This window comes from Gossypium raimondii, chromosome 2, assembly GCF_025698545.1.
Source record: "Gossypium raimondii isolate GPD5lz chromosome 2, ASM2569854v1, whole genome shotgun sequence".
NCBI lineage: Eukaryota > Viridiplantae > Streptophyta > Magnoliopsida > Malvales > Malvaceae > Gossypium > Gossypium raimondii.
The window spans coordinates 47771942-47844030 of NC_068566.1; the positions used below are offsets into that span (position 1 = coordinate 47771942).

Here is a 72089-nt window from a genome sequence, read left to right on the forward strand (position 1 = left end):
TTACAATTTATATATTTTAAATGGAACTAGACAATTATAAATATTGAAATTTAGCAATACATTAGATGAGGAGGTTTCCTAGAAAAACTATGTAGAAAAATTTATCAAAATATTTCGGATTAGTGACTAAACTGGTTAAACTATTAATTTTCTGAGGTTGATGAATTCGATTGGTTCATCTAACTCAATTGAATAAATCATTTAAAAATTTAAAAACATTAAAATATAGAGAAAATTAATCCAATTAATGGGTTCAATCAATTCACTTTAGAAATATCTTAATCCATTTCCGGTCCATCTAATCGGGTAAGCAAAACAGTGCCAAAATCAAATATCACTTTTGATAATTAAATCTCTCAAACAGCTAACTCAACTTTTCTTTTTCTTTAAAATCTGAAAAAACTCCATCTCCGTAATTCTCTGATTCACCAATGCTTTGAATCACCAAACCAAAAAAATTTGAACGCCAGCGTCCTATATTTCTCCAGATCCGTCTCCGCCACCTGTTTCCACCACCGTCGATCCATTTCATCTCATTTAACGTGCGACGGCGATCCGCTGGATCGAAGATGCCGGTGGCCGCTTCCGCCATCTACTTCTTGAATCTCCGCGGTGATGTCCTCATTAATCGTCTCTATCGTGACGATGTCGGGTAACACTATCTCTCTGCCTCTGTCTCTTTTCCTTCAGTTCGAGCTACTATAAGCCTTCTATAGATAGAATTATTTTAGCTGTGTTTTTACATTTCCGTATTTACGATGTTTGAGTGAGCTTTGTAGGTTTCTTTTTGTGTGTTTGATTCGTGCAATTTACATCATGTAGAGGAAATATGGTTGATGCTTTTCGGATGCATATTATGCAAACGAAAGAACTCGGTACATGTCCTGTGCGACAGATTGGAGGTTGCTCGTTCTTTTACATGAGAATCAGCAATGTATACATCGTAATTGTTGTTAGCAGCAATGCTAATGTGGCTTGTGCTTTCAAATTTGTTGTTGAGGTAGTCAGAGAGTCATTCATATTGTTCCTTTTTATTTATATACAACAGATTTACCTTATATTCCGCTTTCAAAATGTTCAATTCCTAGTTGATGCCGGTATTTTTGCTCCTTTTGCAGGCTGTTTCTATGTTCAAATCATATTTCGGTGGTGCCTTTGATGAAGATGCTATTCGTAATAATTTCGTTCTGATTTATGAATTGTTGGATGGTATGTATTCATTAAGAGCTGAATTTTACTCATTTCACATTCGTCTTCTTGTTTGTTTACTTCTGTGTTCAGTTAATGTTCTATTGCGGTGCTGTATTGGCATTCGCTACTTACCTTTTATTCTTGATTCCTGGTGTTAGGGACTGTGATAGGAAGCTGAATTGACATAATACTAGTGGTAGCAACCGAAACATGAGTATTCCTTGCAATGGCAGATCTTGGGACTAAGTTTAGGGGTGGGGGTAACTAAAATTTTCAAAAATTTTAGGAGTTCAATGAGATTTTTTTTCAAAAAAATTTGGGGGTCTAATTAAATTTTTTTAAAATTTTGTGAGATCAATGAGAATTTCAGAAAAATTTATAAGAGCTTAATTAAAATTTTCAAAAAAAAAAAAGGCATAATGAAAATTTAAAGAATAAAATTGGGGGGCCAAATTAAAATTTTCAAGGGAAAAATGAAATTTTCCAAATCTTTTTTTTTTTTTGGAGGGCCTCCTGAGGCCTCCATTACTGTCCGCCCCTGATTCCTTGCAGGCTCAACTAATTAATTAACTGGCAATTAATAAGTGATATAGTTTGTTTCTTAACTTCTACACCGGGCATTCATTTTTAGGCATTTCATCTGCAAAAAGGGAGGATGGAGAAAATGGTTAACTTTGGGTTCAAATGTTATTTGAATGATAAAATGTTTGATTTCTGTAATTTTTTTGCAGAAATTATGGACTTTGGCTACCCTCAAAATCTTTCTCCTGAAATTTTAAAGCTTTACATTACTCAAGAAGGAGTGCGGTCCCCCTTTTCATCCAAGGTTTGTTGTATTTTATGCATTACAGATTATTTTTGTTGAGGTTTGGTGTATGTAAGCAATACTTGTTTTCCAGCTGTAGGTTTTTTTTGTGCTTTAACTTTAATGAAAAGTTGCATTTTCTTACCGTTTGATTTTCCATGTGTAACAAATTAATAGGCTTCAGATAAGCCTATCCCAAATGCAACATTACAAGTTACAGGAGCTGTTGGCTGGCGAAGAGAGGGACTTGTTTATAAAAAGAATGAGGTAATCTTGCTTCTGAGTTCTGTCAAATTCCTTTTTCTATAGGATGTGGTGGTTCCTATGGTTTAAAATCTGTTTGTTTCAGGTGTTTCTAGACATTGTGGAAAGTGTAAACCTACTTATGTCTTCAAAAGGTTGGTTATAGTTTTGAAACTGCTTTTGTTTGTTGGTGTCTGTTTTGCTGAAAATTAACCATTTGGTGATTCCAGGCAGTGTTCTCCGTTGTGATGTTACTGGCAAGATTCTTATGAAGTGCTTCCTCTCTGGAATGCCTGATCTGAAATTGGGCTTGAATGATAAAATTGGGCTTGAGAAAGAATCACAAATGAAATCCCGTCCTGCTAAAAGGTGACTTCTACTTGCATTAACATTGCATCTTATGCTTCCTTACTTTGTTAATATACCATCTTATTGTCTTCTTTCTGGTCCATTTTGCAATTTTTGTGATGAAGTTTTGATCTTTCATGTGAGCTTATATTGCATTTGCATGTAAGTTTGTTAATAATTTCCATTTCTAACAATGCTACATATTGCAGTGGCAAGACTATTGAGCTGGATGATGTTACTTTCCATCAATGTGTAAATCTTACAAGATTCAACTCTGAAAAGACTGTTAGTTTTGTGCCACCAGATGGTGAATATGAATTAATGAAGTAAGCTTAGGAGTCTTTTCCTTTATTTACTTAATTACTTTGTGGTTTAAGTTCACTTATATGGTATGCAACTTCAGTTGTAGCCAAGTTTTGTTACTTTATTTTGTGGTTTATGTTCTATAGTATGCAACTTCTGTTATAGCTAAATTTTTATTTTATATCTTGCTTCTTAGACTACCAATCTGCATTCTGATTGTGTTGTTAGAATGCTTCTGTTACCCATAGGTGCCGTTAGAACCTAGAAACCAGGAGATATATTGTGAAAATGAATGACTTAATGCTTTATGGTGATGAACTGTCTCAGGTTTCCAATGATTCTACAATATATTATTTGTTTGTATATGCTTGTTCAATTTTCTTTTGAATTGATGAATGCATAGGTACCGTATCACTGAGGGAGTTAATCTTCCTTTTCGGGTATTACCAACAATCAAGGAACTTGGTCGAACACGGATGGAAGTAAATGTTAAGGTTTGTAATCATACATTTTGATATTGGCTATACTTGGAAGTTCATGATTCTGCTATTGGCTTATTTCTTAGAATATTTCAGGTTAAAAGTGTCTTTGGAGCAAAAATGTTTGCTCTTGGAGTTGTTGTCAAAATTCCTGTCCCTAAACAAACAGCAAAGACAAGTTTCCAAGTAACATCAGGTCGAGCAAAGTACAATGCGGCTATTGATTGCTTGGTATGGAAGTAAGTATTCTAGTTTGTTAACTGGTGCATGTTTTCCAAATGCTACATTAATATCAAGAATCTGGTGGCTGGCTTTTCTTCTCATCCTAAAGTGGATGAGTCAAAAGCTTTGTTTGTGTTGCAGCACTATGCCACTATCCACAACTCTGATCTTGGACCCTGCACCCATTTGGTTGACGATAAAGCCCAATGAGTTTATCCTTTGTAGTCGTAGATTCACTCTACTTTTGGTCTATCTTTAGATTAAGTTCAGTAATTGTTTAATGTCATTTTCATCCGACTTTTTAGGATAAGAAAATTCCCCGGACAAACAGAGCCAACCTTGAGTGCAGAAGTTGAGTTAATTTCCACCATGGCAGAAAAGAAGTCTTGGACAAAGCCACCAATTCAGATGGAATTTCAGGTGCCTCAATTAAATACCATTTTACTAATTAATATTTTTTAAGTCACTTTTGCTCTGTTTCATCACAATATCTTTTCTTTGAAAATGTAGAAAAAATAGGGTAAACTATGGTAGGGGTCACCCAACTATTACTAAATTTCTTTTTTGGTCACCCAACCATGAAAAGTTACAAAATAGTCATCCAACTATTCAATTTTGTCTTTTCTGGTCATCAGCTGGCTAAAGTAAAAATCGAAACACCCAAAAATCCAAGGACAAAATTGAATAGTTAAGTGACCATTTTATAATTTTTTATAGTTGGGTGACCAAAAAAGAAAAAAAAAAACCATAGTTGGGTGACTACTAATGTAGTTTACCCAAAAAAATATTACTTGAAATTATTGTCCTAGTTTGTTACAATAGAAATCAAATTATAACGCTTGTTGGTGCTTTGAATTTCATCATATTCTAGATGTGCAGAAAATTGAGAATTTTGATTCGCACTTGGAATATAGTTGGATGATCTATTCGTAAAGAATCAATTTAAGGTTCTATTTGTTATTTGTATTTCACGAAAATGGCAAAGAATATTAGTTTCGGGTAACTTAAGCAATGGTTTATTGACACGTTAGCATGCATATAGAAAAGCAAAATACATCTGTAATGTATTTGAATTCTTGTCTCAGGTTCCGATGTTTACAGCCTCTGGTTTACGGGTCCGGTTTCTTAAAGTAAGCATTCTTATGTATTCTGAATGCATATGTGATTATTTTTTATGCAGTCTTTTGATGTTGAAATTATCCTTGTTTTGCAGGTGTGGGAGAAGAGTGGGTATAACACGGTCGAGTGGGTTCGCTATATTACCAAGGCTGGCTCATATGAGATCAGGTGCTAGAAACACAGGATTCACCGTTGGCTCGTATCAGCAAACTTGAATAGTGAAGAGTGTGTTCGCTTGCTACCGATTGCATGTATTTTGCCGTGATGGTAAGGTGAATAAGCCTCAATTTCCAACTTAAAGCATGCAGCCATCCTTTTCCTCTGGTTTCTTGAATTATTTGGCATTTTTTTCCCCTTGTAGTGTTTTTGTTAATATGTTTATTTCAAGTGACTATTTGGTTTATGTTGTTTTCTTGTAAAGGCTAACCTTATTTAGAACAAAATGTGCCATTATAATACAATGCTTTATTGTTTGCATATTAGAACACACATTTTGTTCTAAATGATACATCATTGTTTTTAAATGGCATATTTGCTATTGGAAACCTTGTTGGAATTGGTTTTGACTTTTAAGGTTTATTATTATGATATTTGCATCTGTATTTCAGGAAGTCAGGCAAGTAGCCCTCAAGTATTGTTTCTAAGTGTCAAAGATGACACAACCATCACATCTATCACACTGAATTTTTGGTAGGTCGGATTGGTTTTAGATTAGGTTAATTTGGGTTGAGTTAAATTCGAGTTTTTAGAATTATTATAGTAAATAAGATAAAAAGGCACAGTTAAAAGGAATAATCTTTAACATACCATTACGATCCAGCATAATGGGGATTTTTTTTTTAAATGAATCATTAAAATATTCATAAAAATAAAAAATTAGTTTAATCGTTAGTAATCGGTTTGCAAGTCAATTGGTTTGATTTTTTTTCAGATTGGTACTTCGGTTGGTTCTCGGTTCGATTAGCCAACAACTTTGCTTCCAATTACTTTCTTGGAGACTCAAACTTGGTGAAGGGGTGTTAATGAGATATTAGTACTTGCAAGCTACTCAAATTTGACTCGAAAAAGTTTGAACTTGATTTAGTAATTATTGAGTTGAGCTTGAGTTATTGATTCAGCCGAATTCGAACTTAGTAATACTTGACTCGAACGACTTATGAGCCTTATCAAGTTTTTCATATTTTTATACTATTAAATTTTGCTATTTCTGTTAATATATATTATTAACTCTAAGCTTATCAAGTTGAGATCAAGTTCAAGCTTTAAGTACAAAAATTGGTAAATAAATTTAATCGAGCTTGAGCTAAGTATTGAGCTCAACTTGAGCTTGAGTTTGACAGTATTTAAGCTCGGCTTGGCTTGACCACACCCCTATCCGGATGAGTTTTATGAGGTGAAAATCCCTTAATCACCAGATCAGAAGCTCAATAAAAAGAATTATAATCCAAAAGAAGTCGTTCTAGTGACAATAATTAAATATCACTCTAATTACATCACATTATTCAACAAAAATACTTTAAATCTAATTACAGGGCCACCGATCTGTTGTTAGTGTGCGTGTAAATAGCTGTGGCTTGGTTAGGCACTGCTAATTGGGTACGGCTGTTCGCCTGGGTTCGTGCTGTGCAAAAGTATGTGGTGAAGGGGGTCTTGGTCGAGTGTGGGCGGTGGCCTGCTGGGATGTTCTCATTGCTGTGTTTTGGCTTGTTTCCTTCTACTTGGTTTTAAAGACTCTGATAATATTTATTAAAACAAAATGGTCCACACAATTTTAGCTATTTTGAGTTAAAACAAGTCTTGTATTGCAGGCCGAGTAACTCTTTAATTTTCATTCATATCTGTGTGACTCCAATAAGGTATTTGAATGTGATTAGTGCTCGGGAGAAAGGTGTCAACAGCACCACCATTCGATAACATACATATTGCTTACTAATTACTGTTCCATGACAGATGTAGGTTGTTGAACAGTCCGTTGATTCTTTAAGTATTCTCTGTTTTAATTTATTAAATCTCATCATTTTAGTTCATTGGATAGAATTATGATAACATTGTTGATGTGTGAATCTAACGAGGCAGAAAAGGAGGTGAGGATGGGTGATTCACTTAATTTAGGACAAGGCGAAGGTGGTTATTGGAGGAGGTTGAAGAAGGATGACGTCTAAGGAGAGAGAAGAGAGAGACTAGTCTCTAAGGACTGTGAATTAATACCCTTAGTTGCAGTATTGAGGTGTCACGTGTTGAGTTCTTATCAATGAGTCAGAAGTAAGTGATCAAGTGGTTTGGCACTATAAGTTTAAGTAGAGTGATGAATGGATGTGCTAATCACTTCAAATGGGACACGATACTTGGAGTCAGAGATACAAATTAATGAGTGGGGCCCACATGAATGTTAAGTCGAAGAGTGTTTTCAAGAGGATGTCCCAAATGGACAAATGGGGACTTTCATGAGTGCTGTACCAAGGAGTGTTTCCAAAGGATAAGGGTACACCAAAAATCAATTTCAATATGCGAATAAAATGAGATTCATAATTTTTTTCTAGGATCACGATATTCTCTCCAATCAATGATTGAGGGTTACTATCTTTAATGGCACGTTACTAGTACGTTAGAATTAGCTCTAATATCAAATGTTGTGATTCACTTGTAAGGTATTATCCACTTAGACTTTAAGTTACTCAAATTTCATATTTAAATATATGACTCGATATTTGAACTTAAGAAATAAAAATTCAGCACAAAAAGAATCCTAGAAATGCAGGAATTCATTTTACATGTTACATATTAAATCACGTTTTTGTTTTCGTCTCTACTTTCCTTCTCCTCTTAGTTACAAAAGGCATTGTCCAATGAATCCTTCACACATTTCATACCTTTGTCAATGTCATGTTGACATTTTAGCTAATCTGAACAACAAGATTTGAACTTGTTCCACCTTCCAGTAAACATTTATGTCTCAAAACCAATTGCAACACACTATCAATTTTGAAATTGATGACCCCTCTCCAATGACATTAAGATTCACTATAACAAAATGGATTAATCCCACACTTCAATGCTGAAATCAAATTTGGTCTCGTGCCACCAAGTCCAAATGCACAATGCAATCTGTATACGACATTTTCAATTTCCATCCTTTAGGCAAAGCCAACAAATTTAAACCTAACAAAGTTCATAGAATTGATACAATACATATATGAAAGTTTAAAGACTTTTGGGTTATAATCCTCATGCTTAAGTGAATGATGATGTTTAGGTTAAAACCTCAACTTGAAGGTAGGCTATACAACACAAACTGTTCTCCATCAACAACATTGGAGGTCTTTGACCTATGTTTCATCATCCGCTTCATATGGTTTTTAATTGAAAAATAAATTTCTTTCGATATTTTGGGTGTTTTAAGTTCTAACCCTACCGCTCATTCTCCACAAGTAGATTTGTTAATTTTTATTCGAATTCGAAAATTGATATAATTAATCTTAATGTAAATTTCGATTCAATTTGATTATAGAAAAAAATTAATAACTCAAACACAAAAATAATCCAAAACTAAAATTACTTAAAATAAGTAACCTAAAATAATCTAAAATCGAAATAATTAAATAAAAAAACGGATTTACAAATATAAATCACTCAAATTCAAAATTACCTAAATTCAAAATAAAATAAACTTAAAATGATTTAAAAATCTAAATTGGGTCAGCACATATTAATTCAACTCAAAATCAAACAGAACCATCAATGCTAGACCTGTCCATGGGCCGGGCCGGGCCGGGTTCGGGCCTTTCCCGAAAAAAAATTTCGGCCCGACTCTTAGGCCCGGACCTGGCCCGAAATATGGGCCTGAAATTTTGCCCAGGCCCGGCCCGAGAAAAAATAATAAGCCCGAGCCCAGCCCGGCCCGGCCCGGTTTTTAATAAACACAAAAAAATATTTTAAAAATAAAAAAATAAAAATAAATTTTTTTTTAAAATTAAAAAATAAAAATAAATTTATATATTAATTATATTCAGGCCGGGCCGGGCCCGGGCCAAAAAAGTTGAGCCCGAGCCCGGCCCATTTTTTAAACGGGCCTCGTTTTTTTGCTCAAGCCCATATTTCGGGCCTATATTTTTACCCGAACCCTCCCATATTTCGGGCGGGCCGTCGGGTCTAATCAATGCACATGTCTAAGCATAATTATTTCCACGTACTAAATTCTAACTTCAAGGCCATTCCACACTAATCGGTAATTGAGTGTGACATTTGGTCTAAACGACGGGTCACATTCCAATTCCTTTATCCGAATTCAATGTCATTCAAATCTAATACCTAAAAACCAATAAAATACAAGGTACATGAGTACAATTCTTTAATGGTTAAAATTTGTCATTAGTCCTTGTATTTTAACAAATTTTGAGATTTAATCCTCAAAAAGCTAAAAAGTAAATACTATTATTTTTATTTAAAATCTTGGCCTCATCATTAATATTATTAGTATTTTTTGTCAAAATTTATTATTTTACATGTTTATTTTTGTCAATTATATGTCACGTTATATGAGGGTAACATGATCAACATACCAAATTGATAAATTTTGATTGAAAATACTAACGGTCTTAATGATTAAACTAGGTTTTTTTGGTAAAAATTACAAATGGGGAAAGAGAATGACAACCACAGTGTTTGAACCCTGTTTTTGAGATAGCAATAGGGGGCCTAAACACTGCTTCGTACTATCGGTGATTAGGTTTTTTAAATCGAAAAGTCGAGACTTTTTAAGTATGGGGACTAAATCGAAAATTATCCCAAAGTATAAGACTTAATGGCTCATTTTGATCTTATTTAATCTACCTTTTCCCCTTTGCTTTGCTTGTAAAAATTCCCTCGTTTGTTCCCTCTCTCTAGCCGTTGCTTGGCCTATTCAACCGGAACTTGTCAAACACTAAATCTTTCACTTTCACTCCCAATTATCATATTTTTATTTAAACCCCCAAACCCCCATTTTCACAATTATATAAATGGTTCATTTATCTAGCCATAACACAATATCAAGTCCATAACATCATATATGTACCAACTACTTTTGAGAAAATTTTGAGTTATTAATAATTGATGATGGATTGCTTGGTATTGCCCGTCTCGTTGTTACGAAAACGCAGCGCAGCGTCTCGACAAGGCTACCGGCCTCTAACGAAGGACAGATACGATGAATCGAATCGACAAGTGATGGTGGTGGCAGGTAAAGAAAAGAGGGAGTTTTTAGTAGACTCTTTTGTGTTAGAAGAGAGCCCATTTAGGGTTTTGATCGACACAATTAAAAAAGATTATGGTGAAAAAAGAGAGAAGAATGGGAGGGTAATTTTGGTGGATGTGGATGCTATATTGTTTGAACACATGCTTTGGTTGATGCAAAATGATTGTTCTTCCTTGTTTCAACTTAATCTTGAGGAGATTATTGATTTCTACTCTCAAGATAATTAGAATTAAAAAAAAGTATGTTGGTTTTACTATTTTAGTGTTTTTCTCGATAATATTGATCGTAATTGATTACTTGATTACGATATGATGCAACTGAAAATGAATTCTTGTTTACAATTTAGGGTACAAATCATACTAATTTCTTTGTTGTTCAATACATATTCCGGCATAAATATTTGTTTTGAACATATATGGTATTGTGATTACATAGTTAATTAGTGTTCACCAAATCACAAAGAAGACCTTTAATTGGTTGGTTAAAATATTTTAAGTAGTAATAAGGGTATGAAGGAACTTTGACCCCTTGGTTACATGTTTTAGTCTTCCATTAAATGAAATAATTATATTTTTGGCCCTTATGAAAAGTTAACAATTTAACACAATCTTTTTTAACTTTGACCCCTTCAAAATTTTATAATTTTATCTCATCTTTCCTAACCAAAATTTCTGGATTCACCCTTGTGAATAAAGAAAACAACATTTAAAAACTCTTTTTTTGGTGTAACGAAAAATAAACTTTACATTAACTTAAAGCAAAAGGGATCTTTTGTGGCACTTCTTCGAGTAAAATCAGTCCTTCCTTTCTATCAAAAGTCATTTTAATTGGTAACGCAATCAGCATCCTTATTCTCCTCTCTAAAATTTGGCTCTTGACCTAATTAAAATTTGGATTTAATTAGAACTTAATTAATGTGATTATCCGAAATCAAAAAATATCATTAAAAAAACTTAGTTTGAATCTTTCAAGCTAATAAAATCACAGTTCGGCTTGATTGATATGTAAACTTTGTTTTATTGTTTGCCGGCTTGTAAAGTTTCTCTGTATTTTCGGATTTGGCCAAAGTTTGGTATTTATTTTGCATTTCACATTGAATCAGTCAAATTTTCCAAACACATGCCCCTTTGTTTTTTTTCCCAATGGTTCATTGTTTATAATTTACCTCTGAGTTGGTGAGCTTTATACCTAATAATACAACTACTTACTTTCTTTCCTTTTTTTCCCATTTTGATTGTTTCTTAAGAGTTGATTTTACAGATTAAATCGGATAAACACTAATATGTATTGTCGGGATAATGTATAATGTTATCTTATTTTTAGCATTTGATAATAGCTATTTGTATGATAAAATTATATTTCTTCATTGATTATTCGTATCATCTTTAATAATTAAATAACGTTCAATGTATAGGCGACGAAAACGATATCATAAGATTTCATCATCAAATCACACGCATAATCATCATTAATTATAAGAAATGTCACCAATAATGAAATTACATGACAAAATAAATATCATCAATTGTTGTTGATTGAGTCTTTGTTTGATTAGCATAAATATTGTCGCCATTGCAAGAGGACGTGGGTTTGAGTGTGTTAAAGCGCATTATCCTTCTATTTATGGGTTGAGAAGGGGTTATAAGTAGTTCCAGATATTATGTCAAACGTCTTGTAGTGCCGGTTGTTGATTTTTATTTTGATGACATGTAGAAATCTCTGGTTTAGGAAAAATTCACTTTCATCTTAGCTTTCATGATTTGTTATATAAAAAAAGTAGGGGAAAATCATCAAAGTTCCTATACACTCGAGGAAAGAAATTAAAGAGCATTGAATTTGGTATTGATTTGTTATATAAATTGTGTGAATGAAATAAAAACAATAGATTCAAATTAATTAAAATTTAATTTAGGAAAATGAGTTTTGAATTTGCAAATACATATTTCTAATATCCAATAAATTCATAAATTAAAGAAACCATAGTAAAATTACTTTCATGAGTCTTATCATAGAATTATACAAATTCGAAACTCTAACCCCTTTCCTAATTTAAAATTAGTATGGTTTCTATTCACGCTTCGCATTAGGTAAATTATTTATTTTTGACTAAATTGTAGAATAAAAAATTAAGGGTTAAAATTTAAAATTCAATCTTCATACTTTTATTTTCAGAATTTAATCTCTACTTTTGAATTTAAAATTTAGGTTCATTTGTTAACACTGTTAAATTTTATTATTATTAAATTTATTGGTCCGGCATTTTAAAATTTAAAAAAAACTCACTTCGTGTTCATGTAACAAAAAAATTTTAACGGACTTGAATTTAATATAGATAATTCTTAAAATTCAAACAATCATTTTAATTAAAATAAAATATTTAGACTAACTAATGAAGTTATAAAAGTTGAGGTACCAAATTATGTCAAAATTAAAGTATATAGATTAAATCTCAAATTTGAATGAAATATAAAGATGAGAAATTTAACCATTCTTATAATTTAAAAGATGGAGGGATCGAAATTGAAATTTACTCATGATATATAGTTGTATTAATTTCCACCTTTTTTGGTGTATGAATTTGAGCAATTGGACTCACATAATTCATTCAAATCAGACTTTGGAATATATCTAAACCCAATTATGTATCTACCAGCCCAAGTAGATGCAGGAAACTTAGGGTTATTTTAGAATGGCAATACCCAAATCGAATTTTACCCTTATACATGTAACCTTATTATAATGATAAATTTTTAAAAGTGCATTATATAGATATTGAAAGGGTAAAAACATTTTATGCTTTATGTTTTTTTTTTCTTTTAAAGAAGTATGTTTAAATTAAGACGATTTACTCAACATTCATAGATGTGATAATAATTTTTAAGATTCAAACGTAGATGGTGAAAGGGCTGGTGGTTGGGTACTGCATGCCAAATGTAGAGTTGTGGTAGTAGTAGATTCGGCACCATCTTCTTTCACCCGTTCCATTACCATATCTGGTTCATTCTTAATGTTGTTTATATTATTGTTAAATGTTTTAAACGGTCTCAAATTTTTAAAATGTTTTAATTGAATCCTCAAGATATTAGTGTCATATTAATAAAGTCCTACCACTTAACTATGAATTTGGACATTAGACAAATGGAAGAATTAGATTGATACGATATTACACTCGAGAACTCAATCAAAACATTTTAAAATTTAATAATCAATTTAAATTCGCATCATAATTTGGAAATGTTTGATGAAATAAACCCTAAAAATGAGAAAAATATGACAAGTTTTTAACACGATAAAAGTTTGCATTTATTACATTATTAGCACATAAATACATACACGGACAATAAACAATATGTTGACATCTCATTAAAAGCTCTTTAAAGAATACGAAAAATTAAAATTTTAACTCTTAACTAAAATTTTTAACTATTAACAACACATAACTCATTACCGATATGCATCGATAGCGTATTAAATATAATTCCTTAATTGCGGTACTTCATTGCTTTCCCAATGTATATTGTTAACATCAAACAACAAACAAATCCCATGAATACTTCTCCCTTAAAACAAACCACAATGAGAAAATACTTAGTTTCAGCAAAGTTGATAATTGGGGCAAGGCAAGCATTTTCTTTATCCATTTTCCTATGTATATATAGCTAGGTTTTGTGGATTCAAAAAGGAGAGAATAGATTCATTGACAAATTTTAATTTTAAAATATATATTATATAATATTTAAGTTCAACTTGTTACAATACCTAACCTAATGAAAATGAAGTAATGATGATCATTGTTCATAATTAAATATATATATTTTAAAAGCTTTAGAGATCTATCATATATATATTGAAACAAGCAATACAAATTTTAAAATTATTGTGAGAGAGAAGGATTTTCATAAATAAAATCGAACTCTGAATCTATTACCAGCTTAATTAAAACCACATGAAATCTCTTGTTATTAAATTGATAGCTTGTTAACATATCTCGCATTGCTATTATTATAAAAAGCAGTGGTTGAACTATTGAAATAGCACGATTTCACATCTAAAAAATAAAAAAAAAATATACGAGGTTGTGGAGTGTTTGTACTACTAGAAATAGAGGTAATCTCTCCAACTTTAAATCATCCCAAAAATTGTCATTTCCTTCCTAAGACAATTTTTCTCTTTCTATTTGTCTTTTTCCACTTGTACCTTTTGCAGTGAAATATATTTTGTAGTGTCTAAGGATGTAGGTGTAATTTGCCAAACCTTGTTAAAATTCTGATGTTCTTTATTGTTTTTCTTTCAATATTTTGTAGGGTACATTTGTAGTGATATATTGTGCTATTAAATTACATTGGAAGGAAATTCTATCTAAAAGGTTGGTTTTAAGTGGATTGTCTATGACCCCTCCAATCTTTTCTAGGAATTAAATCGAGTGTAGCTTTCTAGTACAAAAATTTACTCGCTTTTACCCTATTTGCACAACAATAACTACAAATAGAACAAGAAGGGCCTAGGCTCCCAAAATTTTAGAAAATTTTGAATACCTCTTTTAAAGATTTTAAAATTTTAATTAGACCCTTTTTCAATAGTTCTAAAATTTTAATTAAACCTTTCAAAATTTTTGAAAAATTTCATTTTATTCTCTCAAAACTTTTAAAACTTTTAATTAAACCCCTCACAATTTTTGAAAAATTTAAATAAACCCTCCAAAACTCAATGTCATGTTCCACCATTGATGAAAAGGAAATTCAATTATCTTACTAAACTCAAAAATTTTGATAATAAATAAAAATAGTTTTATGATTTCTTTTCAACAAAAAAAAGAAAAGAAAAGAAAAAAGACCTTGGTGCAGAAACTTAGACTAACCTGGAAATTTAATGGTAAATCTCTTTGTAGAAGAAAATCCTAAATAAGTTTATATCTTTTCCCCAAATTAGAGCAGTTTTAATGATTTTTAAGCCATTGACCAACTGTTGTGATCCCTTAACCAAAAGCAAAAATTATAATATTTGAATATCGAGACATGCAATAGCTTTTTAATATATATATATATATATAACACTATTTTTAGAACTAAAGAGTGTACAACATGTCTGCTAAAACATTCTGACAAATTTTAATTATAATTTAAGTAAATAACTTATAATTTTTCTTTAGAGAGACTTAGTCCTCAAAGTAAGAAAATGTTTAAAAATATTATTTAATATATATAACATTGTTGGAGGAAATAAAATCTATCACCCATCCTATTACGTCTTTGGTTTTCTTAAGAATTAGTGATAAGATTCATTAAATTTTAAAAGGAGAATGCGAATTCGATTTTAAAGATAAAATTATTAAGAGAAAATTATAAATTTAAAGGATATCTGTAAGGGAATTGTCTTCATGTTAGTAAGACCAAAGACAACATTAATATAACACAATTTTGTGTTGTTTCTGGTGGTTGTTGTAAGTGTTTTTCTCTGGTGTGCATGAACCCTTAGTGTTATATATAAAACAGATATAGATAAAGATTGATTATTGATGGAGGAAATTACAGAAGGGAGCTAAAAATCAAGAAAAGGGTAAAGCTTTGAAACAATATATGAATGCAAAAAAATCATGTTGGGTCAAGCAAGAAACAAGAAGAATCGTCAGTGATGAAACCCTTGTTTCAATGTTTCTTACCTATATTTTATTACTGTTTTCTTATATATATATATATATATATATATATATATATATATATATATATATTCTTTCCTGAAAACAATGCACAAAAGAAATTACACTATCCCATGTTACCATATCCTACAAGATTTTTTACTTTGGAACCCCTTTTTCTATGTTTCAAGTACTAAGTTTCATGTCCTTTGTTATGTCTCTTAAGCCTATATTTGTGTATATATATAAATGAAATTAAAGAAAAGGGGAAACCCTAATTTGATATATGTTAGTGACACATTGTTATCCATACATCATAATATCAAACCACTTTTTTGTTCTTATAGAAAGAAAGTTAATTGTTCCATATCGTCAACAAGAAAGAAACTATTTCCCTTAAATCATAGATTCCAAAAATCCCCCCAAAAAAAAAAACCTAAAAATACCCTAAAATTAACATTCAACATAAGATGAACATAAACTAGTTCCCATGAAATTTTGCTGACCTTTTTGTGATCCACCATAAATGACAAGCTCTCAAAATGGAGGTCTATTACCACTGGAATTTCCAGGCCATCCTTCAACTGGTAATTGAACATTAGGAGGCATATTAAGTGGCAAATTAAAGAAAGGTAACCCACCTTGTTGTGTAGTAGCACCTGGATCAGCAAACATGTTATTTCCATTTCCACCGCCGTTTGCACCGCCGTTTCCACCACCGTCATCTTCTTCTAAAGGTAATCTCTCATAAGCTACATTTGTGAAGGATGAAGCTATGACAATAACAGGTCCAGCTGCCATAAGTTCACCAACTACGTTTCCACCTACAACTTGTCCTTGACCACCGGCTAAAAAGATGGTTAAACTGGTGGCACCGGGTGGAGCTGGCGGTGGTAGAAACGAACCGGAAAGTGATAAAATCTCGAATCTACCATGAAGGGTAACCACAGAACCAGTTGCTGATGGTTGTCTAATGGTGACGTTGGTGACCGTACCACTGCCGGATAATATACAGATACCCCTTTGTCGTCTCCGAGCATAGTTGGCTATACAATCGAATACATCACAGCCGTTGCCAATTTCAAGAATGTGAGCTCTAAGGGTGTTTGCACTTTCTCTGGTGATAATAACTGGTGGTTTAGGCTTGTTTTTGGAACCAGGTGGACGACCCCTTGGTCTACGAGCAACAAGGTCATTATGACCTGTGTTCATCAAGTCATCGGCTGATCCACCGCCGCTTCCGCCACCGGTAAGGTGGTCTTCATGTTCAGATTGGTGTTGAAGATGAAGGTCAGGTCTATGAAGTTGATGATGAACATAGCCTAAATCAAGACCAGCCATGTTAATAACTTAGTAGTGTATATATATATATAATATATGTAAGTTAATTTAGATTAAAAACTGTTCAACAAAGGAGATTTGTTTAAATTTATATATAAAAAAAAAAAAAAACTGGACTAAAAAAAGAAAGGGAAAGGCTACGAAGAGAAAGGGTTTTTGATTTTAAAAGAGAAAAAGAAAAGAAAATTGAAAACAACGAAGAATTGAGTGAAGGCAAAGGAAAGGGGGGTGAAATGGAAGAAGGGAGGTGAAGGAGGAGACAAAACAAAGTTTATATATATAATAAAAAACGCAGTCTTTTCTAATATACCATGAATTGGTTGAGATTATTTTTTTTTTTTTTTTTTTGAGATGCAAAGTTGGTGGATGCCAACACTACTCTCATTTTTATGAGCGTGGGGTTTAATATAGTAAGATTATATTATTTTATTGATGGGTAAATTACATTCGCTAGTCCCTTAATTATTAGTGAATTTCTATTTTACTTACCCAATTATATGAAAAGTTACAAAATGGTCATTTAATTGTTTGACTTTTTTCTTTTTTGGTCACTGGCAAGAAGATAACTCGGTAACTTTTAAAATTGGTATAATAGTAACTTTACCCTCAATATTTATACATTTATGTTAATTTAGTGTTGATTCTAAAAAATTACCTCAACATTTACACATTGTGTAATTTGAACTTTTTTATTTCGTAATTTGAACTCTTGTTTTTATTTCGTTTTTCTTTGTAACATTGAGGGTGGATTTTAAAAGAATAAGAAAAAATTTTAATTTATTGTCTTGGATTTTTGGTGTTTCTTATACTTTCAGTCAAATTTGGTGATAAATTTATTTTTTAGCTTTTTAGATTAAAGTGTCAAAAAAACAAAAATATAAAAAATGAATAAATTATACAATATATAAATATATTAAAATTTTTAAATTAAGTCAACACAATGATTTATTTTAAATATATAGAATCACCATAATAAAAATTAATACAATTGGCTCTAGATAAAGAATTCAAGAGCATGGGGAATATTTGTGAAAAGATATGAATTAAGAAAGCTTTTGGTTTGTTAGTTGTTCCAACCAGTTTTTCTTATTAATGTTACAAACATAAGTTGGAACATATTAGTATATTTAACAAATTCAAAAACAAAATAATGTAACACGATATTTGTTAATGCAGCTTGAATTCATCTATCTTACCCTGTGGAGCCTTGCTTAGTGAATGATTTTATTCAATGATGAATCTAAAATCCTATTGGCTAAAGCCTAATCTACTTTTGTACGATAGATAATTGCAGGGCTAACAACGAACCTCCCCAAATAATCTTACTTATAATAAGATTTACTCTCCAAATACAACGCAAAGTTAAGCAAATAATCAGTGAAAAGCACTCAACAAGCACACCCAACATCTGCAGCAATGCAACCTCTATATAGGTTGAGATCAATACCTTCTCCAAGTAATTGAGGAGATAAATTAGCATTAAAAATAAAAGAATTATTCGCACAAAAATATCCTCCTTAAATTTCGAAATATATCCTTCACATTTAAACAAATTCAATTCACTCCAAATAAGGCCAAATCAAAGTCTTTTAAAAGAAAGATAAGATTTGCATTCAATCAACCTTTCCCATTTGACAACAAATCCTCCAACAATACTAAAATTAATCCAAACAAAGTTTTCGAAGCTTCAATTTTGGAAAGAAAAAAAAGTTTCAAGAATGGATGGAAGGTGGAATGCACGCGGCAGAAAGGGTGTGTGATCTTTTTATTAGAAAAGAAAACAATTGAGCAAATGAACCCTAGAAGTAGAGGAGAAGAAGATGCATTTGGAGTTGAATTGTGTGGATGGGGTTTAGATGACGGGATGTTTTAACCTTCGGTCTTTGCTCATTGGAGCTTGTTCTTAACTACGGTTACCACCCTTCACACATAGTTGACCAAGTTTTTGGTTTATCAACAAATACATTGAAAAAGAAAAAACAATGGGGAGGCAAGTGGGCAAAAGAGCAGCGGCGCGTGGGTCCCACTCTTGTCGTATCCGCCACCACCCTTCATGGCCCTCCGCCCCTCCTTTTAGCCGTCACCGCCCCTTGTTTTATTTTGCTTGACTTTGGATTTTATATATATATATATCATAGTCTTATAACCATGCATTTCCTTTTAAAATTACTTACATATATGGGTTATATAGCATATTTAATGAAGTGCTATAAAAGGAAATATGGGTTATGTTCCTTTTTTAGATATTCATAATATATGGTTTTTTTTAATAATTAAAATAGTTTTTTTTCTAGAAACTTTTGGTATACTTTATATATATTTAGAAGGTGTTGAAAATTTGATCTCTATTCAATATGAGGACAAGAGTTGAGGAGTTGGGTTTCAATATTTTTAAGGATAATAATTTGTTAAGAATATTTAATCTTCCATTTGAAGCTATTTTAAATGGAATTTATACATGAAACTATAAAATAAAATAAAATAGATTGACCCCCTTTAATATATAACTAGTTGATTGAGATTAAATATATAGTAATTGATGTTTTAAAAAATATTCTTCTTCTTGAAAATGAAAGCCTAACCAATTGTTTGTAATTATTTTCTTTTTCTTAAGATATCAATAACATTATAAAACTAAATTAAATAATTAACTTAAACCAAGGTATTAACTACTAATTGGACTAATTTTTTTAATTTTTATAGAGCAGAAAGGTGAAATTTATGCATTATTCATTGCTTAGATTCAAACATATTTAGGGTCCTTTTGAGTGGGCATTTACTGTTAGCTTTCTTTTTGTCTCATATTACAGTAATCAACCTGATCGTCACTGGTATTTTTACATTAACCACAAATAATTGTAACACCCGTCCAAAAGTAGCCTTAGAAAATAAAATGATTTCGACTTCAATTGTCATCATATGTGTCCAAAGTAAAGCAAAGAAGTCATCGATTTTATTTATTTATAGATTTCAAATTTGCTGTTGGCCTTGAAGAGGGCAAATCTATAAAGCAAAGAAGTTGGCATTTGCAAGCGTGTAAAGGCTAAACTTCAAAGCATAAAAAAATGCAAAAATACATAAATAATTATTTGATTGTAAAATTTTTAATTTTATAAGCAAAATTAAAATATTATTACACATTTGTAGTTGATATTTAAGAATCAATAAACAAGATTATGATAATTTTTAATTCGTTTGTGAAGATGAAAAACTCGTTTAATTAAAATAATAATCTATAAATAAATAATTTAAAAGAGGATTTTATTTTCTTGCATGAGTTATTAATTAAATTTGGCTAGACAACACTTACCTAACTCCAATATGTAAGTCAGTCAAGGATAGAAAGTAAATGAAAGAAATTATAATCTAAAATCAAACAAAAGTTTGCACAATTCAACCACTCATGACTACTTGGGTTTGGATTAACATTATTAGTGATATGATCTTTTTGTTCTTTATTTAACAAAAAATTTACATACCAAATTATAAAAATTTTAATATTGAAATACTTCAATGTTTCTCTTTTTTTTATTCATTAAATCGATAAAGCATGTAAAAAACAAAGAGCGCGAACTAAACCCAAGCCGGCAAGTTTACTCAATATATATCCTTTCCTAAGTCCCCTCATTTTCACCCTATTGAAACAACTTATCAATGATAAAAGTAGGACAAGAAAAACATTAGACAAGCGACAATTTCTTTAATTCCCCTTACGGAGTTAAAATTTAATTATCAATGTATTAAGTAATCACCCTTATAAAAAGGGATTATTATTAGATGCAGAGGGCTAGGAGAGGACAAAATTTCCACAAGTAAATTTATAATGGTGACAAGTGTTTCATTCTTTTAGTTTTAAATTTTAAAATTTATTTAAAATACACTTGTTATCATTTTAAGAGTGCCAATGGATTTTTATCCTTTCAGCACCAAATAATTATCCTATAATAAATCCCTTTTAGATTTTTTTAAGATGTAAATTTTATTTACTTGATTCATTTTCACTATATTTATTTACAAAATAATGGAAATATAATCAATTTAAAAATATATTAAAATACTATAAGATTAAATTCAAAGTATATTATATTTGATGTAAAATAAAGGATTTTAAACTTATATTTATTTCAATTTTATGTTAAATTTGAGATGCCTTCATAAAATTATTTTTATTTAAAATAAATTAATTACCATGATTTAGAATGTTTAATGAAAATTAATTTAAAAGAAAAGAAATAAATTTGTTATACTATTATAATAAAATAAAAAATATAATAACCCAACCCGAGATCCGACTCAAAATACCCATGATTCAAGTAATTCTAGACACTCCATTTGAGGGGCTTCCACTCTGTTTTTTGAAGGAGAACATCATCCTCTCCGATCTTGACCTTTATCGATACCATATATCAACAAAATTATGAAATAAAAACTAAATTCATCTTAAATTCAATTAAAATATTTAAGAGGTAGTTGCATAAAAAGAAATAAAAGAGACTACAAAAGAAAATATTCATTTCATCCACAAAAAAAAAATCATATGTGATTATTAAATATTCAACCATAAATTCTAGTTATAAGGTGGGGAGCATGAAAATAGTAGATAGATTGTGCAATTTAAGGTATATATCCGTACATTATGCTCATCATCAAAAGTTAAAAATTATATAAACAAATATAAATTTATTGTCGTTCATACAATTTAATTTTTTGAATATTTTATTAAGTTTGCAGCAATTTTATACATGAAAACAATCATTGTTGGATTTCATAGGTCTTCAAAAGTTGTATAATAAAATCACTTCTTAAATTAATATATATATACAATAAAGCATATATATTTATCCTTTCGAAACATACTTTGTTCTAATGAATTGATTGTTTATTGAAAAAAATTTAACCCATTAATTAATTAGTTAACTTAGTATTATAAAAATTTTATATGACTTATCTAACTTTAAAAAATATATATATAATGTGAAGAGCCCTAATAATTAAGGCGCGTTAAGAGCACATTATGATTAATGGTGAGTAAAAGGTTAATCAAAGTTTCTTGCTTATCACAATTGTCCCTTTTGGACTTCAAAATGACTTAAAGATTTTGGCACACGAATCTCTAATGTCAAATCCAATTCTTGGATCCACGTAACCTCAACGCAGAGTATTGTCTACTATTTTTATATTGTTAATTAAGTATTCCCGTGGTTAAATCGTTGCTCGAAGCTTATTAGTCGATTTTAAAAAATAAACTTATCAGTTTAATTATTTGAATAAAAAACTTTCAAATAATTTAATAACCATTTTATAATATTTTGAAGTTGAATGACCAAAACTTAAATACTAAGATGAGAAAACAAATATAGTTTAAGCACTATTTTCATTTAAGCATTCAAGAAATTAAAGATAATATACTCACTCTGTACTCAGTGGTGTGTAAGCATGTGACAGTAATTTGTTCTTATCAGTAGTGTGTAAGTTGTATAAAAAAATATCACGTGAGATGTAATGATTTAAAATAATTTATGTTAATGAAATATAGTTTATATATCCAATTCGATCCAAAAATTTAAATACCAAAATTTAAAAAATTATAATTTAAATATCAATTTATCGTTTAAGCATTAAAAGAATATAACATACTCTTTCAAATGTTCTTGAAATGACAATTATACACATATTTTATGCACACTTGCATGTATATATACCCAAATTAACGGTGGGGAAGCTTTCTAATTGTGTATAATAATTTATATATATGTTACTTTAGTATACCTAATCCAACGTAAGGGCGTGTTAGCTTAATGGGATTTGCGTTATCGAATTCTATTTGATTAATATTTAATTAAAGGGGTGCCTAAGAACACCAAAATTGACCATAAATCAAAATATTCAAAAGGTATGGTTCTAAAGTAGGTGAATTTGTGGTGGGGGTTTTGCCGATGTGACAAGTTAATTTGACTTGTTATGAACATTTGTTTGTATCTAAGGCTAATCAACTTAACCCAATGGCTAAACAATGTTTTAGTGTGGAAATTTCATTGTTATTTTCTTTTCTTCTCCCTTTCTTCTCCCTATCTTTCAAGTGGAAATGGTGTCATTTTGTTGAAGATTGTTTATCTCCAGATAATACCTTCAATTGTTGGGAGATCAGTTAACTGTTTGATAGATGATATTTTAAAATTTTCTCTTAAAAGAGTTGAACCTCCTCAATAATAAAAGGCGTTTTTTATGACCATTCAATTGTGATGGGGCGGCTATTGATTGCCCTGCCTTAAATTGCCCGCATTGTTGGTTTATTATGTCGCATCGTCGCTTTTATAAATAAATGCGAGGTAACCCTACCGCCAACAAGATGCTTACATGTGGCATCTCATATCTCATACGTAAGCTCTCTCACCTAAATAATGGAAGCATATGCATAACCAAAGGTGAAGCCAAAAAAATTTCTAAGGGGACAAAGATTGAGTTATACATTTTTGTGAGAGTCAAAATGCATTTTCACCATTGTATTGACATATATCTTTGTAGTTTTTAGGAAGACTAAATCAATATTTTATCAATTTTAGGGGCTAAATTATAATTTTACCATTTATTTTCTTAAAGTTCTATAAAACTTCAAGGGCTAAAAACATAGACGAATTCAGAGAGGTAGGCAATGGCCTGACCCTCTAAATTTTGTAAAATTTCTTTTAGGCCCTTTCAGTTTTGAATTTTTTTTATTTTAATGTTATATTAGTGTTTAAAAAAAGACAAATTTATGTTGGCCCCCAAAGTTTTCAATTTTTTTTAAATTTTATTTCTTTTATAGGATTTATAATTTTTAATGACAAATCTAGTATCATTTTTAGTTTAATTTGGTAAATTATTACAAAATAATATTTACATTTTGGTAAAAATAAAGTTTAATAATTGCAATATCTAAGTATAAATAGTATCTAAATATTAATTAGGTAAAATATAAACTTAGATAATTAGAATTTGAGCATATAACTTATTTTATTTTTTCTATATATTGGTCAGACCTACTTTCAATATGTATAATTTTATATAAATATTCGATCCCTTATGAACAATTCTGGCTTCACCCCTCCCACCCCGCCCTTGTGCACAGCATTTACTCTCTCTACTATCTAGTTGACCTTTCTCTCTTCTCATAATCTCAGCCTCGCTTCACAACGGCTCTCTACCCTTTAAAGATGAACTGTCTTTCAAATTTCACCTTCGTCAGTCCCTTCCTCTGTTGATTCCTATTATCAACAAAAACTAACAATTATAATAAATGATTTTATCGTCACTGCTATTTTTAATTCCATCAAAATTAATTTGAACATGAACCCAAGAACACCTTCAAAACTATAAGCACCTAGTATTGAATTTCATCATTATCTTTCTTCAAATTGGTTTGAACCGTGTGTATATATGCACATAATTTGATTAATTAAGTTTTAAAAAAATCGTACAAGGAATTGAAAACAGTGATACGAGGTTGTGAACTGGAGATTTTAAAGTACTGTACTGCAACTCAGAATATATAGTCCAGAGAAAATGAAAGCTATGTTGAATACTGTTCACATTGATAAATTATTAATATATTTGTCAAATCCTAATTTCAAATAATCTTATTATTGATGTTATGTCTTGTCTCCTATCACTAATACTTTTAAATTTTTCATTATTTGAGAATTTTTTTAAAAATCCATATTCATTGACTAATGAAACTTTTCAACAATTTTCTTGATTAAGACATGACATTAATAATTACAAAATTTATTGTTTTTTCAATGTGAAATTAATGTATTTTTATATTGTTTTATGATCTATAAATATTAAAATTTTTAGAATTTATTTTAAATTTTATAATTTTTATGAGGGTTAAAATGTAAAAATTTTATCGTAAGTTTAAAATTTTATAATTTAAAAAATTAAATTACAATTTTATCATTTTAGGAGGTTAAAGTGCAATAAGATCATGTATTAATTTATAATTTTGTGGATCTTAGAGGAGCTAAAATACAAATGTTCTTGTAAAAATACCATAGAAGCTGGTGTACTAGAAGTTAGATTACATTTTAGCCCTTCTACTCAAATAATGAGCAAATTAGTCTATATATGTTACATCGAAGAGTAAATTGATCATTCTGTTAAAAGTTTCATCGACTTCTACTATTCAAAATTGGTCCTTTATGTCAGCATGAGATACACGTGACACGCCACATGTAATTATCTAGTTATTCTATCAGTCTCGTCAATTATTAATAATAAAAATGAGTAAAAAATTTTAAGAAAAAAAATCAATTTACTTTTTAATCTAACGTGTAAATACCAATTTACTTATTTTTAAATAAAATTAACAAAATATTTACTAATAAAATACCTCCCACACTATACTTAAAAATATAACACTTCAATAAATTAATCTCTTCAAACACTAGTAAAACCTTCAAAATTGTGTCACATTCTTGCAACTCATAAATTTAAATTAAATTAAACTTAGATGGACATGGTAATTTCAGTGATGCAGTGAGAGAAGATTTGATTTGATGGACAGATTGAGGGAATACTGAGAGAGAGAGAAGGGGGGGGTGGATACATAGAGATTGCAAATGGCAGTGCCCAGGGCCAGGGGCATATGAATTTGTGAAAAAGAGTGAACAAGAACCAAGAAGCTAAGGAAAGGTGAAAGCCTGGTTAAAAGGGAGGTGTGATGGAAGAAGAGAGATCACGTGCGGTCACTGAGGGTTGTGAAGGTCACCGTATAGGTGTCTCTTTCATCGGGAATTGCTCTTTCTTTCTTTTCTTCTCCTTGAATTCCGGGGAAGACTGAGAGAAAAAGTGAAAACCAAACCCAATATCCCTGCACTTCACTGCACTGCAATTTACCTGCCCCCACCATTACATCACCCCTACCCATTCTAACTTTCACCTCTCTAAACCTTATCTTAACCTATGTTAACTCCATTTCAAACTTAAAACAAAAATGATTTCAACAAATAGCACGATTTGAACTCCAAGTAATTTGACTTGTAACAACACAACCTAAGAATCAAATGATTAAAATCCTAAAATATGAAAATACCGAAAAGAATATTCACTCCAACATTTCATCTCATCATGAGTTATTTTACATCCAAAGGAGTCTAAATCGAAAACTAATTTTATTTGTCTATTTGACATGTCCATAAATTAAATTTTGGATTTTTTAATTTTAGATTAGTGAATTTAATACCAACTTTCATGTAAGCCACAATCTAATGGATTTTTTTTTTGGCATGTTGTTGGTTGCGGGTTTTTACAATATTTTTATTTTTATTTTAGTCTATAGTATCATAATTTTTGTTTTGTTCATTCTATTTTTCTAAAAATAATAGTGTTTTTTATTTTTTATTTCTAGTCATATTTTTTGTGCATATATTTGATTTATCAAGGTACGAATGTTGTCAAATTTATTGAGAAATCTTCTCGAAGTGCCTTATTATAATAGAGCACAAATGATATTGCTTGTAAAATTGGAATCCAATACGAGGATGATAAGCCATCTAAGATTTGACCTTTTATGCATCATTGATGCAGTGGTTATCTTGGCAATAGTTTCTTGGTTATCTAGAGTTCTTTATCAGGTAAGACTGATGATAGTCGAATTAGGATGTAATTTTCAACAGTTTTGCCAATATGATGCTTCTCTGGTTGTTTTTGAATTTTTCTAATGTTGTGGTTACTATCTGTTTATCTTTCTCTTTTGAGGGATTATTCTACAAATATGACATTTGTTTATCAATTTTATGCCGAGCCTCCATATATAAAATTCATAAATATTCATCTTAATAATATTATCTTTAAAATTTAAATATATTTTTACCGTGAGCCTATAAGTAAATTTGGAAGACTAGCCTTGATTTGAACTAATTACCATTGTACTTTTTGTACACAAACGAAGGCCAAAACCCTCTAAAGCAAACAAAGATGGGGAGAGCGGATTCTATTGACATGTGATGGAGACATTGAAGGATTTGGAAAGCAGAATTGGTGGATTTTTCAAGGACAGATCCACTAATCTAATCTCATCAATACCCCCCCCCCACAAACAAGGTCGAGACTTTTTTGGCTTTTTCTTCTTCCTCTTTCTCAATACAAAAGCAAAAATGTGGGTAAATTACTATTGGCTATAGCCTATATGCTCTCTCAAATATACAAAATGGACATCTCCCCCATTATTACGCCCGTGAGAGATGCCGCCAGCTACTCTTCCATTGCATGCGGCTTTCCTATCATTCTTGCTTGTCTCTTGGTGTGCTTGTTTCATCGCCCAATTCATAATTTCGATATTGGATTACATCTATTTAATGAGCTTATTATAGTGAAATACAGTGTGATTGTTTTAAATCAATGATAGAAATAAAAAATGAAAAAAATACTTATTTATGTTTATGTCATGTAGGATTTGCATTAAAAATTTTAAATTTACCTTTTAACTAATTTAACCAGTTTCAGTACTAAAAAAAAAAGAGATATGCTTATTTCCAGAGAAAACAAATGTATTTGATAACCGATTTAATAGATTCTAGGTTACCAAGACAATTTTCTAGTTTCGATGTAGCTTAATTACAATCTCTTCATTTCTATTTTTAACCACATTTGTTGATTTAAAATGAATCTCATGGGATCCTATTGTAATATGCTCTCACATAAGATGTTATCATTACGTTGAGTTATGATATTCTTAAATAAAAATGTAACGTTTTAATACTATTTTCTCCATTCACAATACTCGATTCCAAAACCTTACTATTCATTATCCAAATAATGTTATTTGCAATTGCAAGACACAATGAAATGATGTGCCATATATTATGTACTTATTGACATCAATATTAAATACAATTTAGGGCTAGTTTATTATTAAGGTTGAAAAATGCTTTTAAAAAGTGCGTTAAATAGTGTTTTTTAAATTTTTTATATCATTGATCATTATTGTCAAAAAGTGATTTTGCAAAGATAAGATAACAATTTTAGACATGTAAAATAGAAGACTTAATGAGGGGATAAAAAAGATAACCTCATGGAAAAGCATTTTTCCAAAAGTCAAAAGCTAAAAATTTTGGCTTTTTGAACTCGGAGGAAGTTGCTACAGGTGGAGTGTTGAAGGGTCATCATAGCCAGTGGATTCTTGAATTTAATAGAAGGTTGGGGCAGTATTTTGTATTCAATGCTGAATTATGGGATATTATAGATGGATTGGTTATTTTTCAAAACAAGAAATGGGACAATGTGTCAATTTGGACAGATAGTGTCAAGGTTATACAGTCCATTAAAGAAATATTTACAAGGCTTTTTCATTGAACACTTATCAGGCGAATTCAGCAGATTTTGTTAGAAATGGTTCAGTGGGATTTTGTTCATATCCTTAGAGAAGAAAACATGAAAGTTGATAGCATTGCAAATTTGGTTTTTTACCGGAATGAGGGTTTGCTGAGAATCCGCTGAATATTAGTAGTTTAATGTGATTTTTTTATTGGTATCTTGTACACACACAAAAAAAATACTAATTTAAAATCAATGTTTGATTTGAAAAGTTACCTCTTTACCAAAAAAATTTATTTAAAATTATAGTTTCTTCTTTTCAACCTTGATAATAAACGCACCCTTAATTAATTCCTTAAGCTCGCAAAAGCGTATGACCCTTGGTAACTAATTCTAATGCCCTATGAAGACGAAACTCTACTTCGGTTTCATTACAAAGGATATTGTGGCATCCACATTGTAACCCAAAGTATAGGGTTTAATCAAGAAAAGTAATTATTCTAAGTCCAATATTTATATTATTTTTATGACTAATAGGGTCAAAGAACAACAATTTGACATTTATATTAGCAATCTTGACTTTTTTTAAAGATCTTTTCACTAACTAAATTGGGACTGAATTGCAATTTTCATAAATTTTAAGTTAAAAACATGTTGTCCATATCATTAAAAATTAAAATTAAAATTTTAGTTTTTAATTTAAAAATCCTAATTCAATCATTAAAATTGAAAGTACTTTTCACCAAAATTTACTAGTTTAGTTTATTGATTAAATTATCATTAATATATGATTTATGGAAAATAAACATAGTAGGTTGAAAATTTTTATAGAAAATGCTAAAGATATTAATGATTAGACTTGGTCTTTTAATAGGAAAAGTAAATTAAAGAATTTAATTTTTATTTTTTATCATAAGGATTAAATCTCAACTTTATGAACGTAGAGGATCTGATAGTATATTTTGATTTAAATTTTAGTAATATGAAAAACACCTTTTAACTAGATTTAATAAAGATAATCTCGCAATATTATTATAAGAATAATTTTTAAAGAAATCATATCGACGTTGAACCCTTTAAATTACCGGTTCTTAATTCAATGCATTAAACTTTCGATTCAACAATGGCTAAATAAAAATAAAAATCATAAAATATAGAAAAATAATTAGGTTATACCGCAATGTGAGTGAAAAGAAATGATGTAACAAATTTATAAAAAAATTAAATATAATTTTGGTTAAAATGAAAAATTGAGCTTTTTTTTTCTTTTTATACATAGCAAAGTTGAGATATTGAATGTTATGATATTTTGGTTCGTACCCATGATTCTCATCATTTGTATATATGTATATATATTAAATTTATCAAAATAATAAAAGATATAAATATCCTCAAAATAAGATTTATTTCTTTGTAAAATAAATAAGTTTTGGTAATTTAGAACTGAGTTAAAACTCAATTTATAGATGACACCAATTCAATTAAACATAAAATAATAGTGCATAAATAAATTCTAGGATTTGACGACAAAATATAGGCCAAAACCGAAAAGATCGTTTCATATGGTTCTTTTAGTAGTCTTTTTGTTGTTGTTGTTGTTAAAATATGTTGTTATTAGTCTTTATACTTTTAACAATTTTATAAATTCAATCATTCTATATTTTTAATTTAAAAATCTTAATCCGATTATTATTGTTATTAGGAATTTCAGTTTAAATTTATTAATATAACATATTTATTTCTGGTTAATCAGACATTAAGGTAGCCTAATGAATACATTGAGATGTAAAGTTTGACCGGGAAAGATGAATTATAGTGATGTTGGGACCGCTACACAATTCATATGAATTTTCCTAAGTAAATGCTTAATTGCATTGAGTGTTAAGTTGATGAGTTAATTTGTCGTCTTCCCAATTAAATAATAACAATGACTTCTCGTTAATTTCAATGAAAACATCGAAATCAACCAATGAAGCAACGCCTACGACGTAAAACAAGTAATTAATTTCCCCTTAATCTACGCTCAAATGTGCTTTAGACCCCACTGGTTATTTGGTTGGTCAAATCAACTTTGATTATTTTAATAATCTTATGACCACTAAATCTTGATTTAATGATGTAATTTCGTATGTAATTTAATTTGTGGTTCTTCTTCAACCACACACAAAATATTTTTCAATGATTCTTAATTTAATAATCAAGAGTTAATAGGGTTTCAAAAATTTTGAAATATGGTTTGATTGAGATCTGGATATATTTTGATTGTCAATCTGATCATGTTTTTGTTTTTTTTTTTCTTTTAAGGTATTCATTGGAGCAAGCCTAATATTAATCCTTCATATTTTGTAGGTCTATTAAGGGAGAAGACGTTGGAGACTCTTGCCATCTCATATAACCCTTGTGGTTTCAATTAGGTGATGTTTTACAATGATTCGAGAACTTAAAAAAGAAGTATAAAATAACATTTAGTCTCTAAACTTCTTAATTTTTTCTAACTTAGCTCCTAAACTATTTTTCATCCACATTAGTATTGAAACACGTCAACTTTTCTTAATTTTGATTCTGTGATGATATGGCAAAACTTTATATTTTTTATAAACAAATTTGGTGATTATGTGGCATAATATTAAGCTGCCACGTCATCATACGGACAGGAGCTGAGAAAAGTTGCCAAATTCCTAGATTAATGTGGGTCAAAAAAATTTCAAGGACTAAATTAGAAAAAGATAACATGTTCAAGAACTAAATGTTCACTTTTCCCTAGAAGTAATTATTTATCAGTGGTGAAGCTTTTTCTTTGATTTTTTTTTTCACATTATAAGTGTCTTTCTTTTTATATTTTTGATTAAGATTGGGATAATTTAAAAGCCTAATCCTTGGATTTCTTTTTGTTTGTCCAATCATTATACGATGAGCACAAAATAAAATAATAAAAGATAATTAAACCTTAATAGTGCAGACTATTGGATCTTGCCGCTACAAAGTAACATTCTCTTCTTCTTTTTCCTTCTCATTTTAAGATAATTAATTTAATATAATTACTATATATAGAATTATAGATGTTGGTTTAATTATTTCTCTCTTTTTCAAAAAAATATTATTATAAATATAAAATAAATAAATTGAGAGGTAAATTGTATAATAAATATATAATTTATATATCATTATGTTAAAAATATTTTAATTAATAACTCATTTATTTATATATATAAAAATTAATTTTGATTTTATAATATTAGAATTTATCATACTCACAATGTAGATGAAAAATAATGATATTTGAAATAACTATTTGATTTTATAATATTAGAAATCGCTATACCCAAAATGTAAGTGAAGAAAATAAATATTTAATATATAAAAATTATATAAAGAAAAATATATCAAAAAATTAGTTAAAAATAAAATATATTTAACATAATGATAAATATAAAAATATATAATTTCATTATATAATTACATATTTATTAATTTATTTATATAAATAGAGGAGTTATTAATTGAAATATTTTTAACATCATGATATATATACTATATATTTTATTATATAATTACATATTTATTATTTTATTTATAAAATATTTCAAATATCATTGTTTTTTATCTAAATTGTGGGTATGATAAATTCTAATATTATAAAATCAAAATTATTTTTATTATATATAATTAAAGGATTTATTAATTAAAATATTTTTAAGATGATGATATATATAATATTTGTTATTATATAATCACATATTTATTGTTTTATTTATATAAGTAAAAGAGTTATTAACTAAAATTAAAAAAAATTTAAAACTATAAAAAATACAAATGTGAGTAGGAGAAGGATCAAACTCGAGACTTAAGGACAGAACTACTGACATCTAATCAAGGAAAACGCTTCCTGCAATCATTTTCCAACATCAACTGAAAACACTTATTGCAGGAAGCGTTTTCTATTTCTCTCTCCAAAATCGGTCTATCTCTCTAAATATAAAAAAGAAGGGCTTAAATCGCTAATGATTTTGTAAAAAGTTTATCTAATTTACCCTTAATTAAGGAGTCCACTTTACAAAGTAACAATTGCTTCATTGGGTTGTATAGTAATTATATATAATGCTATTAATTTTGTAACCATATTATTAGTCATGTAACGATTTTGAAGTCAAATATTAAACAAATGTCGTGGGATTCCAAAAGGATGTTTCATGAAATATTATGATATTGAAAATGAAGGATGTGATGTTTATATTATTAATAAATCAATTTTAAAATGCCAATTATTAGATTGATCCAATGTTGGGTTTGGATCTCACTAAATCTTTTCACTACATATTGTAAAATACTAAGTTGTTTATATTGATATTAATTTTTATTTTTTTAGGAACTAAAATAAATGAGAAGTGATTTAAAAGGGTGTGGAAAGATATCTATTAATAAGAAGAGGTAGTATTCGACATAATGATTGTGTATTTTTATTTATTTTATAAGTAGTTTTAAAAATAGATATGTTTTTTATTGTGGAGTTTAAAACTCTCCTCATGGTGCATTAAATATTATTAAGTCTTAGCTCAATTGACATCGACATTATTACCAAAGTAGGAGGATGTGGGTTCAAATTTGTTAAAATGCATTACATTACCCTTCTACTTAAGAATTGGAGATAAATTATAGGTACTTTTTAAGTATTCTATTAAAAAGAGCATGGGAATTATTATTATATTAATTTGTGATTTCATAAATTTTAAAGGGTTTTGTAAAAATAGAACGTCACTAATGTCAATATATAGCAAAAAAAAAGAAATAAAAATAAAAAACACATAGAGTTTCGACTACATCTATTTATAGGTTGAAAAATATATTATATTCATAAATACTAAATCTTGTAGAAAGAAGATATATTTTTGTTTAACTTAACTTGCAAGCAATTTCTTAGAATTCGAGTCACACAACTCTAACAGGTTTATATAACTAATTTATCATTCTTGGGATACCAAGGCCATTGCTTACTCTCAATACAGTAGATGATCAGATGACCAACCAATGAACAATTTATATGCAATCTATAAACCAAGTGCTAAGCCAGAAATTGAACATTTTTGGAGCTCACGTTGGTCTTGTAAGAACTTAAACTTTACAATCCAATCCGTCCACCTCCTTTAGAAGAACCTTTGATGTCAAATTCATGGGTTCCATTTCTTTACATTTTACAACTAAAATTCACCAACCCAATCATCAATCAAGCTTGCTATTTCATCAAACTGTGATTCCACTCTTTCTTTTTAATTTTTTTTTCTTGTTTTCCAAATGCTTAACCAACAAGGAAGGACATTTAGGATGGATTGGATGACTCTATATTATATATTCTTGACAACCATGACTTTTAAATCTTGTCATATCTTTACTTTAATTTGCACTCAACTTTAGTTTATTCTTTAAATTTTGGTGGTTGCATTTTCGAAGAGAAAATTTCGGTTCAAATTTTAGAAATGACATTGTTAAGAGGAACAATCATAATCCGTAAAAAGATTAGTCATCATGAACCATAAGGATGAAGTCAGAAATTAATTTTTAGGGGCGGAATTAAGTTATGTATTCTTTTTATAGCTAAAATACAATTTCGTCAATGTATTAGCTTATATCTTTATAACTTTTAAATGGTTAAAATGTTATCATTTTTTAATGCTAAAATGCCATTTATCATTTTATAGTTTTATAAAATATAAAAGGACTAATGTGATATATTTTTTTTATTTTAGAGACTTTGGTTCCTACCAATCTCTTACTATCGCCCTTGATGAATCATAAAACCACTATGAAAGATATCTAAAGATTAGATTTTATTGATTTTTCTAATTTCCTTTAAATTAGAATTGTGATTTGTCTAAGCTCTTGACCCTCCTCTTGAGTCAGTTAGTTGGAAGCATGAATCATGATGCAGGTAATATGATACTGTTTTTTCTATCATTATACGTACAGTGAAATTTGGAATTTTTTTGCTTAATTACTGTTCTATATTCAGTCAAAGCACATTAATATCCAGAAATTTGGATTACCAAAATTTATTATGTTTTGGGATTTGGAAACCATATGATAGCTAGCTTTAACCTTCTATTAATTCTAAATCATCAGATAAGTTGTATTGCACTTTTTGGGGTTAAATTCTGATATTAATTTTTATATTTTATAAAAGTTGTGGATTTAGTCCTGCATTTTAATTTAGTTATTTTAGTTTTATACTTTACAAATTTTAAAATTTCAGTTTTCATCAAACAATAATTGTTAAATTCATTAAGTTTTCTATTTTCAAAATATGATGCGGAAAATATATTATCATGTGTAATGTCATGCCAACTTATTATTTCCACATATTATTCACTAAATAACCAATTAATAGATGTTATTTTGTGTCAATACCAAAATTTCAAAATTTTAAAAGCATAAGAACTTAAAATGGCCCAATTAGAAAATATGAACTAAATTTATAATTATGCATAGTACAAGACTAGTAATTGAATTTAACCAAACAAATTTAACGTTTATTGTTTTGGTAATGACTAAAATTTTAAAATTGAAAAGTACAGAGATTAAAATTGATCAAATTAAAATATAAAGACTAAATCCACAACTTTTTCAAAGCATAGAAACTAACAGCAAAGTCTAAACTTTTTTTATATATTTCATGTTTGTTTTATGATTCATGTTTAGGGTTTGTGACTATTCTACTCAACAATATCGTCTTTAAAATTTTAATATTTATTTTCTAATATGATAAACTTTAACACTACACCCAACATTTATAAATCATCGAAAATAAACTGTATTTCGTATGAATTATTTTGAAACACAAATAGCACATCCAAACCATTCTCTTTTCTTTGAAAAATCCACACAAAAGCCAACTTGTTAAACATCATATCTATTGTTGAATTAATCAATAATAGTAGTTACTTTAAAATATTCCTTTAATCGTAACCCCTATACTTGAAAAATAAAAAGGAACCTAGCTATTTGCATAAACAAAACCATTAACGCATAGATTCCATGGTGTTTAACAAATTAAAAGAAAAATCATGGATGCAACACTATGATCATGAAGGGAACCATGTGGATGATTAAGACTTTGTCGTTTTATTATCATTTTTTTTATAAATTTTTCTCACAACTTGCATTTACTTTAGAACATGGGTTTTCAGTTTGTACATTAATGAAATGAAGCTGGTATATGATTAAGCTTTCTTTTTTCTTTTTTTAAATATATGATCAAGAAATCAAGGCAATAATTTTTTATTAGCTATGGATTTAATTGAATTTGACAATTTAAACACATGCTTAATAACATGTAATTAAAAATAAGAAAAAAGCCAAAATAAAGGTTAAAAAAAACCCTAATCTTATATATATATATATATTGCATGTCAGCTTGTGAAGAGGACATAACTTTATAAAGGCCCTAACTAAGAGACATAGCAAATGATGTTTGCAGTTAAGGGAGATAGAATAGGGAAATGAGTATATATTAAAGCAGGCATTGGCCTTCACATGATGATGTTATTGTTTATCTATTCACAAGGCAACTGCTTTATTGTTATTATTATTATTAATCAAAGTAATTGTTAGGTTCAATGCATGTATGCCCCAAAATGCAGGATATGCTGATCCCTAATGTAGTACTTTTACTGTTTAAGTTTAATTTTGTTTAGGTAAAAGGTTGTGTTCAAATAAATTCTTTTTAATGATGATGATTTCAAATAAGGGTGAAGTCAGGCAATTATTTTAAGGGAATAAAAATTTTTGCAGGAATCAAAGTGTAATTTTATCAATATACTATTAAAAGGACTATATAAACATTTTTTTTTCTTTTGAGGCTCCTTCTGCTCTGATTCCAAATTTTTTGAACTTAATCGAATTACTTGAAAAAGAAGAGATCTTCAATTTGACATGAATTCACTTTCTTAATTTCCTCGTCCTATAATAAGAATCCAACAAATGTCAATTAATCATAAGTGTAATGATAAATAACTTGCATTGCTTAAATCCTTATTCCTATACCTATTGTTTGGTTCAAAATTAAACAACCCCAGCTATTACCTTTGATTTTTAAAGAATACAATATGTCGAACAAATAAGCAATAATGTTCAATTATTCCAAAAATTCTCACATCAATATTAGAATTCTAATCCAAACTTGAAATTTTGATCCAATCAATTTGAATTCAAACTTGATCCAATTTTATCATAAAATTTATAATTTAATTTTATCCAAAAATTGATCCAAAATTAAAATTGACCCGAACTTAAAATTACCTTAATCTAAATTAATTCAATTCTTATTGATTATACTCTAAAATTTAAGCCTCAAACTCAAATGATCTAAACTAAAAAATAACTATCCAAAATCAATTTAACCCTCCTAGTTAAATAAAAGCTTCGATGAATATGAGATTAACACATAAAACATTGAAAATCATCATAAACAAGTCCTTAAACGTTTTTGGACCGACCAAAACACCTTTCATTACTAAGCTTTAAATTCTCTCATACTCTCATTCGATCTCTAATCTTCTCTTAACACCTACATTTTGACCATCTTAACTTACCTATAACTCTCACCTTCCAAGTAAACCATCCAACATCACCATAACCCCACATAAAAACCTGTCAAATGTTTAAATCTTCACATCTTCACCTAGGAAAATTGGGAAACCCAATTAAGAAGAATCCCATTAGCAATTAGGAGAAGGAACCATTGGAGCATTAAAAAGAAGTCATCACTAAAAGTTTGCCACGTGACCCTCTTGTCACGTGTTAGTGAAGAAGAAGCCCAAACATCAATGCGTTTGCATGTGCATTTTGGGTTTTCGTTTCGGTGGCCTATTCTTACTTTCACGCTCCCACGTGACTCCATTTTTGCCTGTCTTAGTTTTGGGGAGGGGGGGGGGGTTATGATTTTTTCTTTTTAGTTTCTCTTCTCTTAATTAACCCTAATTTTTGGTTTATTGGTTAAGATAGAAGTTTTGAATTCGTGAGTATTTGGGCTCGAGCTTCATACTCGAGTGAAGTCATAAATTTTGGAGAGATCAAGGGTAAATTATATATTAATGTAAGAGTTAAAATATAATTTTATAATTGTATTGATATATATTTTTATAGTTTTTAAAAGGATAAATTAATGAGGGTCAAACTACAATTTTACTATTTATCTATTTATAAATTTTCAGAACTAAAAGTATAATTTTCCATTTGAGCAGGGCCTCCCTTCGCCATTGCCTATGCCGCATGTCATGCGTGGATTTTGTTCAATTCTTTTTGGATTAGTCTAGTTTTATTTAGTTTTTTTGTTTGTTGTGCGCTGTAATAATTAAATTCTATATTGTAATTGAACAAATATATAATTATATTTGTATTATCCTAGTAACTATATTTGTACTAGTAAAACTTAAAAAAAATTAACCTTATTTTTCCTACTTATAATTGTAATTGATTTTGATTTATAATTGTAATTGATTTTGATTTATGAATGATTGGTTCAATTCTTTAACATTTGGAACAATATTAACATTCTAATTTTCAAATTTACTATTCATTTAGTTTTTTAGTTACAATTATACAAGAAGTTGTATAATATTATTTATAATATTATTGAATCAATAGTTGAATAAAGAAATTGAGAACAACATTTTAAATTAAAACCCTTGGTTTAGTTTGGGTTCAATTCTACTAAATTCAATTCAATTTCGATTCGATTATTACATAAATATATTCGATTTGATTTAAATTTTGATTTACAAGTTATTATTTGTATAAACCCAAATTTCAATTTTATTTTATTTATAATTAATTTTAATTTTTATAGCGTGAAAAATAATCATGAAATATTTAAAGTAATGAAAATAATTTAAAAATATTGTTTTTAAAAAATTATGAACCTGTCTAAGCTAATGGAATCAGAATGATTGGGTTAAATTTAAAATTCAATTTGAGTACAATTTCGATCACTAAATTCACACAATGAACCAAAATTTGCCATGTTATCTTCTTCCATCTTAATCTAAATTTATTTATTTTTCTTTGGTTGTCTAAGACTCTTTGGTATTCATGTCCCAATTAAATTTAAAGTCAAATTAAATTGAGTCTCTAAATAAAACAAGTTTTCTCAATCCATGAGATTAAAACCTTTATAAAAATTGAGTTGATTGATTGAGTTTTGAACAACATTTCTTCACTAAATATTGGAAAGTAATGGTTCAATATTGGCATGAAAAGTAAAGATAAAGAAAAGCATTGCAAACATAAAAAGGAAATTAATAATTAAAGCCATCACTAATCTCAATAAAACATGTCCTTAGCTTCAAAAAAAGGAATAATCAAAGGACGAATATTGTGCCACTTATAATGAAGACACCCCAATTTTGTCTAGCTTTTATTTTTTTTAATTGTTTCAATGTGGAAGAACCCTTTCAAAGCTTTTATGTTATTAATTGGGGTTTCTTCCAAGAGATAAATTAAGACTTTTAATGAATGGAACAGGAACCCATTCATCAATATTTTAATCAAACAATGACAACCAAAAGTCTAAACAAGAAAGATTATAATATTATATTTTAATTAAGAGAATATAATAATGGGGTAAATAGATTATAAAGCAAATCATAGTTAATGGAGCCAAAACAGTCCAAATAAGAGGCCTCCTTTTGAGGAGCGGAAAGCATATACGCAAATGAAAGCTGGGCTACATGGTGCCTAAGAATAGGTAGGGACCAAAAAGTTGGGGAAAAGTATTGTGAGGTTCTTATATTAAAGAATAAATTGGTCATTCTGTTAAAAATGTTATTCATTTTCAATGTTAAAAATTAGTTTCTATATGTCAGCATGAGGTACATGTGGCATGTCATGTGTAATTATCTAGTTATTTTGTCAGCTACACCAATTTTTAATAGTAAAAATAGATGAAATTTTGAATAGGAGGGACCAATTACTTTTTAATCTAACTTATGGGGGCTAATTTGCCCATTTTTGAGTAAATGAGAGAATGCAATTTGACTCTTGGTATAGGGCTTTCATGGTACTTTTACCATAATTTTGTGTTGGGAGGTCAAAATTAAATCATAAAATTTTCGGAACAACAAATTGTAATTTTATCAATGTTTTAACAAATATTTAAGTGGTTAAAACTTGATATTAATATTTGTAATTTGTAAAATTATGATTTAATCTTTGGACTTTAATTTGGTCATTTTAGTCCCTATACTTTTTAAACTTAAAATCACAGTCCTTACCAAACAACAAAAGTTAAATTCATTAAGTTCTATTATTTGAAAATCGATATGTTGAACATATAATCATATGTATAATGTCATGCCACTTGTTATTTTCACATATACTAATTAAAAATCTAGTTAATGAATTAACGACTATCATTTGCATCAAGACTAGAATTTTAAAATTCAAAAGTATAGGGACTTAAAATGATCCAATTGGAGAATATAGACTAAATCTATAACTATTAGCATAGTACATGATCGGTAATTGAATTTAATCAAATGGATTTAACTACTACTGCTCGGTTAAGATTAAAATTTCAAAATTAGATAAGTACAGAGATTAAAATTAACCAGTTCGAAATACAAAACTAAAATTGGCCAAACTATAAAGATTAAATCTATAACTTTTGCAAATTACATGAACTAATAACAGAATTTAACCTATTGAAGTAGTATTTGAAGGAACAATGGAGCTAATGCTTGTGTCAACATTTCTTGAATTTGTCCCTGGTAACAAGTCAAGATAAGCTAGTATTCATATTGTGTCCATATGATTTCTATATGTTATTATCGTATTTAATATATATTTATTTAATTATATATTTGTATGGCTCTGCTAGAAAACTTTTCTTTTAAATCTTTTAAATTTTATAATTTTAAATTAGTAAAGATAACATTGTACTTTGACCTCTTCTAAAATGATAAAAGTTTGATTTAATCTTTTAAAAATTATAAAGATTGAAATACAGAAATTACAATTTGATTTCGACTCCTAAAATTTTTTTGACTTCGCGGCTGCATATTTGCGTTTTTTTTCTTATTGTATTAGGTATCCTACATCTGAACTGAATTCTTTCTGGTTAAAGAATCTCTTTCTAGTTACTCTAGAACAATTAAGAGATTCTCTAGAAGAAATACGGGGTTCTGCTTTTGACAACAACTCAATCATGTATGATGGAATCATCAAAGATTTGACCTTTTTGAACTCTGTCTGTAACTCACTATAGGCTCGGGAAACAAAGAGAAGATGTGTACGAACGAGATATCCAGCAACAAGAAGAAGGAAAATGATTGAATAGAGGAACTCCTGAACATTTGGCGATCTCAAATGTGTCGATATCAATGGTGACTCATTATTTCGATGAATCATTTCTTCGGACAAAAGAAAATTATGTAAACACTCACTCGAAATCTCACTTATCAGATTCCATTGTGGAAGACACAATTTTTTCTGAAGAATTCGCCATGATATATCTGATCCATGCATAATATCATGAAAAATGGACACAAATTTTTGACTGCTACTTAGTATCGGCAATAAATCTGAAAAAGTATCTAAAAATATCAAATTTAGATATTTAGACCCTGTCGAAATAAGGAACCATGACATATATGTTTGGAATAAATTTAGTTTCAAGAGAATTATAAAAGCACTATCTCGTTGAACGTGTTTTAATTATGGCAAGGTCTAATTGGTTGTCCATTCATCTCTCAATATTGGAGCCCATTATGTTGATTATGGGCCTCAAGATCAAAACTTGGCTGAGTTGCTTGGTCCAATGTTAACCGAATAGGGACAATTTAACCTTGTAAAGCCGAAAAACACAAATAATACTAGAATTCTCCCAACCACTTTGTCGGTGAAAATTTTTTTTTAGAATTATTATTTTATAAAAACTAATATTGATTTTGAAAAGGAAATACATTTTTTAAGTAAATAATTATTTTTTAAAAAAATTGAAAGGGCTAAATAGTTCTATATGTATGTAAATTAACTTTATCCATGTGCCAAAGCCCGATTCAAAAAATTTTCAAGCCTAAGTTCGAATTTGACCTTGTCCAAAGTTACTAAAACTGGATTGGATCAATCGATCGATACATCGACTCAAGGCAGAAAAGAAATTAATTAATCCAAGAATTGATATGAAAATAGATTAAATTAAATTATTAATTTTATAAGGGCTCAAAATGTAATTTTTATTTAATTACAGGGTTAAAGTGAATTATTATTTCTAAAAGGGACTGAAAAAGAATATTACACTATTTAATTAAGGGCTAAAGTCCTACCTACCTCCTAGTTACGCCTTATATATGTATATACTAAAATTGTAAATAAAATTATTTTGTTTTTTTTTATATTTGTTTCATGAAAAGCAACTTGTCAACGTAAAATTATTTACAAGTCGGTGGAAAATAAGCTTCTTTTTTATAAATTGACTTATCTTTTTAAAAGCATAAGCCATTTTCTGAAAAATAGCTCGTTTATAAGTAATTTTATTTTTATATAAAATTAATTTGAATTAAACTTAAAATTATTATATTAATGATAAATTTTAATTTTAAAATATTTTAAAATATATAGAGTTTTAATATCAAATATTATAATATTCAATGTTATTAAACATACATATTTAATTATTTATATTTATTAATATAATTAATATGATTTATTATTTTAATAAGTTATTTAATATTTATATTCATATTTGTTTAAATCATACTTAGCTTCATTTATCCTTCCAACTCTAATGTACCACTATTCACTCTCATATATTTAATGTATGTAATTTAAAATTAAGTTTTAATTAGGCGTTGCATATTATTAAGTTTATATATGATATTAATTATTATAAAATATTATCTTATTATAAAATAAATTCGGTTGTCAAAAGAAAATGATATTATAATATTTTGTAACAAATATATATATATATATATATATATATATAAATATGTTGTGTTTGTTTACTTAGAACAATTTTTAGAAAATGGTCTCAGAAAAATTTGTCAAACAACGGAAAATATTTTATACAAAATCATCCAAACACCGTAAAATATTAATTTTTCTAAAAAATTTCAAATATTTTTTTGAAAGTTGTTTTAGTGAGACAGGTACTACATTATTTTTTTAAAGAAATAAAGGATTTATAAAAATTTAAATTACATTTACTCTTATTTATTTTATTTTTATTATGAATGTATTGTTTTAATTTATTTCTTCTCATTTAATTAACTCGATTCAAAAGTTCTATAATAATAGAAATATATTTAATTGGTCTGGCATATAATGGGCCTTATTTATATATTTAGGCATGTCATGTAACATATTGGGCCTCTAGATGGGTTTTAGGAACAATCTGATTTTAATTTAGTAGGTTAGTTTTTTTTAGAAAATGTAGACTAGATGTAGGATGAGATTTATATATAGGTAAAACTATCATGGAAATTTATACATTAGATCAAAGAGTAAACTGGTCTTTCAGTTAAAATTTCCATCTATTTCTATTATTAAGTGAGGATGGATTACTGTCTAGTTGCTTGAATTAGTTTCTTCACGTCAGCGTAAGGTACAAGAGACAAATTATTTTGTTAAAAATTTCCATCCATCTCGCTATTTGTTAAAAATTCTGTATATTTTTAACAAAAGAGCTACTTTGCTTTTTAACTTAAGGACTAATTTATCAAATTTTAAAGTGAAAGGGGATGAAACGCGATTTGATTCTTAACAAAAAGACTCAATGGTAGCTCTACCATATGGAGATAAACAATAGATACATAAGTATGCAAAGCAATAGATATACAATAAAACTAGTGATATTTCTAGACCAAATTCTTTGATGTACTCTTTAGGCTAAGATTTTATGTGGAGATCACTTGTTTTGATAGATACAAGGGACAAATTATATTATTAAAGGATATAAAACACATACTATATAGTAGCTAGCTAGGATATGGACTTGTACATTTTCATCCTTTTATCCTTTTTCTCATGCCTACTTATCTTTGTCTTAATTGAAACCATGCCCAAGTAGAAATGGATTTAATTATTGTCTTAATTAGTTTCTCAATTATGTTGAGATTAAATTTGTTTATGGGTTGGATTATTCGTCCAAGTTCGAAGGCCCGTTCAAAATTTGGAAGGATTTAGGTAAAAATATTAGGCTTAAAAATGGGTTTGAGCAAAAATATTAGGCCTGTTTAAATTATGGGCCAGGCTTGGGCTTGAACATTCAAGGCTCGAGCTCAACCCGACCCGACCATTTTTAAGTCTTTAAAACTTAATATTATGTTATTTTTATATATTATGTAATTTATAACACATAAAAAATAAATCTATACTAAAAATATAATACTACTCTAATGTAAAGATTAAAATAATGTTAAGATTGTTATATAAAAATATTCAATAAAAATATTTAAAATTATTAAATATTAAATTAAAATAATGTAATTTTTTTTAAAATAATATGGGTGAGCCTAAAATGAGATTGGATTAGTCTTTTACAAATATAGGTGGGCTTGAGCGAAATTTTAGGCCTATATTTTGGGCCGGGTCAAGCTTGGGCAAGCATAAATTATGTTAACATCATGCTTAAACCTGATCTGAATCCAACTAATGAACACCTCAGAAATTTAGGATTTAATTTGTCTGATTTAATTTTGATCAAATTGATAACAATGTTAATTGTGGTGATTTATATATATTATTTGTACTTAACCACTAATAAATTTACATGTCAGATCAATCTTTAGGCTTGTTTTTTTTTTTTTTAATTCATATAATCACTTTAACTTAGACTTTTCCATGGGTCGGGCTACTCATCTAAGTTCGATGGCCCACCAAAATTTGGTAGGGTTTGGGCAAAAATATTAGACTTAAAAAATTGATTTGGGTAAAAAATTGTCCCGTTTAAAATATGGGTCAGATTCAAGCTTGAACATTCAATGCCTTAGCTTGGTCCAACCCGACCTATTTCTAATATATTATATTGTGTTATTTTTATATGATGTATAATTTATAACACACACTAAAATTAAATCTATAGTAATATATAATACTATAATGTAAACATTAAAAAAATATTAAGATGTCTATATATAAAATTTTAAAAATGAAAAATATATAAAATTGGTTAAAAATTAAATTTAAAAAAAAAGGGCAAGCCTAAAATGAGCTTGGGTTAGCCTCTCACAAATATGAACGGGTTTAAGTTAAATTTTAGACCTATATTTCGAGTTAGGTCAGGCTTGAGCTAGTATAAAGTATGTTAATATCATGCTTAAGCGGGATTTGACTTATCAACACCTCTATTTTAATCGCAACAACTAAAAATATTATGAGTTCGAACCTATTAGGAAACAAGTGAAACTAAACTAAAGTTTAAAAATGAAACCTCAATTTTATTATAGACTAAAACTAGAATAAACCACTAAAAATGAACCGATAAGAGCCATATTAATAAAATCATAGATGTGGCACATTTCACCCTTAACTAAACCTCGTTACACACTAGAAAAATGATCCAACTTAATTACAACCAAACAACTCTTTAAAAGTCAACTTGATTGATTGCTTAATTAGTATGTTTCAATGAAAGGAGTCTATATTTTATATTAATATTTGATGGGAAGCAATTAGAGGACGACGATGCAAACAATGGGTATAGAGAAAAAAAAATTAAGATTAATTCAAGGAAGTAGATCATTTCTCTGTATTCATTTGCTTCTAAAATCACCTTTCTTTGACATATCCATGATAATTAAGTTTAAAATATAATAAGGATAATCTCTTACTAGTGGGTCTTACTAGTCATTTTCTTTTTAAAAAAGTATGGGTGAAGTTGTTTATTCTTCTTCTTGTGATTTAATCTACGAGTTTTACTAGTAGCTTTGAAAAGATAATAAATAGGCTATAAATTATAATGGTTAATTTAGGTTTTAGTAAAACTTGAAATGTTGTTCACCAAAGTAAAAGAAAAGTTAATTCAAAGAGAATAAACCAACAAGATAGAAAATTTAGATTCTAATTTACAAATGTATTGAAAGTTTGGATAGAGAATTTAGAAAGCAACAAGGTTGAGATAGAAATATTATTTGAAAAAGCACATTGGTTTGATTTTCTTCAAGTCCTGGAAACAGATGTTGTAACAAATTTTTCGACCCATTATTTTGGAAGTTAAACACGGGAGTAAAAGAATAGCAAAAAACTATGATTGTTAATGCAATTCGAATTAACAATTTCACTACTATAGAATTTAGCTCAGAGAATAAATTCACTAACTGTTATTTTTGGTAAACAGTTGATTAAAGCCCAATCAACTCAACTCTCACATGGATAATTGCAGCCTCAGTGTTGTCTAATTGTTTGCACTCGCACTCCCCACAATAACTGATGAATGTCAAAAGTAACATATTTTAATTCCATTCTTAATGCATTTTTGGGTGATTGATCAATACAAAATAGTGAATTTTATGCTCCTATAATTCTTTAAATTCATGGTTCTATACTTAGGAGAACATTTGGGAGTAAAACGAGCGAAAACATACTGTAAATCGAATGATTGGAGCAGATTTCAAGAGCCACACGGGCTGGGCCTTCCCACACAGCCGTGTAAGCCATATGACCCTATGCCAGATCGTGTGGATTTCGCAATTCGCACTCCGGACACGTGGAAAAAAATATAATTTTTAGGTTTTCCGGGCATTTTAAGACCTATAAATACCAAATATAAGAAGAGGAGAGGGGGCCGTCAGAGAAGATTGAAGAAAACAACTCGAAAAATGCCATTGAAGTCGATTCTGAAGTAGATTTCCATCAAGATTGAAGATTTCCTTTTAATCTCTTTGAAGTTTATTATGAGTTTCTTGATTTTTTGTGGTTATACTGACTTTAAGATGTTTTTATTCGCGATTATGAACTAATTTTCTAAATACCTAGGGGAGATGAACCCTATGATGAATTCTGTCTTTTGATTTCTGTTTTGCGCAATAAATACTTGAATCTTGTTCTCAGTTATGTGTGCTTAATTCATGATTTAATATTTCTGAATTATTAATTCATGTTTGATGTGCTTAATTCAGAGGAGGAATAGACCCTATTTAAGAGTAGATCTAACATAATTGAGCCTGAAATGACCAGAATCCAAGATAACTTGATCTTGACATCTGCTCTTTTTGACACAATAACTAGAACTACCCATAGTCCCTCCCAACCTATAAATAGTAGGATAATGTGCTTCAGTGCACTCGAACCCACATCCTCCTACATTGACAATAATGTTCACGTCAATCGAGCTAAGACTCAATCGATTTCATATATATTTTTTAAATATAAATATTTATTTGATACACTGATGATTTTTTTTAATTTTATAAGTAAACTTAAAAAATTATCATGATTCTCAATGATTATTTTTAGCTTTTTTTAAATACCAATTAATATATAAAATTGCCACAACTAATATATAAAACAACAATCCCATTAATAAATATTAAACATGAAAATAAAACAATATATGGTAAATACAAGAATCATGAATCATGTAATTACGATCTTATGAAATAAATTTTCAATAATTTTTGAAACAGGAATGTTTCTTATCTCTACACTATATACTTATTAATACAACATAATTAAATTGAAAATGCATGAGAAAATTGAACCAATGAAATAGAGTTGGCGTTGCAGCCAAAGTATGACATTGTACCTGCAAACACATAGAGGAATAGTATAGGTAGCTAGATGAGTTTGAGTAGGCAAATTAAAATTTAATTATAATAGCACAAAATCCAAATGCTTATTACAAGATTTGGGGGATACGCCCGGTGTTAGGGTTTCACCTTTATCTCTATATCTTTCTTTTCCCCTCTTTTTAACCCCCATTACTCTCTATATATAACCCATTCTCCCCCCATCTCCATCACCTATCTTAAATGTTTCAAGTGCCATGGCTACTGAGCTTGGCCTTCTCTCATTGAACCACCTTCAAAAGTTAGCTCAATCTCAACAACAGCAGACCCATCATCATCATCATCATCATCATCAAGTTAACCCTAATTCAACGGCTGGCTCGTGGATGTGGAACCCCATCAAGGCTCAAGAAGTACCCCATGAACCAGATGATTATGAGTCATGGGAAGTTAAGGCCTTTGCTGAAGAAACAAGCAATGCTATGGGCACAACTTGGCCACCAAGGTCATATACTTGCACTTTTTGCCGACGAGAATTCCGGTCAGCTCAAGCACTCGGTGGTCACATGAACGTTCACCGCCGTGACAGAGCTCGTCTTCACCAAACACAACCACCACCCCACGGTGGTGATGCTACTACTGGTCCATTAATCAACCATACTCTCCTCTACCAATTCCCTAGCCCTAATGGTCTTTTCTTCACTTCTTCACCTACCAACAATGCATGTTCCATTGATTCACCTTACCATCCTTCGGTGCCGCCGAAAAATTTTCCGGCAACCCCTCCGGGGTTGAATAGTTCTTCTTCTCTTTGTTCCTCATCTCAAGATCTCAAGGAAACATCAATGGAAGATCTTGATCTAGAACTTCGATTAGGGCATAGACCAAAAACAACAATAAAAGAACAAAATCAAAGAGCTTGAGTTTGCAATTTTTTTACATTTATATATATTTTCCATGTTTGAGATATAGTTTTGATTAACTTGGTGTAAGATTTTTTTGTTATTTTTTTCTTCAAAATTTTTTATTTACTTGTATGTGTGGAAGTGAAAAAAACAAAGAACGATTCATTATTATATTGGTATTGTTCATATCTGTTTACGAAATTTATTATTATAATTATTTGGAAGAATTAAAGGAAAACAAGATTAGGGTTTGAGTGAAAATGTGGTGAAATTTTTGCAGTGCAGTGTCATTATCTGGGTTACAGATTTTTTTTCTGCATAGATTCAGTGTTTCTCTCTCTTTGGGCATATATTTCCGTGGGCATTATTTATTATAAATTTTAAAGGAAATTAGATTGCCATTAGTTTCTGCATTAAGGTACTTGGGAAACTAAGTATTTTTACCAAAAATAAAATGAAATTTATGGATGGAATTGATCGAAAAGATAGATAAAATTAATTTAAGCAAATTAATTCTAGATCGCATTTGTTACTTGAATTTAAAATAATTTGAATCTAAAATAATTCGAATGAATAACACAAAATGATTTGAACACAAAAAATTCTTTGTTCAAGTTTAAATGATACAAAACTTAGAATAACTTGGAATCCAAAATGACCTAACCCTGAACAACCCGAACCTGAAATAACTTGAACTTGAAATTGGTCCGAATCAAAAATATTGAAGAATTGACTCAATCCAAATCGATCCAATTCAAAACCATCTTAGCGTAACCAACTGTAATGTAATTCTAGGAAGGGTTCATCATTTCCATCATATTGACCGTCAATTTTGACTCAAATTTTAAAATTCGACCTGATGAACTTGAATTCAAACCCAATACAACCCTATTAGGCCTAAAAAGACAACAATCCAAACTTAAATTGATCAGAACTCAAATTGAGTCAAATCCAAAATGAACTAAATGCAAAATAACTTGAACCCAAAATAATCTGAACAAGTAACCCAAAATGGTCTAAAAAATGATAAAACCCAACATGATATAAACCGAAAAAAACCTTGTCTCAAACCTGAATGACTCGAACCTAAATTAACTCAAACTTAAACAACTTGAACCTGAAATAATCTAAACCTAAATTTGACCTGAATCAATATAACTTAAAAATTTTAAAACTTAAATTAACTCAATCCAAAAACAACTTAGATTTCACCAATGGTCTGCTCTAATCAAATTGCATTATATATATTTATGATATAGAATGCTACATTCCTTTTTCTAATAAGGTGATATATACCTCACTTATGCAGGTGTGCAGGACATTAATTTCATTATTATACCATTTTACTTGCTTTTGGGTATTTATTTACATTTGAATTGATTGTCTTCTTCATGATCGAAAAGTTTTGAGAAGAGAAATAAAAGAAAAAGAATTAATAAAAGCAAAAATAAAAAATGTTGGGTGGAGAGAAAATATATCAAATGTGCTTTCAATTTAACCCACGAAAACCAAAGACTACCCCTCTTTCCTTTTTTGCACTTAAGACATTCTTTGGTATTATCTCATAGGGATTTGTGAATCTTTTATGAATATAAATGCTTCACCACAAAATAAAATAATTAAATCACAATATATAGGATTTTATTTTAAATGATAGTTTATAATTTATAAATCTTATTGTAGGTTTTGACACAATGTATAGAATTACTCATAGTCCTTCCCTAACGCTTAAATAGAAAGATAATTCGCTTCAGCACACACGAACCAACATCCTCTTACATTGACAATAATATTATTAATATTGTAGTCGAACTAAAATTCAATCTCAATAAACAAAATTTAAGAGACGAAGAAAGGCTAGCTTATTATTATATAATTGATTAAAAATAATTAAGGTTTTTTGAAATGGTAAAATTATTTCTTTTTAAAATTTATTGTATCACATGTTCAAATTTTATTATAATTGAGTTTTATGGATTTTATATAAAATATAAAAAATGTAAAAATATTCTCATAATAATAAAATGGTATTTTAATAATTTTTCAACTAAATCGATGCTCGATTAATTCGTAACACTAATTTAATTAATAATTTAATAGAGAGAAAAATAAAACCCCCTCTAGCTATATTACCAACTAAATCTATCTAATGTACGACATTTAAACGTAATATTAGATTGATTTTCTTACTTTTTAAATATTTTGAAAATTAGTTAATTGAGTCTCAATTCGATTGGTATGGGCATTATTGTCAATGTAGTAGGACGTGGGTTCGAGCGTGCTAAAGTACATTATCCTCCTATTTATGGGTTGGGAAGAGACTATAAGTAGTTCTAAGCATTGTGTCAAAAAAGAACAGATATGATCAGAATATATAATGAGATAAGTTAAATTATATTTAATTTTTAAAACTTTGAATGTATTATATCTGATTTAATAATAATATATAATTATACATTGTTAGTACATTTAATATTCAATGAGACAGAGTTTTGAGTTCTACCTTCGATTCAATGGGTGCCATGGAGAAGAAATATGTGAGGGGAAATGTACTTAGCCAAAGATGACCAAAGGATTCACAATGAATGGAGTTTAGTCAATTATTCATGAAAATTAATTTTTTTTAAAATTTTCATTGTTCTTTATCACAATATAATCTTCTAAATTTAAATTTAAGTTATTTCTATTACCAGTGCACCCTAGTGTTGGTGTTCAACTTTTAAGACCTGCAAAACTACATGTGCAGCTAGCTAGCCAGCCTTCCATTTAATTGCCAAAATGGAAGCCAAAGTAACAAACATTCCCTTAAATTTAGATCAAAATGCTAGATTTTTTTTTAAACCATTAATTCCCATGTCATTTTCTTGTTTTCTGATCCCAACTGTGCCCTCTGTCACCTAAAGATGAAAGGTCAAATTGTGATTTTGGTCCCTTTATTATACATACTCAAATTTAAGATGGGTAAATTACATTAGTAATCACTCAACTATGTTTCTTTTTTCTTTTTTGGTCACCCAACTATGAAAAGTTAGAAAATGGTCATCCAACTATTAAAAGTTACAAATTGGTCACTCAACTATTCAATTTTGTCTTTTTTGGTCACCCAACTATATTGGATTTTTGAGTGTCCATTTTTGTGTTAGTCAATTGGTGACCAAAAAGACAAAATTGAATAGTTGGGTAATCATTTTGTAACTTTTCATAGTTGGGTGAACAAAAAAGGAAAAAACAACAACATAGTTATAGTGACTACTAATGTAGTTTACCCATTTAAGATTTAATCCATATACTTTAATTTGACATAATTAAATCTCTTTACGTTTATAATGTTATTAATCGAGTGCAAATAACTAACACAGTTTATTATTCTTGTTAGGATATTGACATGATTTTTCTTAAAACTCTCTTTTGAACACTAAAGAATCAATGTCCACATGATGAATTAGAAAATGTATCTTTTAAGAAATAATCTATGCCAGTATTTTTTTAAAAGGATCAAATTATGCCAAATTAATTATAAAGACCAACTCCCAAATTAAAGCACTATAGAGGGATCAAAACAACAATTTGACCAAAATCAAATTTACTTATGAATCCTTACCGTCTTTAAACTCAAAACACTACCACTGCGTGTGTATTTTGTCTGTCAAACTATCTAATGGGGAGTAATTAATATTCACACACATAAATATAAATATTTGTGGTCCATTCAATTCTACAGAGAGGTGATCAGTGATCCACAAAAACTCATGGCCTGAAATTGAATTTGGCTGAGCTAGCCATGTGAAGGCTTCATGGCTTCATGTGTATCATGTGGCACTGTTAAACAAGCACACAGGCCATTTTTATTTCTTTGAGTTCACTTAAAAGTTAGATTTAATTAATTCAATTATTAGAATTAAATGATTTAAATTTGAAAATGACCTAAAAGCAAAATAATTCAATTCAGAATGATCTAATCAAGTAATCCGAAATGAACTAACCGACCTGAATAGAAAAATTAACATGACTAACTTAATTTACCTAAAATTAAAATAACTCAGCTCAAAATGACCCAAACAAATAATTTGAAATGAACTAACTCTGAAATAACTTGATTAGAAAAACCAATATAGCTGACCCAAATGACCTAAAACCAAAATAACCCGAATCAATAAAATTTATTTTAAAATCCAAATCCCACCCAACCAACTTGTTAATTTATTTCTTAACAAACAGTAATTGATGACCACCAAACTATATATGAAGCCTTCAATTTATCAACATGGCCCTCGTTTCTACAACTTAGAGTTTATAAAGAAACCCCAACATGGAACACTCCCCTCTGGATTTGAAATAAGCTGGATGAATTAGTTTGCAGGAAAAGTAGACGAATTTTACACACTTTAACTGTTTAAAAGATAGATATAATTAAGGGGGAAGATATAGAATTAGTTTACTAACAAAGTACCATAAGTTTTTTGTAAGCAGATGAAGGCATCATTAGGTCAATGAGAATGATGGTTATAATGAAGATAAATAAGGTTTATGTATAGAGAGAGTTTGCCAGACATAATAAATATAGCATGTATGTATGTACGTTACTTAAAAAACAAGCTTTGCAGAGAGATAAGAGATTGGACCACCTTTCACTTCACTCCTAAATTGGCTGCAAATTGCAATGCATTGAGGTTCGAGGAATAGTACTTTCATGCACTTACAAGATGGATGGAGTAAGAAAATTGTTTCAACGGAACCAGAAATGAATCATGAATTATTGAAGGGCTAAAGTGCAACTTACCATTATATTAACATGTAATTTCATAAAAAAAAATTAAGAGGCTTTGCTTTCATCCCTGATGCCATAGTCATATACCCTTTACTCGATCCTCTTTTTACCTTATTTGAGTTAAAATCTTTGTTTCCACCCTTCACTACACTTGCCCCTAGTCGAGATATTAAAAGAGAATTTCAAAAGGAGTATTGCTTAGAACTAGTTTAGCATTATTGTTGGAAAATGTTTAAGTGAAAAAAGTGGTTGACTGAACTATAAATGGAGTGGCAAAAGAACATGCGCTCTATTGGCTGATTTGTTGTGTGGCGAGTTTGTGGTTGATTTTGTTGGCACAAAATGGACGTGTTTAAGAACAAGGCGGTACCATTCGATGAGATTATTTTTCTTATTTTGGATTAAAGCTTCATTGGTAACAGGATCTATTTGTGAGGCTACACAGTGGAAGGACCCCTATGCTTGCATTCCCTCTTCCTGTTCAATTAGTAACTGAATTAATGCTTAGTGATCACTTCTTGGAGTGAGATTTCTCAAATTTGATGTAGACGGTATTTCGAGAGGATCTTCATATCAAGTTGGTTGTGGTGGTGTTTTTAGAAATGAATTGGGTAAATGATTTTCTTTATTTTCTCAGTCTTTTGGTTTCTAAGATGTTGGTTTAGTTGAGTTAATATCATTGGGAGATCTTTATCAAGATAAAATAGTTGAGTCAGAATTAAGTTTTATTGTTTTATGATCTTTTAAATCACTTTCAAAATCATTCATCATTGTATTATAATGATTCTTGATGTCAAAATTATTTATGTCCTGTGGAAAGTTAATAATTGGATAGATTTTTAACAAATATAAGCATAAATGGAAACACTATCTTCATAGTTTAGGATTGAATGTCATCGTGGTGTTGTTGTAATTGCAGATATTATTTTATCTATTTCATTTTAATAAATTTTCTTGATTCACCAAAAAAAAATGATGGTAAGGCTACCAAAAGGTGAAGAACAATTTTAAAAATTTAAAATCATTAAAATAAATAAAAATATATATAAAATTATATATTTTTTAATTTTAAAAAATTAATTAAATGCTGATGTGCCACCTATGTGGCAATTCACGTGTATGCCACATCAACAAAGTTAACAAATGTTACATTTTCTATCGATGTTGAGGTGATTTGATGAGAAATGCAAATTCAAGAGCTTAAAAAATAAAAAATTAAATGAATGACTATTTTTTTTTTATAAAATTGAAAAACTAAATAAGTCATTATGTCAAAATAACAATAATTATATATTGGCTAAACTATCAAAATAGTCACTTTTCTTTACCTCTGATTACATTTTAGCCACTTATGTTTGAAATGTTACGTTTTAGTCACTTATGTTAACGTGTTGTAACATTTTAGTTACTGAGCCGTTAATTGTTGTTAACGGTATAACGGTAAGTTGACGTGGCACGTTAAACCATCATTTTAAACAAAAATTTTAGGTTAAATTATACAATTGATCCCTATATTTTTTCATTTTGAGCAATTTAATTTTTTTTCTTTTATGCTCTTTTAACATTCTTTTTTTTCCATTCTCTTCTGCTTCTCCCTTTGTTTCCTCCTTACTTCATTTCTTTTAATGTGGTTTTTCTATATTTTCCATTTGTTAAAACTAGTCCACAAGCTCACTTTACTCGAAAAAAATTAAATTTTTCAAAAAAAATAAAAGTATAGTGACTAGTTTTAACAAATGAAAAACATAAAAAACCAAGTTAAAAGAAATGAAGAAGGGAGGAAAACAGAGGGAGAAGTAGAAAAGAATGGAAAATCAAGAAAAAAACATGAAAGAAAAAAATTAAATTGCTCAAAACGAAAAAATATGGGGACCGATTGTATAAATTAACCTAAATTTGTTGTTTGAAATGATGATTTAACGTGCCATCAGCTTACCGTTACACCGTTAACGGAAATTAACAGCTCAATAACTAAAATGTTACAATGCGATAACATAAGTGACTAAAACGTAGTATTTCAAACATAAGTGATCACTAAAATGTAACCTGAGGTAAACAAAAGTGACTATTTTAATAGTTTACTCTAATATATTTGTTGTGGTCAAAATAATTTACTCATTTATTTGGATTTTTTTATAATAAAAAATAAAAACCTTATTAATATTAAAGAAAATTTAGTTGGAGTGAACAAGCAAAATAATCAATTATCCCATAAATTCGACTCTAAATTCTTTAATGTGATTGGTTACATTAATTGAGGCGTTGGAGATCTATTACATACAAAATGGTCCTCCTAGGACAGAATAAATCACCTCATTAACATCTCTACGCACCTAAAGAAGAGACAAATATTAAAATTGAGACTCGAGATGCAGCATTTCCACAAAATTTTAAATCTATTTTCGAACAAGATCAAACTTAAAATGTTGCATCAACTTGACCTGAATTCAACCCGACTCATAGTAAAGTTAATGAATTTACTATCCAAGTTAATGAATATCAAATTAAATCGAATTATAATTCAATCCAACTTATAAACAGTTTGATGATGAGTTCATGGGGCTCATATTCCTATGTCCAACAAAGTCAGTAATCATTGCCTTTTTCTTCTTATCTTCAACTGCATAGGAAGCCACTTCTGTCTGGTCTGGTCCTCCCCTTTAACAATCCCTGTCATGTTTATTATAGTACGGTCACTATTCTATATATGAACATTATCTCAGTTTACTTAGATTTCTCATACGTTAAATTCAGAATCCGAAATGGTTGAAGTTTATAATAATTCTGTTGACACCATTTTTTTTGGATAAAAACGGGGTCACCAATATAGTCATATTTAAGTTATTCGAGAATTTAGGCCCATGTCTTTCAACTGGGCAAAAGCATTAATAGGCTCATGAAGGCTTCATTTAGGACCATTGCTTGCTTGAGTTCAACCCTACTTGCATGTTAATATATATGATGAATAGAATATGGTGTTTCTAGGAAAAGGTCGTGACATGTTAATTAGAATAGTTACGGGCATTACATTATAAAAAGTTGTTGAAATTAGGTTGGATCATGAACAGATCGGCATATAGGTCCAAAGCAATGTAAACAACCAATTAACTCATAAGTCAGTGCGAATTCAAGTTAAGAAAGAGCAATTGAATTAGTATGCATAACTCCATAAACCCTTGAAGTGGAGAATAATACACCATTAAGCATGCTCGGACTCATTTTCTCTTACATGCTTCAATACCAATAATGTCAACCGAGTTAAAAATATAAGATAAATTTGACAAAAGTATCATGGAGGCCCCTGTATTAAGAGTTAAATTACATTTTGTCCATTTACTCAAAAAGGGTAAATTAGTCATTATATATTAGATCAAAAAGCAAATTGGTCATTTTTGTTAAAAATTTCATCCATTTATACGGTTAAAAATTGAAGTGGCTAACATATAACCAGGTAGTTACACTTGCCATGCCACGTGTACCTCATGCTAGTAATTTTTAACAGAAGGACTAGTTTGCTCTTTGATCTAATGTATAGGGTTTAATTTGTCAACTTTGAGTAGTGTGGGCAAAATACAATCTGACTCAGTGGTAAATGTATTATGGAGGCCCATGCACTAAGATTCGGATTACATTTTGCCCACTACACTAAAAAAATGAGTAATTTAGTTCCTATACGTTAAATAAAAAAGTAAATTGGTCATTTCTATTAAAAATTTCATCCATTTCTATCGTGTACCTCATGCTAAAACCTGACAACTATACATGGTATGTCACATGTACCTCATGTTGACATATAGGAATTAACTTTTAACAATAAAAATAGATGCAAATTTTAATAGAATGATTAATTTACTATTTGATCTAATGTATAGTGATTAATTTGCCCATTTTTTTTTAGTATAGGAGACGAAATGCAACTTGATTCCTAATATAAGTGCCTCAATATACTTTTACCACATAAATTTATACCAAACTATAGAACTAAATTTCAAATTCGAATATAGTAAACGGACCAAAACCAAAATTTAACCTTTTATACTTGTCCTTTTTATGCCAAACGTGGGACGATTACCTTGCAAAACGCAAATTCTCCCCTGTTTCGTCCTAAGAACCTCTCTCCAATGGCAACTTCAAACTTGAAGCAAACACTAGGCGATCTAAACAAGGAATCCTTCATCTCACTGCTAACCAAAATCATAGGTGAATCCAAGTTCTTACAAAACAACCCACCAGAACTAATCCCGGAAGAAGACAGGGTAATCAAACATGTACTAGATTGTCTGCTCCCTTACAGCACCACAACCGGTGGTCCTTTGATCGTTAACCATGTCACTTATTTCCCTGGTAGAGGCAATCTTATTGTGGAATATCCTGGGACTCAACCCGGCAAGATCTTGTCTTTTGTTGGTATGCATATGGATGTTGTCACCGCTAACCCCAATGATTGGGTACTCCTCTTTTATCCTTTCAGTATTTTTATAGATTTTGATTTTGGGTTTCATTTTTCTTCATCATTCGAAACTTGGGTTCTTGTTTAAATGTTTGAATGTTTGAGTTTTAGGGTCATATTTAATTTCTGGGTTTGGTTTGTAATGTTATGTAATTGTAATTGTGTTGTTTAAGGATTTGGGTGTGTTTTGATTTTGATTAATACTATGGATTGTGGCTTGAATTAGCTTTTTGCAGCACTTATTTCTGTATATATGTGCTCGGGATGAAGCTAATTCAGCACTTTATAATATATATATATATATATATATATATATATATTTATGCTTGGGGTGAAGTTAATTTTGTTTAATTTCAAGTGATTTACAGTTTTCATACAATAGGAGCTATGGGTTTCGGCTTGAATTAGCGTTTTGCAGCACTTATATAGGTAAGAGTACCATGGAGGCTTTTTTGAGTCGGATTACATTTTGCCCCGTCTACTCAAAAAATAGTTAAATTAGTCCTTATACACTTTAGATCAAAGAGAAAAAGGGTCTTTCTGTTAAAAATTTCTTCCATTTCTGTAGTTAAAAACTAGTCCTATACGTCAATAAGGTACACATGGCACACTACATGTCAGTTGTTAGTTATATTGTCAGCGTATAAATGGATGAAATTTCTAACCAGACCAATTTGTTCTTCAATCTTATGTATAAGAACTAATTTGCCCATTGTTTAATTAGATGGAGCAAAATGTAATCTGACTCCTAGTATAGGTGCTTTAATGGTACTTTTACCCACTTATATATTTATGTGTGTATATATATTGTTTGGATGAAGTTAATTTTGTTTAATTTCAAGTGATTTATAGTTTTCATACAGTAGGAAATATGATATTGTGTCTTGGATCATTTTTGCTGAATTTTTTAATCTTAGAATGGAAAGTCGATAATGGGTTTTTTATAGGATTTTGATCCTTTCTCGTTGAGCATCGATGGCGATAAGCTTCGTGGCCGTGGAACTACTGATTGTTTGGGACATGTTGCACTTGTGACTGAACTAATGAAGAGACTTGCTGAGACAAAACCGAAGCTAGAATCGACTGTCGTTGCAGTTTTTATAGCTAATGAAGAGAACTCGGCTATAACTGGAGTTGGTGTTGATGCTTTAGTGAAGGATGGTCTGCTTGATAAACTGAAGGGAGGCCCACTGTGCGTAGTTTTCATATTAGTAGATTGAAACATATTCCAGATGGATAATGCTTATTGTTTTTTGTCATTTTTCATATACTGAATCTTTTGATTTTGCAGTTTCTGGATTGATACAGCTGATAAACAACCTTGCATTGGTACCGGTGGTATGATACCATGGAAACTTCAGGTGACGGGGAAGCTTTTTCACAGTGGTTTACCGCACAAGGTATACAATATAAACAAATAGAAATCCTAACTATTCATGTTTTTTGATTCTCGATGTACTTGTTAACTTCAAAGATTTTCTTTATCTATAGGCTATAAATGCATTGGAGCTCGGCATGGAAGCACTTAAGGAAATTCAGCTACGGTTTTATAAAGACTTCCCACCCCATCCGGATGAGCAAGTATATGGATTTGCTACACCATCAACCATGAAACCAACGCAATGGAATTGTAAGTTTTAAACTTTAGATGAGCTAGTTATAGTAAAAGTATTATAGAGGCCCTTTAACTAGGAGTCAGATTGCATTTTGTGCCTTTTACTCAAAAAATGAGCAAATTAGTCCCTCTACATTTAGATCAAAGAGCAAATTGGTCATTTCTGTTAAAAAATTCATCCATTTGTATTTTTAAAAACTGACTTGACTGATAGAACAACCAGGTAGTTACACGTACCTCATTCTGACATACATGGATTAGTTTTTAATAGTAAAAAGGATGGAACTTTAAACAAAAAGACCAATTTGCTCTTTGATCTAATGCAAAGGGGATAATGTTCCCATTTTTTGAGTAGAAGGGTCAAAATGCAATTAGACTTCTAGTAAAAGGGCTTCTTTGATACTTATACCCCTAGCTATTCTCAAGAGTCGAGGTTGTTCATCAATGAAATTCTTCTTACCTGCAGATCCAGGTGGTGGAATCAATCAAATACCAGGAGAGTGTACAATATCGGGAGATGTCAGGTTTATCCTATTTCCAGAATGTTTATCAAGTCTCTTAACATGTATTCTTACTAAGACTCTTTTTCTCGGTTTGTAGGTTAACTCCTTTCTACAAGTAAGTAACCTTCGAATTCGATCACATCTTTTACACCTTTCAAGTTATTTACCGGTGGAAGATTATCATTCCGTTTCCGAACAAATTTGCTAGTCCCAATTTTCTATCTCAGTGTAAAAGATGTAATGAGTAAGCTTCAAGAATACGTAGATTACATAAACGAAAATCTAAACAAGCTAGACACACGGGGTCCGGTTTCAAAATATATCCTCCATGACGAAAACCTTAGAGGAAGGTATGCCCTCTTTCTGGTTTTTGTGCTAATCTTTCTCATCTATAGTTCTATAGGTTTTTTCAAGTTTTACGGCATATTCTCTTTACAGCCTTACTTTGACTTTCGACGAGGCAATGTCCGGTGTTGCTTGTGATCTCAATTCTCGTGGATTCCATGTATTGTGCAAAGCAACTGAAGAGGCTGTTGGACATGTGAAGCCTTACTCAATTACCGGAAGTTTGCCACTCATTCGGGAGCTACAAGTATGATATATCCATGAACATATTAGTAGTTCCTGGCCTTCTATTAAACCATCATTTGCTAATCGCTTGTTGCTCATTTTGTCAGGATGAAGGTTTTGATGTTCAAACTGCTGGCTACGGTATGAGAACATATTGTGTATTTCATAACCACATTGTGTATTTTCGGTTTAAGTTATTAAAATCTACCGTAGATAGTGAGAGCATTTACGGTATATTGAGGGTTATAAACTAGTTGACCGATCCTGTACTATATGCTAGATATCAAATTAGTCCTTTTACCATAAAAGTGAATAAAATTTTGAACAGTAGCAGGGACGAAGGCAGGCATTGACCTTGGTCCTCCCCTTAATTTTTTATGAAATTATTTGTTAGTATAATGGCCCATTTGCACTTTGGCCCCCAATAATTTATGATTTGTCCCTGAACATTAGCAGGGATGAAGGCAAGTGTGCTTTCCCCCCCAACCCCAATAAAAAATGGTAGATTTTCCATTTAGCCTCCTAAATTTTATGAAATTATATGTTAGTATAATGGTACAAATACACTTTGGCCCTCCAATAATTCATGATTCATCGCTGACCCTCCTAAAGCAATTTTCTAGTTTCGTTCCCTTGCATTGTTCCATTTCTGACTTTTTGCCAGATTCAACGAAATAAAACCGTTAGAATCTTGCTTCATACTTGTTTATGGTGTTTTACCTTGAGAACATTGTTTACGATGTTTCATGCTCGGTTATATGCAGGTTTAATGGCCACGTACCACGCCAAGAACGAGTACTGCCTTCTTTCCGATATGTGCCAAGGTTATCACGTATTTACCGGCATCATCGCTCAGCTAGAGGATTGAAAGATGACAATAGATTAAATATGAACTTTCATAATAGTTTTCTCATCAATAATAATGTCATTTGAACTGTTTGTATGAATCCCTACTGCACAAAATTTATTGTTAGTTTGTTAAATGTGGTTTTATTTATTTAGTGCTGTTTGTTGATGCAAATTGTAGGTAGGAAAATGGGTAAATTATGGTTTCGGTCCTTCTATTATGTTCAATATTAAGATTTAGTCCGAGTGTTTTAATTTGATATCATTTAGTTAATCTTTGCAGGTAGCACCATGGATTGTTTCATAAATAATTCATCATGTTCTTTTGGTAATTTTGGTATTTTTATTAATGGGTTTTCGTTAAATTTGAATATGTGGTGTTGTGATTTAAAAATTTAAAGGTCAATTAATAATATATATATTCAAATCGGAGTTTTTAGAGATAAGAGATAAAATTTTGAAATTAAAAATAAGGGACTAAATTTTAGAAGTTCCAAGAATACAAGTGCTGAGAGCATAATAAACCTCATAAGTATTAATTATAAATTATTGTATTGTTTACAAACTTAAACACATATCCTCTTTCACCATTACTTATATGTATATAAAGCCAAATTTTGATTAGGTTATATCATGCTTAAATTGTGATTTAGATTTTACACCTTGGATCATTTTAGGTTAAATAATTTTCATTTCGGGTTTAGATTATTTTAAGCTCGTATCATTCGGGTTTGATGTTAAGATTTTTAGGTTTGAATCATTTTAAGTTTGTATCAATTTAAATTCAAATCGTTTGAGTTGGGATCAATTTGAATGCGATTAAATGTGTATTTAATTGTTAACTTTATATAATCAAATCAATTGACTTGATTTTAAACTCCAATTAGAATTAACATATATAGTTATCAGAAATTGAGAAAGTAGGTAGTAGGAAGTAATGTTTCGGAACCCGAATTGGGATTAGTTTGGATTCAAATTGAACAAGTTTTTAATCATTAACTTTATAGAATCCAATCAGTTTAACCCAATTTTAACATTCCAATTAGAATCAATAAATATAGTTATCAAAAAGTAGGCAGTAAAAAACAATGTTTTCGGAAACCCCGAGTTGGGATCGGTTTAAATTCAAATTGAACAAATTTTTAATTGTTAACTTTATATAATCAAATCAATTTATCCAACTTTAAATTCCAATTATAATTAACAAATTTATCAAAAAGTAGGCAACATGAAGCAATGTTTTTGGAACTCAAGTTAGGATAATTTAAATTTAAATTGAACAAGTTTTTAATTTAACTTTATATAATCAAATTAATTCAATCAGTTTTAAATTTTAATTAGAATTAACAAATATAGTTATTAAAAAGGAGGCAGCAAGAAGCAATGTTTTCGAAACCCGGGGTCAGTTGAATTTAAATTAAACACGTTTTTAATTGTTAACTTTATATAATCAAATCAAATCAATTTAATTTTTAAATTTCAATTAAAGTTATCAAATATAGTTATCAAGAAGTAACGTTTTCAAAATTGAATCAATAATCCGATTTAGCTGATTTTTCAATTCGATTCAATTGAATCGTACCAATTCTCAAATCAACCAATTTTTAACTATGTTGTAGATATACTAACCATTTTGTATCCAACCTGTTTGGGTTTTGAAAACAATAGCACGAAAAGACAAATGCGAATCCCATGGGCTTACAAGGCTCATAACATTGCAACGTCAGCCATCATTTGCCCCTATAATATGGGAGAGAACCAACCTCTCTTTTATGTTATCATCACCTATATACGTGTGTCCTACTGTATAGTGGGTACCGAGTCACCATTCACCAACCACTCACTGTGTTACTATCAGCCAAAAACAACCCAAATAGAACAACACTGGGGAAGTTCTTAGCCTCTGCTTGCAATCCTCAACTCTGTCCACATCTCCCAAAAACCAAACAATCCCATCTCAACCACAAAAATCTCCTGTTTCTTTGTGTGAAATCCACTCTTTATCCTTCAAATTCCCCCTTTAACCCAACTACTCTCTTATGGCTCTCTATCCTTAATAGCCTCAAAAAAAAAAAAAAAGGTACTTTGAGTGGATTTTACAGTTCTTTTCTGGGATCTGATTAATGGGTTTTCTTTTTTAATCAGATTTCGGCACTTGGATTGGTATTTAACACTCTACTGGATTTGATTCAGCTTCATTTTATTGCATTGTTCAAGGTAAGACGGTTTCATAGTTATCTGGTTTTCATTTTGAAGCATTGTAATTGAGTTTCAATTCCCATTTTACTTGTGTAGATGGGTGATGTAGCTAAGGATTTAACATCTGGAACTGTTGGAGGAGCAGCACAATTGATTGTTGGGCATCCATTTGATACTATTAAGGTTAAGCTTCAGAGTCAACCTGTTCCGCTTCCTGGTCAACCACCTAAATATGCTGGTGCTATGGATGCTGTTAAGCAGACTTTAGCTGCTGAAGGACCAAGGGGTTTGTATAAAGGTATGGGAGCTCCATTGGCTACCGTGGCTGCTTTCAATGCTCTCTTGTTTACAGTGAGAGGACAAATGGAGTCATTTTTGAGATCAGAACCTGGTGTACCACTCACTGTTAACCAACAAGTCATTGCTGGTGCTGGCGCTGGTGTTGCTGTTTCATTCTTAGCTTGTCCCACTGAGTTGATCAAATGCAGGTCAGGTTTATGGCTTTTCATATCTATTTTCGGGTTAATTGCATTAGACGTCTTTAAATTATGATCGAACTCTAAATTGGTTCATAAACTTTGAAAGTTTTGATTGAGTCCTCGTAGTACTAGAATTGTATCAATTAGCTTTGGAGATTAAATGCTAGGTCAAATCCAACCTACATAGCGGCAAAGTCAGGAAATTTTTTGGAGGAGCTGAAATTAAATTAATTTTTTTTGTGAGAGCTAAAATGTAAAATTTTTATTGTAAGCTTAAAATTTAATAAAATTTAAAAAGACTAAATCACAATTTTATCATTTTATGGGGTCAAAATATAATTTTACAATATATTAATTTATAAAATTTTGAATATTAGTGGAATTAAAGTGCAAATTATCTATTTTAAGGGGACCAGGCCCCTGCTTACCCTTCTAGTGCTCTTGAACATAGAGTATATTTAAAACATGTGGATCAAATTATAAATATTTATATACCTATTGCATATCTAAGGTAATAAAGAAAAAATAACCTTTCTAAATTGTAATAACACTGTTCAGTTTTTTAAACACATCAAACATACTGTTGGTACAAGTGTTTTAAACATGCTCCATGTTAGGGGAAAAGGCCTAAATGGGATAATTGCGCTTTAGACCCCCCCAAAATATACAAACTTACAAGTTAATACATGGTAAATTATAGTTTGGCCACCAAAAAATAATAAAATTTTGGTTTAGTCCTAAAATCTATAAAGATGCTAACCAATACTGTGGTAAAATTGCATTTTAACTATTATAAAAATACATAACTCAATCCCGACCCAAAAAAAAGTTTTGGCTTCGCTCCTGCTCCATATCAGATCCAAACTAGAATTCAACACCTAAACTGGATCTAACTAATACAATATTGATATATTGACGACTCAATTAGAAGGTTTTCAACATGCATGAGATAACTATTTCCTCATATTAACTTTGGGGTCTTATATGTTGTAACCAGATTACAAGCCCAGAGTGCATTAGCGGTTGATGCTGGCTCAGCTGGTGTAGCAGTGAAATATGGTGGACCAATGGATGTAGCCAAGCAAGTGCTTAGGTCCGAAGGTGGTGCAAGGGGTCTCTTCAAAGGCTTGGTTCCCACCTTAGCTCGTGAGGTTCCTGGCAATGCTGCTATGTTCGGTGTCTACGAAGCATTGAAACAATACATGGCCGGAGGGACCGACACTTCGAAATTAGGACGAGGGTCATTGATCGTGGCAGGAGGCTTAGCCGGAGCTTCATTTTGGTCATCGGTTTACCCAACCGATGTTGTCAAGAGTGTGCTCCAAGTAGATGATTATAAAAATCCAAAGTACAAGGGGTCTATGCATGCATTTAGGTCTATATTAGCTTCAGAAGGGGTGAAAGGGCTTTATAAAGGGTTTGGACCTGCCATGGCAAGAAGTATCCCTGCTAATGCAGCTTGTTTCTTGGCATATGAAGTGACAAGGTCTAGTTTGGGCTAATTTAATCAGTTGTTGTTGTCGTTTCTTTGATTTGGTCACCAACAGTTTTTGCTTTTGTCAAAAGCCTTAATGAATTTGATGATGCTTGAAATGGAAAGGTGGTCATAGGTTCTTTGTAAGTTATTTGAGTTCGGCTCAAAAAAACTTTAAATTCGATTTGGTAATTATCAAGTAGAGTTTGAGATCGAGCAACTCAAACTACCAATTGAGATGAATTCAAGAACCATAATACTTGATTCAAACGGCTCATGAATTTAATTGAACTTTTCATTTTAATATATTTTTATATTCTAAAATTATATTTTTATCTTTATTATATAAAAGAGCTTAAATATGAATTAGTTTAATCGAGATTGGATTTGAACTAGAGTATGAAAATTTATAAATGAACTTAATTGAGCTCGAACCAAAATAACTTAATTATGTCTTGAATTAAGCTCAAACTACCACTATTCAAATTTGATTTTCTACTCAGTTATACTCCTAATTGTATACATTAAAGTAATATCTCACAAGAGACTCAGCGCATGCTTAGAATTTTCAAAATTTAATTAATTAATTAATTAATTTTTCAAATTAAATGTTTATAATTGAATTGATTTGAATTTTAAGCTTTTGATTTTTACTTTTTCACCTAATTTTCCTTCATGCAGATGATTGAATGTATAATTAAATTCAATAAAATAATACATCAATTAATTTTCAATCCAATTAAACCGATGAATGGAGTCAAATTTAGAAACATTTGAGATTCTCTTAAAGGGGTGGAAAAGGAATGCATGTTAAATCAACTATATAAAAGTATTTGATGTCATTTCAAGCATGGATTTCGTCACAAAGCCTTGGGTATACTTGCGGCTTATTCTCATATTTATTTGGGGATTTTGACCAAAGTGGTAGTGGGGATGAATAGAAATTTTGGATACTTTGATTCCCCTTTTTATATATTGTTGGCATAAGATTAAATTTTGCAACTTGATATCTACTTTATTCACTCATGTGTGGCTCTTGGAAGCAACTTGTTAAGGTAAATTTAATTAAAGCAATAGATTCAAGGCAATTTGGGTCTTAATTGCTTACAAACTATTTAAGATTGGGTCTTAATTGCTTATTTTATATTAATTAAAATATAATTTTATCTGTGTATTAACTTATATATCTTTATGATTTTCAAATGACTAAATTGAAATTTTAGTTTTTTTTTTTTTGCATTTACCTAATTCCTCTTTCACTCTCTCCCCCTCCCATCTCTTGTGGCCCCTGCTTAGGGCCGAGCAAGAAAAATCGGTCTAAATTAAGGTGTTTGAACAGTTTATGAAATATGAGTTTAAAAATCGCAATTATTCGAAATTGAACTAAATTTTATTTTTTATTTATCATACAATTAATTTTAATTTTTATGATATATATATATATATATATATATATGGTATTATTTTAGCATCATGTTCCAATCTTCTAAAGTCATATGGCCCTTTCTCTACATGTGATATGTTTACATATTAATAGAAATTTATATTTATTCATATTATTTTTTTAAGACTATATCTTGTTTCCGTTTGAAAACAAATATTAGATTGCTAATTTAAGTTAGCTTTTAGTTTAGCTTTCCTTTTTATTAATATTATTATAGGTTTTGATCATATTTGTTTTCTTAATACAATGTCTAGAACTACTTATCGCTCCTTCTAACCTATAAATAGGAGGATAATGCACTTCAACGTACTCGAACCTACATCCCCCTACATTGACAACAATATCCATAATAATCGAAATAAAATTCAATTCACATTCTAGCTTATAATTTAAATTTACTTTTGTTGCCAATGACCTAATTTTAAATTAATTTGGAACTAATTTTGTCCCTTGGTTGCTAACGACATATGTAGGTGTATTTCTCTTTCGCCATCACTAATAAACAAAGAAAGAGACCTAACTTCTCTCATGGGAAGTTGAACCAAGTCAAAATATTCACACAAACCACAAGCAAACATATATACATGTATTCAAGATTCAATGAATCCAAGTTTCAGATCAATAAATTGAAAATCATTGAAATATCTTGATTTAAAGTTTCATGGTATTAATATAATATATAATTATTTTGAATTGATTTGATTTGAGATATGAATCTCAAATTTTATCTAAATCTATTAATAATTATAAATTTCTAATTTGACTTCGTTTAAATATATTCATATTTTTATTTTTATTTTTAAAAATATAACTATTTTTATTTAATATTCAATACTACTACATTAAACCTTTAAATAATTTAATAAATAAAGACAATAAAATTAAAACCCAAATTAAATAAATCAAAAGATAAATAAATTTTAAAAATAAATAAAAAACTGAAAATATAATGTAATAAATATAAATCAGACTAATGCAACATTTTCTTTAACAAACAATAACAACAATTAATTATAAATATAATCGCAGTAGTAATTTTGGTGAATATAATTTCCATAACTACAACTATAATTAACTACTATAATATCGAATAAAATGCATAATCAAATTAATACTTAAATTTAACAAAAATAAATTTATATATAATTTTTGGTTGAACATAAGCTTAGAATATTAAGCGAAAATTATCAGTTGCCACTAGCAACAGTCTAACATCTTCTTCAAGCCAGCATCTCACATATTGCAAAGGATCGTCCAGGATAACCACCTGCTCAATTATGTCTCTATTTGCCTTAGTTATGGAATTAACAACTTTATTGGCATTCCACTGAATATGTCGAAATTTATCTTCCCAATTTTTGGAACACGAATTTGTCTAACTTCAACAACACTAGCTAACCCGTTATGAATAGTTTCAATCAACATTGTGTTGTCACTTTCCAACTCAACACACCTGAATCTTCTAGCCCAAGCCAATTTCAGTCCTTCAAGAATCGTTCTGGCTTCGATCTAGAAGATATCATTCATACTTAATACCATCTTGAATCCTACCAACCATCCTCCACTAGGCCCTTTCACTGCCCCTCTTACATATTATTAATTAACAATATTTACCCACCCATTTAATTATTTTAACAATATCAATTAATAATATTATTAATTTAAATTTTAAATATTAAAATACTAAAGAGACAAAACAAAGCAATATTTTAATTGAGAGCATCAATTAGATTCTTTTTCAGATATAATTGGAGTGAAATGAGATCATGCCCAAACATTATTAAAGTTAAAATATAATATTAAATTATTTGTGGATGTATACAAACTATGAAGGGAATTGGTTTTCGTAGCTGGATTAGGGTGGAATGATATGTCTGGTGGGAGAATATAAAACCCTTTTTAATTTCAATTTTAATCAGTAATTATATTTTTAAAATAATGATTCGAAATTAAGTTAATTTGAGAATAAGTGAATATCCAATTACTGAATTTATATTTAAGTAATTATTCGATCTGATCAAATAAATTTAAGAATTCGAATTCAGATGAATTTTGTAAATGAATAAATTTTAGTCGGCTAGAGTCGAGTTTAATTTAACTTTAGAATATAATATAAAATTTATTTTAAAATAATTTTAATTCTTTTATTACTTTTTGAGAAAGGAACTGCCCCCAGCTAATTGAGATTGTGGTCTCGAAAAAGCAAATATTGTTTATGTCATTAAAGATGTGACTCTCTTTGATAATATTGATACGTAGAAGCCAACAAAGAAAAATCAACTAAAGACCATGAAAATATTATATATTTATTTAATTTAAAATAGAAAATTAATAAGAATAAGCCTGGAACTGGAAATTTGGCTTTTTGGCTTTTGATTAAATTAATCAAATATGGAAAGAAATTACAAAGGGTTGATATCTGTCCATGTTGATGTCTCTCTGGCTGTTTGCCTTTCCCATTGTATATCTGTGTAATCTTCTTTTTAGACTCACTCCATTGAGGATTTGAATATGGTCGATTCATAGAGTTTAAATGCATAAGAATTTAAGTTATGAATATGATTTATTCCAGTCTTTGATCATTTGTAAACATCCATCAGGGGTAAAGTAAAAAAAAATTTAGATAAAACTAAGATATAAATTTATAATAGAATTTCACCGTTATATTAACTAATATATTTATAATTTTTAAAGGATTAAGTTAAAATAATATTATTTGTGGGGTTAAAGTATGCAATTTTCTAATTGTTGGGAGGGTCATACCCCTACCTACCCCTCCCAACAATTATTATCATTGTTTGTAATTTCTGTCAAAGTTAATCATATATAATATTATATGAGGACAATTTAATCAATATGTCAAGTTGTCAAATTTTAACAGAAAATATAACAATGTTAACGGTTGTGAGAAAAAATAAAAACATGTTTGGTAACACCTTACCGCCTTGTGTATAGCATCGGCAGCCATATTCATTGTTCGTGGTACATGTCGAATCTCCCCTTGCCAATCCTTTGTCATCCAGTTATGAACCTCCAATGTTAATCTCGACAATCCCACCACTTCGACTCCAAGTATTAGGTCTATTGTTGTTTTACCATCACTCTCAATTAGTAGCCAACGCAACCCCTTCTTCCAGGCTGTTTCTAGCCCATTAGCAATTGCTCGAAATTCTACCTCTAGGATCGAGCTAACGCCTATGTAGCAGCCATACCCAAATACCTAGTCGCCTTGGTGACATCTTACTATTCCACCCATCGTCGCACTTGCAGATCTTATGTCAACTCCTCCATCCATATTGAATTTATACCAAATTTTTTCAAATTTTTATGACATATTAAAGTCCATATTCCAATTTTTTTCAAAAACAATGTCCATTTTTCAAAGCCTTCAATCTCACACATTTTATTTATATATAATATATATTGAAAATAATCAATCCCAAAAATTTCATAACCCATGTGTAATAAATCACCCATTTCATCTTGATCTATATATGTAGGAGAGCCTTTGATTTTTGTTGAATTTCATATTTTAATTAATCTAATCAATTTAGTGGGTTAAATCAAATTGGTTTATACTTGATTTTATTATGAAATTTTATATATTATATATCATGTATGAATCTTATTAGTTCTACTTTTTTAATTTTTATCCGTATAATAAAAAATATATTTATATATTTGTAGTAATGAAGCTTTAAATATATGCATTAAAAGTAGGTTAAAATTAAATCATTTAATTAAATTATAAAATTTATAATCAATAATCGATATAATAATTTACTTTTAACTTCCAACAAAATTATCTTATGATAATTATATGAAAGCAATTCAAGCAAAACTAAATAATTGTATATGATATTTACTTTTACTCGTAATCTATTGAATCCTTAAGTTAGAAGAAAAACACACTCAAACGTGTTAGAACCTAAATCTTTCGAATTAAGGGATAATTGGCCGAAGAATAGGTAAAGTTACCATGTAGGTTTGTAGAGTTGGATTATATTTTTCTCTTTAATTAAAAAAATTAAATTAATTATTATACGTTAAATCGCGTAAAAGATTGAATCAAAATCAATGCAAAAATGATTGTTTGGGTCTCATTTGAAAGAAAAGAAAAAATTAAAAATGATTTTTGTTATATAGAAATATATAAAATGGACCGATTAGAAATAGGTTGATCTGTCAAGCAACCAACATCAAATACTCTGAGCCCAAACCCACCTGTCCCGTTCACCTGTTGGCCACCTCATTCATTTTTTTCCTTTTTCAAAAATTAAATTAAATTAATAATTTAATTTCAATTTTCCAATTTTACCCTCATCTTCTTTCATAATCCCTTTCCCTTATAAGCCCCCAATAAACCCCCTCTTCTTCCTCTTATCTTCCCTCCTCCTCCTCCTTCCCTTCTGTTTCCCTCCCATGGCTGAACCCGAATCCGAACCCACCACCACCACCCACCACCTCACAATCCCACCCGGTTTAACCCAAGACGAGTTCCATGAGTTAACCCCGAGTATAACTCAGTACCACACCTACACTTTAGGTCAAGGCAAATGCTCTTCTTTATTAGCTCAACGTATCAACTCACCAAGCGACCTCGTTTGGTCGATCGTCCGCCGTTTCGATAAACCACAAACGTATAAGCACTTCATAAAAAGCTGTGCCGTCAAAGACAATTTCCAAATGGTCGTGGGTTGCACGCGTGACGTCAACGTGATCTCCGGTTTACCGGCAGCCACAAGCACCGAACGTCTCGATATCTTAAACGATAACGAAAAGGTAACCGGGTTTAGCATCATCGGCGGTGAACATAGGTTGACGAATTACCGGTCGGTGACGACTGTACATGGGTTTGAACGTGATGGGAAGATCTGGACCGTTGTTCTGGAATCATATGTGGTTGATGTACCTGAAGGGAATACGGAAGAAGATACACGGTTGTTTGCTGATACGGTTGTGAGACTTAATTTGCAGAAATTGGCTACCGTCGCTGAAGGGTTGGCGCGTGATGGCGTTTGTAATAAATCACAGGTGATGTGAAAATAAATTATATATATATGTGGGGAAGAAATAAATATTGTCTCTTTTTCTTCTCTCTTTTTTTTTTTTTAACTTTGATCTTAATTTGTTTTTGTGAATTAGGGTTTAATTATGCTTCAGTCCCTGTACTTTTCAGACGTTTGGAATTAAGTGCTTCTTCTTTTCTTTTAGTTACAAGAGTTTAATCATTGATGAAGATCCCAACAGGCTTATGTTAAGCCTACGAATCATAGGAATCATATTCAGATTGTATTTTACTTCATTTCATTTACTAAAAATGTAACATTCCAAAAACCGGGTCAGAAGAAAGCTCGGCTTTGAAACCTCTCTCATCTCTCGATTATGAATTTAGATTTTGGAAATCTTTTACAAATGAATTTATTTGGTTCAGTAGTTAAGTGTTCTTATTATGTGTGTGAGGTTTTGGGTTCGAATATTATCTCTTGAAATTTTATTATTTTTTATTAAATCCTTATTTTAGACATGTGGGTTATAAGTTAAATTCAGTCAACTGATGATAAGAAATCAACTTTAACGTAACTACCCAAATTTTTAAGCCGGATTTAGGGTATTAAAAAATAAATAAATTAGTCATTTTCGCAGTATAAACACAAACTGAAATTTTTAACTGTGACTAACAAAATAATTAAAGGATTAAATTTTAAAAGTTTAAAGGGTAGAGATGTGAGGGCAGAATTAGACTGTTATATTTTCTTTTAATTTTTGCTTTACGAAATTACGAGAAAACCCTTGTACGAAACTGTGGATTACTTACTATTCTTATTAAGCTATAAGAATGTTTGAATCAATGAATTTGTACGTAGATGTTTTTCATTAAGACAAAAGGTGTCTTAATGTCATAT

At 29.7% G+C, this 72089-nt stretch overlaps 6 protein-coding genes across 7 annotated transcripts; 5 read left to right on the top strand and 1 right to left on the bottom strand.

The window, feature by feature from the left end:
• Positions 1-299: 299 nt before the first annotated feature.
• Positions 300-5283, top strand: LOC105789342 (AP-2 complex subunit mu). 2 transcript variants are annotated; one of them, XM_012616682.2, is made up of 13 exons: positions 306-652; positions 823-1000; positions 1119-1209; positions 1923-2017; positions 2174-2263; positions 2346-2394; positions 2470-2608; positions 2797-2913; positions 3294-3384; positions 3466-3608; positions 3897-4011; positions 4677-4721; positions 4805-5283. In XM_012616682.2, exons 1-13 carry the CDS (start codon positions 570-572, stop codon positions 4883-4885), a joined length of 1317 nt encoding a protein of 438 aa, XP_012472136.2. In that variant the 5' UTR covers positions 306-569; the 3' UTR covers positions 4886-5283. The 2 variants fall into 2 exon arrangements, with proteins under 2 accessions (XP_052483691.1, XP_012472136.2); XM_052627731.1 differs by lacking the exons at positions 3897-4011; positions 4677-4721; positions 4805-5283 and adding an exon at positions 3701-3888 and having other exon boundaries at positions 300-652.
• Positions 5284-15898: 10615 nt separating this feature from the next.
• Positions 15899-17147, bottom strand: LOC105789343 (AT-hook motif nuclear-localized protein 23). The gene has a single exon (XM_012616683.2). The coding sequence runs from the start codon at positions 16917-16919 to the stop codon at positions 16116-16118; it is 804 nt and encodes a 267-aa protein (XP_012472137.1). The 5' UTR covers positions 16920-17147; the 3' UTR covers positions 15899-16115.
• A 29932-nt stretch (positions 17148-47079) lies between these two features.
• LOC105789344 (transcriptional regulator SUPERMAN) lies at positions 47080-48006 on the top strand. The gene has a single exon (XM_012616684.2). It carries the CDS (start codon positions 47188-47190, stop codon positions 47851-47853), a length of 666 nt encoding a protein of 221 aa, XP_012472138.1. The 5' UTR covers positions 47080-47187; the 3' UTR covers positions 47854-48006.
• An 8662-nt stretch (positions 48007-56668) lies between these two features.
• On the top strand, positions 56669-60742 carry LOC105789346 (acetylornithine deacetylase). Its single transcript, XM_012616685.2, has 10 exons — positions 56669-57051; positions 58001-58245; positions 58345-58453; positions 58545-58683; positions 59135-59192; positions 59269-59286; positions 59399-59521; positions 59610-59763; positions 59849-59882; positions 60506-60742. Exons 1-10 carry the CDS (start codon positions 56725-56727, stop codon positions 60607-60609), a joined length of 1311 nt encoding a protein of 436 aa, XP_012472139.1. The 5' UTR covers positions 56669-56724; the 3' UTR covers positions 60610-60742.
• Positions 60743-62399: 1657 nt separating this feature from the next.
• LOC105789347 (mitochondrial carnitine/acylcarnitine carrier-like protein) lies at positions 62400-64982 on the top strand. The gene is made up of 3 exons (XM_052627732.1): positions 62400-62804; positions 62883-63274; positions 64263-64982. The coding sequence occupies exons 2-3, from the start codon at positions 62883-62885 to the stop codon at positions 64765-64767; spliced, it is 897 nt and encodes a 298-aa protein (XP_052483692.1). The 5' UTR covers positions 62400-62804; the 3' UTR covers positions 64768-64982.
• Positions 64983-70548: 5566 nt separating this feature from the next.
• On the top strand, positions 70549-71603 carry LOC105789348 (abscisic acid receptor PYR1). Its single transcript, XM_012616687.2, has 2 exons — positions 70549-71217; positions 71329-71603. The coding sequence occupies exons 1-2, from the start codon at positions 70606-70608 to the stop codon at positions 71374-71376; spliced, it is 660 nt and encodes a 219-aa protein (XP_012472141.1). The 5' UTR covers positions 70549-70605; the 3' UTR covers positions 71377-71603.
• Positions 71604-72089: the final 486 nt, after the last annotated feature.

Coding starts and splice junctions, on each gene's coding strand:
- LOC105789347 (XM_052627732.1), top strand. CDS start 62,883: ATGGGTGATGTAGCTAAGGATTTAACATCTGGAACTGTTGGAGGAGCA. Junction 63,275..64,262: donor ACTGAGTTGATCAAATGCAG/GTCAGGTTTATG, acceptor TGTTGTAACCAG/ATTACAAGCCCAGAGTGCAT.
- LOC105789343 (XM_012616683.2), bottom strand. CDS start 16,919: ATGGCTGGTCTTGATTTAGGCTATGTTCATCATCAACTTCATAGACCT.
- LOC105789348 (XM_012616687.2), top strand. CDS start 70,606: ATGGCTGAACCCGAATCCGAACCCACCACCACCACCCACCACCTCACA. Junction 71,218..71,328: donor GCGTTTGTAATAAATCACAG/GTGATGTGAAAA, acceptor TTTGTGAATTAG/GGTTTAATTATGCTTCAGTC.
- LOC105789346 (XM_012616685.2), top strand. CDS start 56,725: ATGGCAACTTCAAACTTGAAGCAAACACTAGGCGATCTAAACAAGGAA. Junction 58,454..58,544: donor ACAGTGGTTTACCGCACAAG/GTATACAATATA, acceptor CTTTATCTATAG/GCTATAAATGCATTGGAGCT. Junction 59,883..60,505: donor TGTTCAAACTGCTGGCTACG/GTATGAGAACAT, acceptor GGTTATATGCAG/GTTTAATGGCCACGTACCAC.
- LOC105789344 (XM_012616684.2), top strand. CDS start 47,188: ATGGCTACTGAGCTTGGCCTTCTCTCATTGAACCACCTTCAAAAGTTA.
- LOC105789342 (XM_012616682.2), top strand. CDS start 570: ATGCCGGTGGCCGCTTCCGCCATCTACTTCTTGAATCTCCGCGGTGAT. Junction 2,609..2,796: donor AAATCCCGTCCTGCTAAAAG/GTGACTTCTACT, acceptor TACATATTGCAG/TGGCAAGACTATTGAGCTGG. Junction 4,722..4,804: donor TACGGGTCCGGTTTCTTAAA/GTAAGCATTCTT, acceptor CTTGTTTTGCAG/GTGTGGGAGAAGAGTGGGTA.